Source organism: Vombatus ursinus, unplaced genomic scaffold, assembly GCF_900497805.2.
Source record: "Vombatus ursinus unplaced genomic scaffold, bare-nosed wombat genome assembly UNPS02014910.1, whole genome shotgun sequence".
Lineage (NCBI taxonomy): Eukaryota > Metazoa > Chordata > Mammalia > Diprotodontia > Vombatidae > Vombatus > Vombatus ursinus.
This window is the reverse complement of record NW_020954688.1, coordinates 124,428-196,516: the sequence shown is the minus strand read 5'-3', so window position 1 is coordinate 196,516 and position 72,089 is coordinate 124,428. Positions and strand designations below refer to the sequence as shown.

The 72,089-nt window shown below is 36.4% G+C and overlaps 3 protein-coding genes across 3 annotated transcripts; all 3 read right to left on the bottom strand.

Moving 5' to 3' along the window:
• Positions 1-5,431: 5,431 nt before the first annotated feature.
• LOC114029166 (olfactory receptor 2T27) lies at positions 5,432-6,382 on the bottom strand. The gene has a single exon (XM_027843525.1). It carries the CDS (start codon positions 6,380-6,382, stop codon positions 5,432-5,434), a length of 951 nt encoding a protein of 316 aa, XP_027699326.1.
• A 27,730-nt stretch (positions 6,383-34,112) lies between these two features.
• Positions 34,113-35,069, bottom strand: LOC114029167 (olfactory receptor 2T1). The gene has a single exon (XM_027843526.1). It carries the CDS (start codon positions 35,067-35,069, stop codon positions 34,113-34,115), a length of 957 nt encoding a protein of 318 aa, XP_027699327.1.
• Positions 35,070-57,366: 22,297 nt separating this feature from the next.
• Positions 57,367-58,326, bottom strand: LOC114029164 (olfactory receptor 2T6-like). The gene has a single exon (XM_027843524.1). The coding sequence runs from the start codon at positions 58,324-58,326 to the stop codon at positions 57,367-57,369; it is 960 nt and encodes a 319-aa protein (XP_027699325.1).
• Positions 58,327-72,089: the final 13,763 nt, after the last annotated feature.

Sequence of the window (72,089 nt, the reverse complement as noted above, 5' to 3'; positions counted from 1 at the left end):
ACACTCTCCACACTGGAAACAGACCTCTTAACAAAGACTTTAACAAAGAGTTTATAACTCAAGTAATTGGCTGGGATCGTGAGCAAGCAGCACAAAAAGAGTCAGACTATATTATCTTACTTTGGTGACAAAGAAGATCAAAACATACAACCAGAAGAAGGCAAAGAAGTCAAAACTCCCACATCCTAAGCCTCCAAGAAAAATATGAATTGGTCCCAGGCCATGGAAGAGCTCAAAAAGGATTTTGAGAATCAAGTAAAAGAAGTAGAGGAAAAACTGAGAGTGATGCCAAAGGAGACTCAAAAAAATACTGAAGAAAATAACACCTTAAAAAATAGCCTAACCCAAACGGCAAAAGAGGTCCAAAAAGCTAGTGAAGAGAAGAACGTTGTAAAAAACAAAATTGGCCAAATGGAAAAGGAAGTCCAAAAGCTTACTGAAGAAAATACTTCCTTAAAAATTGGAATGGAGCAATTTGAAGCTAGTGACTTTATGAGAAATCAAGGCACTGTAAAACAAATCCAAAAGAATGAAAATATAGAAGAGAATGCGAAATATCTCATTGGAAAAACAACTGACCTAGAAAATAGATCCAGGAGAGTGAATATAAAAATTATTAAACTATCTGAAAGCCATGATCAAAAAAAAGAGCCTAGACATCATCTTTCAAGAAATTATCAAGGAAAATTTCCCTGATATTTTAGAACCAGAGGGCAAAATAGAAATGGAAAGAATCCACTGATTTCCTCCTGAAAAAGATCCACAAAGGAAAACTCCTAGGAATATTGTAACCAAATTTCAGAATTCCCAGGTCAAAGAGAAAATATTGCAAGCAGCCAGAAAGAAACAATTCAAGTATTGTGGAAACACAATCAGGATAACACAAGATTTAGCAGCATCTACATTAAGGGACCAGAGGGCATGGAATATAATATTCTGGAGGGCAAAGGAGATAGGACTACAACCAAGAATCACCTACCCAGCAAAACTGAGTATAATCCTTCAGGGGAAAAAATGGTCATTCAGTGAAATAAGGGACTTTCAAGTATTCTTGATGAAAAGACTAGAGTTGAATAGAAAATTTGACTTTCAAATACAAGACTCAAATGAAACATGGAAGAGGTAAACAGGAAAGGGAAATCATAAGAGACTTACTAAGGTTGAACTGTTTACATTCTTGCATGGAAAGAAGATATTTGTAACTCATGAGTCCTTTGTCAGTATTAGGGTAGTGGGAGGCAAAAATTATATATATATATATATAGATAGATAGATAGATAGATAGATAGATAGATAGATAGATAGATAGATAGATAGATAGATATATGGCATAGAGTGAGTTGAAGATGAAGGGGTGATACCTGGAAAATAAAATTAAGGGGTGAGAGAGGATTATACTGGGAGAAGGAGAAAGGGAGAGGTAGAATGGGGTAAATTATCTCACATGAAACAGACAAGAAAAGGCTTTTACAGTGGAGGGGAAATGGGGGAAGGTGACAAGGAATGAGTGAATCTTATTCTCATAGGATTTGGCTTAAGGAGGGAATAACATATACAATTGGGGTATGGAAATCTATCTTACCCTACAGGAAAATAAGGGGGAAGGGGACAAGAGAGCAGGGTGTTGATAGAGGGGAGGGCAGATTAGGGGAGGGGATAATCAGAAGCAAACACTTCTGAGGAGGGATAGGGTCAAAAGAGAGAATAGAATAAATGGGGGGTAGGATAGGATGAAGGGAAATATACTTAGTTTTTCACAACAGGACTACTATGGAAGTGTTTTGCATGACTACATGTCTATAACCTGTATAGAGTTGCTTGCCTTTTCAATGAGGGTGGGTGGGGAGGGAAGAAGGGAGAAAATTTGTAACCCAAAGTTTTAAAGATACATGTTAAATAAATAAATAAATAAATAAGTTTTTTAAAATGCTGTTGCAGATAAACTTAATGATGAGGACTATTCTTTAAAAATTAATATATGTGGGAGTTGCAGAGGAAGAACTGGCAAATATCATTGAGGGGCAAGAGTTCAAGAAGGTGGAGCTAAGATCCTAACTAGTAAAATCTTGCCTAAAGCTGGAATCAATATTCTCTTTCCTCCTTAGGATCCACTATTGATGGCAGAGAAGAATCCCACTGTTTGTGGAATTCCATGTCCTTGCAAGTAAAGAAAGATCTAGGTTACCATGTCAAAGCAAAGGAGTCTCTAGCTCCATTCATTACATACTGCCTTTTCTTGGCCGGGATTTCATTGATACTCATGAAGTCAGATTTTGATGGGGAAAATTGAAAAAAGCAACAAAGATATAAAAAAACTAAGGCTGAACCTTCTTAAATTGTAAAACATTTCTCCTTTAGACAAATATTGCCTCTTCATCTCCCTTCCATGATAGGTACTCTGTAACACAACTCGCTCCCTATCTCCAATCTTAATAATGTAGCTTACTTAGTGTAGAAGTCAACAATGCCTTTAACTCTAAGTATTCCATGCCATCAGTTGAGGAATGGCTGAACAAGTTGTGGTATGTGAATATAATGGAAAACTATTGTGCTATAAGAAATGATGAGCAGGTAGATTTCAGAAAAACCTGGAAAGACTTACATGAACTGATGCTGGGTGAAATGAGCAGAACCAGGAGAACATTGTACACAGAAACAGCAACATTGTGTGATGATCAACTATGACAGACTTAGCTTTTCTCAGCAATACAATGATCCAAGACAATTCCAAAAGATTCATGATAGAAAATGCTATTCACATCCAGAGAAAGAATTATGGCATCTGAATGCAGATCGAAGCATACTATTTTCACTTTTGGGAGGTTTTCTTTCTTGAGGTTTTTTCATGCTTTTCATTTTTGTTCTGCTTCTTCATTTACAACATGACTAATGTGGAAATGCATTTAACAAGATTGCACATGTATAACCTATATCAGAATGCTTGCCATCTTGGGGAGGGGAAGGGAGAAAATTTGGAAGTCAAAATCCTGTAAAAAAGAATATTGTGATTGGAAAACATAAAATACTATTTCCAAAAACCTAAACATTCCTGGGTTTTGAGTACTAGAGCAAGAAGGGGTATAGAGATAAAGGAGAGCCTAGAAAGACTTAGCATAGCATCCTCAGCTTCATCTACTACCACTCCTTGACTTAAGAGACACTATGACTTCTAACAAGTCACTATACTCTTTGAATCCATAGATATCAGTCCTTGACCACTGGCAATCACTTAATTTCCAAAAAGGATAAGGTGTGGATTATCTCTAGTGTCTAGTGTCTGTGGATTACCCTCCCAATAAGAATTGGATCTACTTTTCTCCATTCTTGAGACATGGGAGAGAATCAAGAAAAGGTCTCGTGAGCTCCTAACCCACAAAGAAACTTTGGGAAAGGTAGGACATGGTGTTGTTCAGAAAGTATGTCCATAGCTGTCATATTGTTATGTTATCTTGCCTAAATGCATTTTTGGAGCAAGTATTATTCTAGGATACAGAATGGGTGAGAAAAGTGGAATTAGAACTTTCACACAATCTATAACCCTATTTTTTACATATGTCCTAGTATAGTTCCTTTAAGGCTGGCTACCTTAAAAAACTACATGTTTCCATAGCATTACACTGCAATAATGAAAGTGGAAAAAATCTGGTTCTCCTTTCCTTTTCCCCATCCGTGAGCGAAGAGAGGGAGAAGGGATTTAATAATACTTAATGGTTTACAGCACCTTCACAAACACAAAATAATTTCAATTAAGTTCTCTCCTTTACCAACAGAATATACCTTCAAGGTAGAAAGACAAACAATGAGATTTATCTCCATTTTACAAATAGGAAAACAGAATTAAAGGAGGAAATTGACCAATGTCATAAAATCAAATGAAAGCTTGGCCCAAGTGGCTGTAAGCAACTACTATGAGACCTCTTGGTTCAACTATCACTGTTGATGAGTTTCTGGAGACAAGTACAAAACTGTCACTTATCCTTTTCTCCTTCATAATCATTGCCAAAGTTCTTCTAACCTTGCATACATCCATGTTTTCCTCCAACATTGTGTTTCCTGTCTTCCCTTCCTCTGTCTCCATTCTGTACATTACAGTATATTTTAAACTATATGAATATGCCATGAGGAAAAAATTATGAGAGTTATCACATTTTTTTCTAATAGCTGGTTTAGTCTGATTTCTATGGGTTTCATTGCCTTTCTCCTTTGTGCAGTCGTTTTTAGTCATATCCGACTTTTTATGACCCCTTTTGGGGTATCTTGGCAAAGATACTGAACTGGTTAGCCATTTCCTTCTCCAACTCATTTTATAGATGAGAAACTGAGGCAAATAGGGTTAAGTGACTTGCCCAGGGTCAGAAAGCTATTAAATGTGTGAGGGAGATTTGAACTCAGGAAGAAGAGTCTTCCAGATGCCAGGTCCAGCACTCTAACTACTATACCAGTAGTTGGACCTACTTTTCTCCATTCTAGAAACAAGTGAGAGAATCAAGAAAAGGTCTCCTGAGCCCCCAGCCCACAAGGAAACTTTGGGAAAAGTTGGACATGGTGTTGTTCAGAAAGTATGTCATAGCTGTCATATTGTTATCATGTTATCTTGCCTACTAAATGCATTTTTGGAGCAAGTATTATTCTAGGATACAGGATGGGTGAGAAAAGTGGAATTAGAACTTTCACACAATCTGTAACCCTATTTTTTACATATATTCTAATATAATTCTTTTAAGTCTGGCTACCTTAAAGAACTATATGTTTCCATAGCATTACACTGCAATAATAAAAGTGGAAAAAATCTGCTCCTCCTACCCAGAATCAATTTATAAAGAGTTGATTGCAGTTTTTAAAGCATAAGATATCATAATTCTTTGAGATCTAGGTCATTTTTTAACAAGCTAAAGAGCATGAATTAGAAAATCAGTGAACTTACATGATGTGACTGAGGCCAATAAGAGAACTAAAAATGAAATTTAAACTTATTTTTTGCAATTCCAAGCATTAATTAGATTAATCATTATATTATTAATATAATAATTATATAATTAATAATTAATAATTAAAGGTGGTTGGGGCTGCAGGTCAAGAAATATGATAGAAAAATATATGCCTTAGAGACTAAGGCCACCATCAGAAACTTTTGGACTTGTCTCAGAGGCCTACACAGCCCATCTCTTTTCTGGACAAAGTGGAGTGGAGGGGTTTTAGGAGGACATAGTTGGGAAGAGTCATAATGATGAGATACCTTTATTTGCCCAACTTTTTAACTTCTTCTCTTTCCCAATGACTTTACCCTACTCAAAGATTCAGGAATCTACAAATTCCAAAGAAGCCCTACTAATAGTGTAACATGTTCAGAATTTTCCCAGCTTTTCAGTTAAAGGTTGCTTGACCATGAGTACCTGACCTTAAGGTACTTAGAAACATCTCCAATGAATCCTCAGAAGGCCCTTATCCTCCTTGAGGAACATCGACCCAATGCCTTCTTTAGAGCCCCAGTAACATCCTTGTTTCTGAGGCTATAGATGAGTGGGTTAAACATGGGTGTGAGAATAGTATAGAAGGCTGACACAGCCTTATCTTGCTCAGGGGTGTGGTAAGAGTGAGGAAGCACATAGGTGTACATGGCAGCTCCATAAAAGAGACTGACAATGACCATGTGTGAAGAACAGGTGGCCACTGCTTTTCTCCTCCCCTCAGTTTCACTCATCCGATACACAGTTATGAGGATGCGAGTATAAGAGGCAGAAATGACAGAAAAGGGGATTAGAAGCATCATGATACAGCAGACATACATAGCTGTCTCATAGGCTGAGGTGTCTATGCAGGACAGCTTCAGTAAGGCAGGGACTTCACAGAAGAAGTGGCTAATCTCTCTTGAAGCACAAAAAGGAAACTGCATGGTGACTGGGGTCAACAGGAAGCCATCCACTGAGCCACCTAGCCATGCTGCAGCCACAATCAGTAGGCACACCTTGCGGTTCATTAAGATAGGGTAACGAAGAGGATTGCAGATGGCCACATAGCGGTCATAGGACATGAGGCCCAAGAGGAAGAATTCAGCACCTGCCAGGGTCAAGTAGAGGAAGTGCTGGGCAGTACAACCAGCAAAAGAGATGGTCTTCTGGCCCACTAATTGATCTGCTAGCATTTTGGGCACAATAGTAGTAATGTAGAGGATATCCATGATGGATAGTTGGCTAAGCAAGAAGTACATAGGAGTGTGGAGCTGGGGATCTATGTGGATAAGAATGATCATAATAGTATTGCTGGCTATTGAGATCACAAAGACCAGGAAGATGAGAGAGAACAAAAGCCATGGAAAGTGTGTGTTGCTGAACAACCCAAGAAGTACAAAGTCTGCATACATAGAATAGTTTCCCCATTCCATTATTTGAGAATGGCAGTAGACCTGGGGATTGGAGAAAAGAAGACAGAACTCTTAGTCACCTGGACCATTTAGCTCAATTTCTTAAAATATGTTCTAAGGTCATGAAGTTTATTCCAATGCAAATTCATTAACTAATTAGTTAATAGCTTTTCTAACAAATACCAATATTTAATTTTCCCATTACTTGAGAAGCACATTTTATTATTGATTTCCATTTAGATAGTAGTCATTCTGATTCTTCTAATCTGTGAAACTACAAAGCCATGGATTTTGCTTTCTTTTTCTAGAAATAAAACTCAAGTTGTACTGATTGTTATTGCAGTATGCTATTCTTAATAAATCATACTACCTGCATTAATAACTACCCTCTCCTCTTTTAAAAAGCATCTAAATTAAGGTAAATGGTTTGAAAGGGGGAAATATAGTTCTTTCTGACTGAAAAAAACAACAATATTTTCAGCCAGAAAACCTAGTTTTGAGTCCCCAATCTACTAATTATAACCTGTTTGACCATGAGGGAGGAAGAGGAAGGGGAGAAGAAATAAGAAATGAGTAAATAAAAGGCAAGGTAAAGGAAAGATAAAGATGGAGGAGGGGGAGTGGGAAAGATTATGGTTATGTAAGGCATAATATTCTTAAAATTTTCATAAAGATATAAAACACACATTTTGATTTTGTTCAACAACTTTTGGCAACTTTTGCCTAACTCAATTTATGTATGTGTAGTATATGTATATTTAAGAGTATATGTATGTATATATAAATGTTCATTTTCCTAGGCCATTAAGGACAAAGGTACTTATGATATAATCTTTGTCTTTAAGGGCTGAATAAATCCATAAGCATTTGTTTAAAATCTTCTATATGCCAAGTACTATGTTAGGTTCTAGGAATAGAAAGACACAAAGGAATAATCTATGCTTCAATGAATGTATGTTGTATAAGAGAATGTAATTTACAGTCTAGCAGTTCCTTGATCAAAAATTATGACATAGGTGTGGTGCAAAATTAAAGGAGGGGTAATTTGGTCTCCCTGAAATACAACTACTTCTCACTATGTATACATAGGTAAGTGTGAAAGAGGCTTCAGGGAATAAGTGGAAAAAAGAAGCAAAGGGTAACCGATCTGAAGGTCAGTGACAAGAAAATGTGGATCTGATTATACAATCACACTCTTCCTTCAAATAAAAGTTATCTTCCCTTCAAATTTTCTTATAACACTTTTAAAGCACCTCATTTTCTCTTATCACTTTCTCTCTGTTATCCTACTTAGTTGTGTATGTTATACCTTCTACAATTAGATTATAAATTCCTTTACATTTCATGCTCTATCTGTGCTCTATCTTTGTACATTTTCCACATAAAAACCACTTGAAAAATGTTTGTTGATTTAAACTGAATTGATTGTTTTTGTAGATGTGTCTTCAACACTGAATTATTCTTCCTATTTCTATACTTACAAAATGATTTTGCCATGTGGATCAGGTAATAGTTCAATTAATTCTGGAAGTCGATGCTTATATAACTTGTATCTTTTCCATGCTAACATTTTCTCTTTTTATTCTTGAGGCTGAGTCTATATTCCCAGATGGTGTAAGTCTTTGGACTGATGTGATTGGCCAATTCAGTTGAGTAATTATTAAATATAGGGAAATATGTCAGCCAAATCTGTTGTGTAGCAGCACTGTGTAGATACAGTCTAATTAAAATTCCTCCAACATTTGCCTTACCCTCACATTCTGTAACTGCACTTGGTTTCATATCAGTCATTTTCAGCAGCTATTTGTCTACCTTAATGTTCTTGTTAAGCTTCCTTCTTTTTTCCCACTCTGATAATCACCAGGAAAATTAAAAGCAAAGATTTAGCAATAATGTTGAAGAAGGAAAGGTCCTCCTCACCCTCAAACCAAGAAAAGTATAGATTCTCCTCAGAATCAGGATCATTATCTTTCAGAAATTATGAATGATTTTGAATACCTAGAGGACAACAGCTATCACTGGTCCGCAAAAGTTGTCAGAGCCCAAAAGGGACCAAAGATCCATGTAGGCATCCCTTTAACAATAGGAGTGTCCCCAAACTTGACCCTTCATGAAATGTGCTAACAATATCCTGGAGAGCTGCCTTGCATTCCTTATAGTCAGGAAGAAAAAAAAATCAATTACATGGTAATTCCTTAGCTTGCATTAGTTTCCTCCTGATTCTATGTCTTTACTCTGTCCTTTCAATTTAAAGGATGTGTGAAATTCATGTAACTGTGAATCTAAAATTATGTCTAAAAAAAAAAAAGTCAACATGCCCATAAATTCAATCTGATCAAACAGTCTTTTCAGTATATTTGGTAGAATTGGGCAATCATTACAAAGTTATTGTAAAAAATTATTAGTCATATCTTTATGAACACTTTGACAGTTGTTTAAGTGGATCCATAAAAAGGACTGTTAGGGATGGAGTTGGATAACCTTCTAACAAGTTTCCTTTTCTCTAATTTCTTCCCTCTCCAAGCTATTCTACACACCATTGCTTATTTTAATCCACAAGTCTGAAAGTATCACTCTATCACTCTGTAGTTCAAGAACATTCAGTGTCTCCCCATTGCATATTAAAGAAAATGCAGACTCCCTAACCTAAAATTCAAGGCACTCTATAATCTGGCGTCAACCTAATTTTCCATTCATATGCTATTCCTTCATATACCCACTAACCAAGTCAAGGTAAATTACATTCATTTTCCAAACTGATCCCACAGACAGCCATTGTGCCTCTGCTTCTGCCACGTTCTATGCTTGAAATGCACCTCACCACCACTATCTATAACTGTTGAAATACTAATGTACCCTTCAAAGCCTAGCCCAAATGATTTCTTTCCCATGAAGCAGTCCCTTGTCTCCACAAGTGGAAGTTAAATCTCCCTCCTTAAATCTCTGATGGCACTTAAATCACTCTTCTTTTATTATAAGCTATGTTTTAGTTATTCTCTACAAGTTTTGTACACTTTGCTAGATTAAAAATTTATTGAGGGTAGGAACCATGGCTTCTTTCATTTTTGTATCAATAGAACATAGAGCAGTTCTCTAACCAAAATAGATAAGAAACATATTTCTTGAGTTGAGTTGAATTAAACAGAGGTGATTTTCATGATTTTGCAAACCCTTACATCACATAATTCCACAGAGTTGAATTTACTTATTATTTTACACAAAAGGGAATTTTATAGTCTCATAGAATCAGAAGAAGTTTGAAAAGGCAACTCACCATCCCATATCCAAGAAGACAAATCATCTCAAACAAATGACATTCTGTTTTGCAGTTAGCCGATACTATAGAATAATTCATACTCCACTAGTCTCTAATCCTCACTATGAAGATGTACATCCTTGTTACAAAAAGCAAATAGAGAGCAACTAATAAGTCATGTTTTAAACAGGGCACATCAAGGTTTGAGCTTTGAACTTTTACTGTAAAGGTTTAGGAGATGTCAGAGGCATACAGAGTACACCTGTCACTTACTTGAACAGCAAAAAGTTGAGTTTGTACATTTCAGCAACTGACTCACAAGAAGAAAAGGGAATAAGTTAGCCACTAACTCTTGCTTTCATGAGCAAGGAGGATTGGGGCACGACCCTAGACCATAAAAGTCTGACCTCCATACATAGCATTTGGGGCATATTGTAGAAGTTATTGACCTCTGACATATAGGATAGAATTATTTTGATTTTTCTTTTTTAATAGCTTGCTGGTGGGTCTGCCCGCCTCGAGTCTCTCCCTATCCAATCCATCCTCTATTCAGCCACTAAAATGATTTTCTTAAAGTGCAGGTCCAATCATCCCATACCTCCTACTCAGTGGACTCCAGTGGCTTCCTATTGCCTCCAGGACCAAATACAAACTGTTCTGTTTGGCATTCAAAGCCCTTCATAAATTTGAACCCTCCTACCTTTCCAGTGTTCTTATACCTTACTCCCCAACATGTGCTCTTTGATCTAGTGACCCTGGCCTCCTGGCTATTCCACAAACAAAACACTCCATCTTCTTTCTCCAGGCATCTTCTCAGGCTGTCTCCTATGCCTGGAATGCTCTCCCTACTCCACTCTGATTACTGACCTTCCTAGCTTCCTTTAAGTCCAAACTAAAATGATATCTTCTCAGGGAAGCCTTCCCCAACCCCTCTTTTAATTATTTCCTATTTATCTTGTATATTGTTTGCTTTGTACATATTTGTTTGCATGTTGTCTCCTCCATTAGATCATAAGTTCCTTGAGTACAAGAACTGTCTTTTGCCTTTTTTTCTATCTCCAGCATTTAACACAGTGCCATAGTGGGCATTTAATAAATGTTTATTTGTTGGTTAAATTTATTGATCATGAGAACAAAATTACTAAACAAATCAATTGGGAGGGGAGAAATGAAATTTACCAAATTAGTTATTTCATAGATTAATAAAAACAGAATCTTTTAGTTATAAGGAAATTTCATATAGTCCAATACTTTGAGTCCAGTGGGTGTAGATTTGGTATATTGTAGACAAAAATTCTCAACCTAAATTCTTCCCTGGTTGGTTTGGAAAATTGTACTATCCTTTTTCTATAATTCATCTCTTGGTGATGATCAACTCTCATAGGTTTAACTATCTTCTCTGTGCAGAAGATTCCTAGATATAGATGTTAATATAAATATAAGATTTTTAGATAGACAGAAGTAAGAGACTGGAAACAGAAAGAGAGACAGAGAGAGAGAAAGAATGACATATAGTTTGAGTGATATAAGACTGGCGTTCAGGAGAGAAAGAACTGGTAATTATATATGCATATGTGTTTTATATGTAGTATCTATATATATATGCACATTATCTATGTATATGTTTATTATATGTCTTTGTGTTTATATATGACATCCAGTTGTAGGTGTTGATATGGGACTGGAATTAAGGAGAGGCAAACGTACTGAATGCATATACAAATATTTTTAGATTTAAAATATATAAAATATTTAAATGTATAATATTACATATCCACTGGACATGATAGGCCACACCTATAATCCCTGCTACTGGGGAAATCTGAGGCTGATGGATTGCTTGAGTTCAGGAGATCATATTTGAAGTAGGGCTAAAAATGATCAAGTGTCTGCATTAAGTCCAACACTAAATTAGTGAATCCACAGAAGCAGGCTTAAAGAATAGATGAGAGAAAAATTAAAAGGTAAAAAATTTCTGGGATAAAAAAGGTAATTGAAGAAGCAAATAAAGAAATGAAAGATAAAAAGAGGTTGGGTAGAAACAGGAACGTAAGACAAATGAGGAAGCTTGGGATAGAAAAGTGGCAACAATGAGCAAATCTTTCAATGACAAACTAAGCACAATAAGCTCCAACATCTCTGTGTTAAATTGTGAGAAACAGACAATTTGTCAGGCCTGACCCAGTGTTTTTATGCTTTCAGAATAGTCAGATAGTCGTAGAATTTTAGAAATGAAATTGGCCTTATGAATCACCTCATCCAAACCCCTCATTGGAGGAAGCAAATACTCAGAAGGGTAAAGCTGATTTATTCAAAATAATTTAAAACAAATACTTAATGTTAGAGCCAGAACAAGAACCTGGCTCCGTCGGCTCCTCAGTTAAACTGATTACTTGCTGCTATGCAGATGAAACAACCAGTTAGCTAAATGAATTTTTTATTTTTCCACTTCTGAGGCAGCTTGATAGTATATTGGATGGAGTGCTGGGCTTATGTACAGGAAGATGCATTCATAGCTTGCCTCAGACTAGTTACTAGCTATGTGAACCTGGGGTAGCCAGTTAACCTCTTTAAGCCTCAGTATCCTCATCTCTAAAATGGAGATAACAGCACCTACCATACAGGGTTGTTGTAAGGATGAAATGTGAAGGGCTTTGTAAACTTTAAAGTGCAATTTAAATGCTAGCTATCATTATTAGTGCCATATAAGTATAGGGTGTAAGGAAAACAATTAATAGCTTCAGTTAACTGCAAACCTGAAACTATCACAAATTTACATTACTATGTTTTAAGATTAAAAAGGATATTTTTCTTACAACAATACTGTGAAGCATTACTATTAGTCATTTTACAAATGAGAAAATTGAGTCAGAAAGGTTAGGGCCTTTTTACAGGCTTCAATTGCCATAGATAGTTATTATAAGATATAAGGACTGTACATCCAGGTAGGTCTCTGTGGGAAGGGGATGAGTGTTCTTGATTGTCCATGGGCTCAGATCCAAATCCTTTCTGCATTTTTGTCAGTGTAAGTAAAACCTTTTCTATGTTAAAAAAAAGCTTTGAGTGCCTGGCACATAGTAAGCATTACATAAATGCTAGATATTATTATTAAATTGAATCGACTGCTTCACTGAACATTCATTATCAATTCCAAAAAGGCTAAATATTAATAATTATAAATTATACTTATGTAATACTTTTTGCTACAAATGCTTTGCATACATCATCTCATTTGATTTTACTAAGAATTCTATGAGATATATGCATATAGCTATATGTATAAAATTATTCATATTTTATAGATGCATAAACTGAAACTTTGAGAGGTCAAGTCCCCTGCTGGAGATAAAAACATTTAGTAAGAAACAAAGACAGTACTTGAACTCAAAGTGGCACTAGCTGCCTTACTGATTCATAAATTCAATCAAAATTCTTAAACTGACAGTCAAGTAAATAGCTTGTTATTATGTTACTAAGGATAATTCAGATCCAGTAGAATGGTAATAATAGAATAGAGAATGTCGTGGTTTGAACATAGTTAATTAACCTTAATTCCTAGTGTTTTATTGAAAACAAAAAAGTTCATAAAGTGATACATATAAACTTAATAGGAAACTCAATTCTCCTGTATTTTAAAATTGTGAATTCTACTTGGTGGTAAGATTGATCAGCCAGACCTGTGCCAGGTAAAAATGAAGACATGAGGAAAGATTGTCTTTGTTACCTCTGGCCTCTCAGCTTCAATTGCTTGAGGCATCCCTACTTTCCTCTTTACCTCTATCAAAGTGAAACAAGATAGGATTAAAATGCAGAAGACAGTGGTTCAAATCTTCAATTTTCCACTATCTTTTTTCCCTTGATGAAATCACTTAAACCCTCTCAGCAGATGAAAAAGATGCTTTCTCATTTGTAAAATGAAGGGATCACAAGCAAAAGGCCCTGAAAAAAATTATATATATTGATGAAGTATGGGTGATGAGTCTGGATAGTCAAGAGGGCTCTCCCTATTGCCCCTGAAATTATGCCAAATAATTACCAAGTAATTATTTAGTTCTGCCCTTGCACAAAGTGTATTCAAAGAAGTCCCATGGTTTTCATCATGCAGTAAGATTAAAATGGCTTTTGGCTCACTTGCAATTTATCATCATTTATTTACACCAACTCTGTAACACACACTGTACTAGATGGTGAGAGGATACAAAAATAAAATTGAAACAGTTTTAACTCTCAAGAATCCTACATTCAAATAGGAGAAACAAATGTATAAAATGGGGGTAGTGATAGAACAAAATCAGGAAACGCTTCATATAGAACACAACACCTTTGACAGAAACTAAGGATTTTAAGAGGTAGAGTTGAGGAAGAAGTGCATTGCAGGAATGGGGGAGGTTGAGAGAGGGTTGGGTAGCACAGGCAAAAGCTCAGAGAAGGGAAATGAAGTGCTATTTGTGAAGAACAGCAAGAAGATCAGTTTGTTTAGATGGGTTTGTGCAGGATAGTAATATATGGGACTAGAATGATAGCTTGGAATCAAGTTGTAACAGTTGAAATGTCTTTGGGAAAAGTATCCAAGGATGTGCTGGAGCCTGCTCACAAAGTCTCTTGAGAATAGATTTTAAAATTTTCAGTGTGAGCGTTTACACCTCAGAAATCAAGAAACATTATAAATCAGGGTTTGATTTATTACTGTGTTGATTTTCTAAACTTAACGAAATGATGAAGAAAATGTTCATAATGGATATTAAACTTAAAAGTATCTTGCATAACATTTTTTTCCTGGACAGTCAGTTGTTAAGCATTTACCAGCACACCTCCAATTTGTATCCAACCTAACATATCTAGATGCACTAGTCTTGCACATTAGAAGTGTATTGTGTAAACTCCTACTCAGAAAACAGGAGTGGGAGATTTTGACTTCCCCTAGCAACAGGAGCAGGAGCAGGAATTAAGGAATGAATTTCTTCCCTAACCAACTTCAAGATTTATGATGATATAAGAAGGTTATATCAGAAGTGAGCTTTTTATTTCCACAAATGCTCCAAAACCATGTACTTATTTGTAAATGTATGTGGTGAGGTATGTGGCAGAGCTCACACTGATGTAGCTCTCAGAGGCTAGTAGCTGGTGAGATGAAAGAGAGAGCAATGCATTGTAAGGTAGAAAACCTGGGTCAAGATACTTTGACCTTGAGAAAGTCACTGAACTTCAATTAAGTTCTGTAAAGTTCTTACATTCAGTTAGGAAACTGAACTTGGCTTCAGTTTGCTCACCTATAAAATAAAGGCACTTCATCATCTCTGAGCTTCCTTTTACTACTAAACCCTATGGTCACATGACTAGGACTGGAACACAGACTTCCTGATTCCCAATCCAGTAGTTTTTACACCATACTAAAAGGGTGGAAGTGAAATAATTCTACCCTGAAATAAATATGTGGGGAGCTTCCCTAAGCAGCTTTCTGGTACGTGAGCCTCTTACTCCAGAGTTTTGAGAATTGGACATAGGACTCCCATATGCATGAAGATACGTAGATCAGGAATGAGAAAACTAAATAGTAGAAGAATGTATCCTTTTACAAAGTAATAAAAGGTCAAGGACACCTTGCTATATTCTACCTTGACTTCTTCCCTTCACTGTCAACATCATTTCACTCCACACCCTCCCCCCAAAAAAACAAAAGCAACCCTGAATTCACCATATACTTATTCTTTATCTTCCGTGAAACAAAACCTAATAGTATTTCTTTTTTTTTTAAAGAGAATCCTATGTCTGGATTGAGTGGGGCCATTATAGTCACTTACCTCAAGGTATGCTCCAAAAAAGGCAGACTTGTTGAAAAGAGATGATCAGGATAAGGCTCTCAATCAGAGATATTAAACAAAACTGATAATTGGAATTGCTGAGTGTTGGGACTAGAATTCTTATCTATCGATTTTTCCTAGTTTAAACCCACTAGAAGCAGTAAAAGGGAATGAATTTAATTGCTAGTTTATACTTGTATCATAATCACTGTTAAGGAAGAAGATCTTGGTAAGGGAGCAAGGGAGAGAATCCTCCAAGCAGAGTCAGTGAGTGAGATGGCAGCAACCTCAGCTTGTGGAGAGAGAGCATATTCCTACTGCCTGGAGGCCAGTTGGAATTGCTTGTTCTCCCCTTGCCAATTGGACTCCTCCTTTGAAAATAGGACAAACCATGGATTCCCTAAGGGTAGAGAAGGAAGGGATTAGGTTGTTATACATGTTAGACTGCTGGGAATGTATGGGCAAAGAGACTTAAATAAAAGAGGGAATTTGCATCATGGCAAAAAACCAGCATTTCCTTTTAGAGGGAAAAGTGACTTCATGATGTCAGCCTCAAGGGCTTTTTGTCTCTAGCTTACAATTAGCAAAGAGTAAATATAGCAGGTTTGTTTATTTTAAGTGTATCAACATAGAACAAAAATAATTTTTAATAATTTAATAGTCTAGTATCTATCCCAAAAAATCTGGTCCTTGGAAATTCTTCCTGTAACTCAGGTTTGTAACTTTAAAGTGATCTCTACCTCATCCCTTCTTATCTCCTCCCCCCACCATCCAATCACTTACTAAATTATGTCTTCTACTTCCACAATATCTTTAGCAACTAATTGTCCTTTCCTTGATCCTATTGTTAATAACTGTTCTTGTCTCTAAGAATTGAGTGGGCAGCTAGGTAGCACAGTGAATGGGCTATAGTCAAGAAGACCTGAGTTCAAATCTGGCCCCAGACACTTACTAGCTGTGTGACCCTGGACAAGTTGCTTAACCCTGTTTGCTTCAGTTTCCTCATCTGTAAAATGGACTGGAGAAGAAAATAGCAATCTACTCTATCTTTGCCAAGAAAACCCCAAATGGTGTCACAGAGTCAGACACAACTGCAATGACTGAACAACAGTTCTTCTAATAACCTGGATCTAAGCACTTATGATCCTTATTTCTCACTAATTCTCTTCATTCAGTCTATAATCATATCCTGTATTCCTCTTCCTCTGTACAAAAACACAACTTGTCCCTTGTGCCTCAGACACATTTCTCTTTACTTCTCTACATGCTGAAACTCTCTTTTCTTCCACCTCCCTCACAAAACCTTTCAAGATCTCCTCCAGGACTGAAAGCAGTCTCTTCTTCAAATTGTTTTAGATCATTTTATCTGGTTCTCTTCTCTACCCTTATCACAGTTACATGATCCTAGATTTAGAGGTAGAGGAGATTATAGGAATACCCTCCACCTCATTTTACAGAGGAAGAATCCTAGGCGGAGACTGAGTGACTTCTCCAGGGTTCTTCCTGACTTTAAGTCCAATACTCTATCCACTGTTCCACACTGACATCTGCCTTGTATTAACTTATGTGAGTATATTATATCATCCTTCTGATCCCATTAAATTGTTAACTCTTTGAGGGTAAAGACCAGGGATGGGGAATCTGCAGCCTCAAGACCACATATGGCCCCCCCAACAAATCCCTTTCAGTCAAAGGGCCACACTTGAGGACCTAGAGGGTCATGTGTGGCCTCAAGGCTACAGGTTCCCTAACCCTGGTAAAGACTGTCATTTTTCATCTTCATATCCCCAGTGTCTAGCATACCTCTGCACATGGTTAACAGATATTTGTTGAAGTGTTCTGGTCAAGACGACTGCTCTAAGGAGAGGCAAACCTTCCATTTCCCACATACCACATCCAGCAAAACTGTGAAGTTCACATCAGATCAATTGATGATCAATAAACCCAATGGGAAATTATAGTAAATGACTTCTTCCACCCCAGAACCACACAGAAGTTATCTAGAAGCTCATGGGCAAAAGAAAAAAAGGTACCACCAACAATGTGCTAATATAGGGTAGTCTACAAGGTCCTATGTCTAGAGTCATTAAGAGTGAAAGGGTCCCCAGAGAAACCTTTAAAGTGGTTAGAAAGTACCTCCCCCACTATGGGTGAAAGGGAGGACACTGGAAATTCAAGATTGTAGCAGCAAGCATGACCAATATGATGTCATAGTGGAATAACCCAGGCCCATGTTAAATGTTCTAGGGGAAAAAAAATTGGAACGAGAAAGAGTAGCTTAGGAAAGAAAGTGGTAAATCTTACCCAAAAGACAAGACCAAATAAAAGTCAGTACCCTCAAAAGACAACAAGAAATATTATAGTGGAAAAGATTTTTAAAATAGAAAAAAAATGCAAGTTATTTGATAACAAAAACAACTGACTAGGAAAACAGGTTAAGGAGAGAGAATTTAAAAATCATTAAAGTCCCTGAAAAATCATTGTTTAAAAAACCTGGACACTTTATTTCAAGAAATAATAAATGAAAACTGCTCACATCAATTAGAAGCAGAAGGTAAAGTGAAAAAAGAATATACTGATCACCTCCTGAAAGAAACCCCAAAAGGAGAAGTCTTAGGAGTATTATAACCAAAATCCAGAGAGCCAAAGTCAAAGAAAAAAGTACTCTAGGAGTCCAGAAAGGAGATGAAGTACTAAACAACTACAGTTGGGATTCCATGAGACCTGTTAGCTTCTATTAAAAATAAAGAAATCTTCTAATATACTTTGTCAAATTTGAAAAATAAGTTTACAATCCATAATAACTTTCCCACAAAGATGAGTACAATCTTGGGGAGGGGGCAGAAATTGGTCTTTAAATTGGATTTTCCATCATTCCTAATGAAAACACTAGAGCTGAGTGGAAACACTGAAATCAAAAGCTAGGAGTCCAGAGATATTTAGAAAGGTAAATTTAACTGAACACTTGGAAAAAAATGTATGATGATGTAATGCTAATAAATGTTTCTTCAGAACTTTGATGTTTTCAAAGAGTATTCAAAAAGTTTAATAAGAAAAACAGAGGTCCTCTGGGTATACTGGTTCTGGTCTGAGCTTTTAAAGAACTAAAGAGAAAGGAGGATGAAATCAATATATTATTATAGAAAGGAGGAAGAGGAACGTGGAACTTGCTACTTCTCATAACTGGGGTATATGAGAAGAATATACTAACATGAAAGAAGGGGTGAGACAGTGGGCATCAGTCATTGAATCAATAAGAATTTATTAAGTACCTACTTTGTGAGGGGTAGCTATATGGCTCAATGAATACAGTGTTGAACTTGGAGTCAGGATGACCTGAGTTCAAATCTAGCCTCAGACACTTACTAGCTATGTGATCATGAGCAAGTCATTTAACCTCTGTCTGCCCAGGAGGCAGGTAGGTGGCTCATTGAATAGAGCACTGGACCTGGAGTCAAGAAAACCTGAATTTAAACCCACTTACTAGTTATGTGACCCTGGGCAAGTCATTTAACTTCCGTTTGCCTTAATCCACTGGAGAAGGAAATGGCAAACCACTCAGAATCTTTGCCAAGAAAACTCCATGGACAGTATGGTCCACGAGGTCACAAAGAGTTGGACACAACTAACTGACTGAACAATGGCCAATGTTTCAGGTTCTGTGTTAAATGCTGGGAATACAAAGAAAGTCAAAAGACAATCCCTTCCCATAAGCAAATAGGAACAAATAAGCTATGTAACAAGACAAATAGGAAATAATTAGGAATAATTAAATATTCTTGTCTGAAACAAAAAATAGAGGGTACTGAAATTATTTAAGGCTAAGAGCTCAGAAGAAAGAGAACTGAACCCAAAATCTTAAGCAGGAGAAAATAAACCAATAACGAAGGTACTACAAACACAAGGGAAGAAGGCCTCCATGACATCTAGACAAATTCAAACATCTTTGAATAAATACTGTAAGACAAAGGAAATTAAACAAAATCTAATGAGGTAAAGATACCATGGATTCTCAATAGAGCATCATATCATAGCAGAATGTTCCCAAATGGCTCAAGAGAAAAAATAAAATCATGAAAGCAGAACATATGGCCTTCACAACAGAATAGAAAACTTGAATCCACAGTGCCAAGCCTCACCAAAGAAAGAAAAGAGGGAACAACTGCTTTGTCCAAAGCAAAGGACAATTTAGAAGAAGAAAAATGTAAAACAACATTAAAGCAAACATAATAAATAACTAAACAAAGCAAACATAAATTGCAAGCAAAACATATTGATCTCAAAGACAGGATGGATAGAGACAACTTCATGACCACGGGTCTCCCCCCCCAAAAAAAAACATGACAAATAAAAACATCTGAGCATCATAATGACTGGTCCATGCCAATAAAATAAAAATTATGATACTGCCTAAGTTAATTTTCATTTTTAATTTTATATCAGTCAAGCTATCAAAGTAATAGTTTACAGAACTCAATAAAATATAACAATATTAAGAAATAAAAGAATAACAAAGCAAAATATGTGGAATATCAAGGGGGGATAGCATTTCTAAACCACAAATTGTACTATGAAGGCACAGTCATTAAAACCATATGATATTGGCTAAAAAACAGTTCACTGGAAGGTATTAGATGAGAGAAAATCAGACACAATGTGAAACCCAATAATCTGGTACTGAAGTAATTGAAAAACATAAATTACTTTGGGAAGAACTCTCTATTTGACTGTTTTAAATGCTGGGAATACTTGAAATCAGTCTAGCCAAAATTAGACTTAGATCAATATATTATGCCATATTGCACAGTAAATTCAAAGTAGATATTTGACCTTAATATTAAAGATTGTACCACTAAAATTTAGAAGGGAAGCAAATCACATGCCTTTTACAGCTATGAGTATTCTCAACTATAAAATGGATAGAGACAATTGCAAAATATAAAATCATTAGTTTTGATTCTATGAAACTGAAAACTTCTGTACAAACACAATTAATGAATCTAAGATAAGAAGAAAAGCAGTACAAATGAGGAAAAGTATTTGCCTTAGATTTCTCTGATAAGGATTATCCTAGAGATAGAGATAGATTGTGTTACAGTTTGTTCTTCATTCTCAAAGAGGACCATGACATCAGGAAGATGATGCCATGACTTGTAATTTAATTGAATTTAAGTGAGGAAGGGTTGTGCAAAGTCACCGGCCTCACTTTCTCGTCCAGAGCCATCTGGGTCCAGTGGCCAGATATAGATCAGGACAACTGGAGATGGCCCAGAATGCAGCAGGATATCTTGGCCTTTTTAAGCCAAGTCTTTTAAGTCTTTGAAGGAAGGAAGGAAGGAGGGAAGGAAGGAAGGAGGGAAGGAAGGAAGGAAGGAAGGAAAGAAGGAAGGAAGAAAGAGAGAGAGAGAGAGAAAGAAAGAAAGAAAGAAAGAAAGAAAGAAAGAAAGAAAGAAAGAAAGAAAGAAAGAAAGAAAGAAAGGAAGGAAGGAAGGAAGGAAGGAAGGAAGGAAGGAAGGAAGGAAGAAAGAAAGAAAGGAAGGAAGAAAGAAAGAAGAAAGAATCAAACTGGGAAGGGAAGACCATCAGGCTTACTGGTTGAAAGAAAAACAATTACTATTTACATTCATTCTGAGCCATCAGGGCCCAAAAATAACCTTTAACTGTTGCTTGGGCAGTGATCTCTTGTTGACCAATCAATGAGAGTCAGAGTGAATTGGGTTTAAGGTGTAGTCTTTAAAAAGAAATCTTAGCCAGTAAATCCCAAGATAACTAGGTAGGTTTCAGCCATCAAAATTTACCTGGGGACAGGACAGGACAGAAGAGTAGAGGAGAAGAGATAGATACATCACTAATAGATCTATAGAGATAGAAATGGATAGATAATTAAAACCATTGCTCAACAGATAAGTGATCAAAGGATGTGAACAAACAGCTCTCAAAAGAACTGGAAACTATTAACAATTATATGAATGTTCCATATTACCAACAATAAGATAAATGCAAATCAAAACAACCCTGAGGTTTCATCTTATAGACCCCTCTCTGAACCATTTGGAACCTCAATACCCAAGAAAGGCCTAAAACCTAGATTGACCAATCAGGAGAAACATTTCGGACCACTCTGGGCTTAATTTACCATAATGCTTTGTGTGCCCTAGACATACTTTTTTTTTTGTTCTCTGAGTAAACCCAGAATGCCCCTTCCTGTGTCAACAACTGAAGCTGACCAAGAGCATTCTTCTGTTTATGACCATTAAGGCTCCTTGACCCAGACACTATCTTAAATAGTGGGACTTATCTTATCATTTTATGTTCATACACTATATTATGTCACGTTAATGGTGAAAGAAACACAGATATCTTGGATCTATAATTTAAATAGACACTTTGACATTCTCCTAGCTTATTGTATTTACAATCTATTCACTTAAGAAATTCCTTTCTCCTATCACGGTTAAACATTTGGAGGACATAATTTTGGCTGACATAGGTATCCTGAGCCAGGAAGGGAGGAAGGGATGAGAGGGAATTGCTCTGAACATATAAAAATCCTCTTCATCCATCTTTGGGTTCATTGCCTTATGATGAGCTACCATGCATATCTCTATATGCATGTTTCACAAGCTTTGAGAGAAATAAACTCTCATATTCAGAGTAATTTTGCTTGTCTTTCTAAGAACAAACTTAATAATGGTTGACAATCTCAAACCCAGAAAATTGTAAAAAATGACAAAAATGGAAATAATCAATGTTGGAGGGGTTGTGGGAAAATAGGTACCCTATTCCGTTATTGGTGGAGTTGTGAATCAGTACAACCATTTCCAAAAGCAATTTGGAATTTTGCAAATAAAGTATCTAAAATTTTCATATCATTTGACCTACAGATTTCACCCCAAGTCTTATACTACAAGGAGACCATCAATAAGAAGAAAGCCTCTGTAAACAGAGGCTTAAAATACTTAAAATGACACTTTTGTGATAGCAAAGAATTAGAAACAGTGTATGTCCATCATTTGGGGAATGGCTAAACAAACTATGATACATTAATAAAATAGAATATTATTGTGCTGTAAGAAATTATGAATATGATGAATGTAGACAAGCGTGGGAAAATCCACATGATCTGATTAAGAGTGAAGTAAGCAGAATCCCACCCCCACCCCAAAATAAAAATAAAAACCATACACAGTGACTCAAACAATGTAAACAAAGAACAACCACCAAAAAAAAAAAGTGAATGTTACAAAATTACAAAGCATTGGTATGGCTACAAAGAACAGACGTGAGAAGATACTCCAAGACCACTCCTTTGCAGAGGTAAGAGATCCACAGGTGTAGTATATTCCATGTTGTTAGACTTTTCCTATGCATGACTGATTTTGCTGTGCTTTCTCTTATTTCTCTTTTTCTTTGCTTCTTTATAAAAATAGGTTCCTTAGAGAGAAAGAGACCATACAAGAAATTCTAGTATGTAAAAAACAAATTTTCTCAATAAATTATTTATTTTTTTTTTAGGTGATTGGGGTTAAGTGACTTGCCCAGAGTCACATAGCTGGTAAGTATTATGTGTCTGAGGCCTGATTTGAGCTCAGCTTCTCCTGACTCCATGGCCAGTGCTCTATCCACTGCACCATCTAGCTGCCCCAATAAATTATTTTTTAAGAAATATAAAAATAAGTAAAATTCTGAGTAGTTTGATTTGAGTTGATGGAGAGGGAAGTGAGCAGAACCAAAAGAAACAAGTTATACAAAGACATTTACATTGTAAAGATGTTTGTCTTTACAAAAGTTTTGAAGAGTTGAAAAACTCTTATCAATGCAATGACCAACCTTATCTCCAAAGGACTGATAGGGAAGCACATTACCTCTCTGCTGACCTAGAGAGTGGTCCTAAACACCAGATGCAGAAAGAGACATACATTTTTAGACCTGGCCAAGTGTGGAATCAAAAAGGATATCCCTTTATTTCTTTATCTCAATTTTTAACTATGGGGGTGGGAGAGGAGGGTAGCAGGAGTAACAAAAAAAGTAGGGACTTTGCAACACATAAAATTCACAGAACAGAAGGAAGTTCAGAAGGAAGCACAGACAGGACAGTTTTGAAAATAATGTATGGAATTTATTACATTTTTTTAAAGCAAGTGGTATGAAATGGAGATTTAAGATTTCATATAAAACTTCTTTTGGTTTTCTGCTGTTTGGAAATGTGTCATGTATTCCCCCTGCTATGTAGGAGAGACCAAGTTTTTCCCTTAAAAGGCAATTAAAACATCTTCAACACTTAAATGATTCAGGGGAGGAAGATTCTACCATTGATAGAGTTTCCTGGTGACCAGATGAGGTTCTCACCCTTAATGGAATCCCTGTTGCTGAGCAAGTCAGTACACCTGACAGAACACAATTCCATGAGAAATCAAAGAGAATTGGATACAATTAAACCAATGCTATGTGTCTGCACAATATTTTCCTCCATTAAATAAATTTACTTTTGTAAAATGTTATATGGTCAATGAGCGCCTCATTTTGTTTTTCAATCTAGAACCTGCACAACTACTCCAGATTGAATTAGGTGTATTCCAGAACACCTGTTCCTTATTTTGTTCAAGATCTAGTTCAAGACTTACACTTTCAAAGAACACTTCCTTGATTAACCCTGCCCTTTTCTCTTTTCCTTCTTCACTTTTAAATTCAGTGTGGATGGAATAATTTTATACTTCTGAACACTGTATTTTGCTAATATCTTTTTCAAATCATTCCATATATATGTTTGTATAATTATATACTCACAAAATGGTAAAATGATATTGGAAATAACTTCCTCCATTTCAAGTGAGGAAACTGAGGCCCAGAGAGGGGAGGAAGCAAAACCAGGAATAAAACCAAGATCCCCTAATGTTGTTCACTTTGTTTCAACATAGCATATTCCCCCAATTAGACTATAAGGCAGGAACTATGTCTTTAAATTTTCTGTGTTAATAGTTAACTAATCTCTAATTGTTGAATAAATAATTTTGCTAGTGAATGAAGAGCGTATCAGATAAAAAAAACCATTTGAATGTATTTGACTCCCTTGAAATGCCTTATCATTCTCATTCTGCTCGACTACCTACCTTTAAATCTCTAAAATATTATGTTGTTTTTCCTTCTTTCCTTTAAGGTTCAATTCAGATACAACCCACTGCATGGAGTCTCTCCTACCTTTCATTTTTTTTTTAATGCCAAAGATGAAAATGATAGCTGGCTCTACAAATTTCTTTTGACTTCTTTCCCTTAGTATCATAGGATTTGGAACTGAAAATAGACCTTCAGTATGAAGTCCAGTGATACATGGACAATTCAATAGGAACTTGGATGGGAAAAAAAATTATATCTATGTTTCACTAATCTATAAGTCAAATTTGCCATTTGACTGAGAAGGGATCCATAAGCTGAAGCCCTAATCTAGTCCAAATATCTCATTTTACAAAGGAAAAAACTGTGGATCAGAAAAATAAAGTGCCTGGTACATAATTTCTCAATAGATTCTTACTGATTGTTTAATAAGCGCTTATTCATGGCTTAAGTAACTTGCCCAAGGGCAGTTAAAGTAAGTATCAGAGCAATGATTCACTCCTAGAAAATCTGAATCCAACCTCAGAATTCATTCCATTAAAGCCCACTGCCTTGTCTTTGAATTTAGGACATTCTCCCTTATATAATAATTACCCACATAGGTGTATACTATAAATTCCTTGAGAGCAGGGCCTATGTCTACTGTTGTTATGTCCCTATGCCCTATTCTGTGGCCTGTATAGTACTCATAGAAGTATAAATAGAAAGTTGAGTACTTGGGGCAAATATGAATTGAGGAAGAAACCCCCAAGACCATTTTCATCTACAAAAATTCTAAAATCCCCTTATATAACCATAATCTATTGGCTTTTTATTCTCTCTGCCTTTTTTTTTTTTACCAAACCCTAATATTCACCTACACCATGACTACATACACCAATCTCTTGACCCCTCAATTCTCCCCCAGGCCATATTCCCTGTACAAGCCACTTTCTCCTCTTTTTCCCATCTTGACTCTTTGGTGAACCAATTCAAATTTATACTGCCCTCCTCTACTGAATCCTTAACACGCTATCATTCTTCTGATTTCTCCCTGTCAAACTTCAGCCTTGGATCACTTACACCATTCAATGCCTTAATTCCTACACATGTGCTGCTGAATGAAGGTAGAGAAAATCATGGTGTACTGACTCGGTGAACTACAAATTTACGCTACACAACCTCACCTACACCCTCAATTCTACTATACCTCCCTTATCGACTCACTATCCCATTCTCCATAGAGCTTCTACCTTTTCATTGCTCCTCAAATCTTCCATGTTTTCTGAGCTAAGAACCTTGCCTCATATTTTACAGAAAAAGAAAATGAGACCATTCACCATGAGCTCCCTCTTCTTCCCTCCTCCTCATCTCATGTCACTCAGATGTCTTCTGCCACTATCTCTTCCTTGAACCCTAACACACAGGATAAGATGACCTTACTCCTTACCAAAGCTAACCCCTCTGCACAAGCAATTCTTTTCCAACCTGTCTCATCTAACAGATTGTCCCTTCTCTCATAACCACTCTATCACTTATTTTCAATCTCTCCCTGTGTACTGACTTAGTCCTTACGGCCCAAACATGTCTTCCCCACCCTCAAAAAACTTTCATTTGATCCTTCCATCTCCACTACATTGTATATCTCCTATGTCTTTGTGGCTAAACTTGAAAAGGCCATCTTTAGTAGGTGCATTCACGTTCTCTCTTCTTACTCTCTTCTGAATATTCTCTCATAATCCAGCTTTTGACCTTATCATTCCACTGAAACTGCTGTCCTAAGAGGTACAGCCAAAGTGGCAGAGTAAAGGCAGGAACTTGCCTGAGCTCTCACCCAAACCCCTCCAAATACCTTTAAAAAATGACTCTAAACAAATTCTAGAGCAGCAGAACCCAGAAAAAGACAGAGTGAAATAAATTCTCAGATGAAGACAACTTGGAGGGTTGACAGGAAAGGTCTGTTGCACCAGGGTGAGAGAGGAACACAGTCCAGCACATATCCAACCCCAGCAAACTGGAGCAGACCTCAGAGTGACTGAATCACTCACAGCAGTTTCAGTTTCCAGACCTCTCAGCCCATAGACACCAAAGACAATTCAGAAGGTCAGCAGGAAAGGTCTGCTGCACCTGGGTGAGAGTGGAGAACAATCCAGCACAGACGGCCCCAGCACAGTCCACGTCCAGCCAACCAGGACCAGGCCTTGGGAGTAGCTGTTACCAAAGCTCTCAGCCCACAGACAGTAAGGGGGTCAAACAACTGATCAGAAGGAGATTACAGAGGTTTTTTTGTTAGCACTGAGGCAGGACTCTGTTGCTTTGCCTATACTTGGATCCAGGTCCTAGGTGGCAGTCCCAGGGTGAGGAGGAAAACTAGTTAGCAGAGCTTGCCGCCACAGTGGAGGGGGGACCCTCCTCGCAGTTCCAAGGCAGAAAAGAGTGCTTGTGGTCACTCACAAGCCAGGAGAGGAGTAAACACCTCTCCTTAGATCATACCACCTTGGAAGAATGAAAACTTAGAGGTCCCTAGAAGTATCTCTGAAAACAGATGCACAAAACCCCTGAAGCTTGAGACAGTACACCCTCCACAATGAAAGCAGAGCCCTACATTAACAGAGTTAAAAAGCCAAGTAATTGGCTAGGGAAAATAAACAAACAGTTGGAAAAAATTCATACTATAGAATCTTACTTTGGTGACAAGGAAGATCAAAACACACACTCAAAAAGAAAAAAGTAAAGCCAAAGCTCTTACATTCAAAGCCTCCCCCAAAAAATATGAATTGGTCTCAGGCTATGGAAGAGCTCCAAAAGGATTCTGAAAATCAAGGAAGAGAGGTAGAGGGAAAATTGGGAAGAGAAATGAGAGTGATGCAAGAAAATCACGAAAAACAAGTCAACAGCTTGGTAAAGAAAATATAAAAAACACTGAAGAAAATAACACCTTCAAAATAGACTAGGCCAAATGGTAAAAGATGTACAAAAATCCAATGAGGAGAAGAATGCCTTAAAAAGCAGAACTGACCAAATGGAAAAGGAGGTCCAAAAGTTCACTGAAGAAAATAATTCCTTATAACATTCTGTAGTACTCTAATAGAACGGTAGATGGGACTTTAGTATATGCTGGGTCAAAGAAACAGATGCCTGAGTTTTATTGTCCGAAGTTGAGCTTTATTAGTTATGATTATGGTATATGAATCCATGAAAAAACTGTACCACCAAAGTTTTTTCTTACTTCTTATCATGGATAAGATTGTGAAAAAAAAACCTTACAAAGAGTAGCACCTCAAAAAATTAATAACTTGAAACCACAGTAGAAAATATATCAGTGGGTCATGTAATGGCATTGTCTCCTTATAAATCCCAATACAAGATATGAAACAGCATTACTAAATAGGACCAGCAGAGTTTGGATATTACAAAGAAAAATGGTGTTTAATCTATCTTTAATTGACATATAAGTATTTCTTTAAAGTTTTTAGAATGGCCTTAAATTACTGGAAAAAAAAACAAGTCATGTATGTTATGATTTTTAACTTTTTAAGTTAATTCAGCCAAGCTAACCCTTCATCTTTTGGCATTGTTAGTTGTTTACATGACCCTCTCCAATTCTATTAGTACTATAAGGACTCCTTCTGTGATAACACACTTCATCCCTTTCCTGTTCCCACATTGATCATGACTTTTAACATTCCTGAGACATCATTTCCAAAGAATTTAAACTGGGAAAAGACTTTTGTATAAAACTCTTTAAAATGAGCCCTGAAATCCCCTTGGGTAAATAATGTACTCTTTCTTTCCACCCACACATCCCCTATTGCCTGTTCTTCAGTTTACTTACTTTCTTGCTCATTTTTATACTAATCCTTCCAGAAACTGAAAATTCTAATATCACTTATGAGTTTGTGTAGTTTTTTTTAAAGTCTTTACTCCTACATATATGAATTTTGAAATTATGACCCATCAGTCATATCTAAACAGTTGTCTCCATGAAGGTTGAAATACTTTGAACTTCTTGTGAGGTTTGCTATTCTTGAATCTGTATAAGTGGCTGTAAATTGTGTGTATGTATGCTATATTTATGTTATCTAGCTGACTTTTGTTTGGACTGTTAAAATTCAAAAATTAAAAAAGCTTATGCAGAAAAAGAAAGTAATTCCTTGAAAATTAAAATGGAGCAAATGGAAACTAACGACTTTATGAGAAATCAAGAAACAAAACAAAACCAAAAGAATGAAAAAATAGAGGACAATTGTGAAATATCTCATTGGAAAAACACCTAATCTGAAAAATAGATCCAGCAGAGATCATTTTAAAATTATTGGACTATCTGAAAGCCATGATCAAAAAAAGAGCCTAGACATCATTTTTCAAGAAATTATCAAAGAAAACTGTCCTGATGTTCTAGACCTAGGAGGTAAAATAGAAATTGAAAGAATCCTCTAATCATCTGCTAAAAGGTATCCCAAAATGAAAACCCCCAGGAATATTATAGCCAAGTTCCAGAGTTTCTAGGTCAAGGAGAAAATATTGCAAGCAGCCAGAAAGAAACAATTCAAGTATCACAGAGCCATAGTCAAGATAATGCAAAATTTAGCAGCTTCTACATTAAAGGCACGGAGGGCTTGGAATATAATATTCCAGAGAGAAAAGGAACTAGGATTACAACCAAGACTCAACCAGCAAAACTGAGTATAATCCTTCATGGGAAAAATGGGCATTCAATGAGATAGAGGACTTTCAAGCATTCTTGATGAAAAGACCAGAGGTGCATAGAAAATTTGTCTTTCAAATACAAGACTCAAGAGAAGCATGAAAAGGTACACAAGAAAGGGAAATCATAAGAAACTTAATGAAATTAAACTGTTTACATTCCTACATAAGAAGATGATATTTGTAACTCATAAGACCTTTCTCACTGTTAGAGTAGTTAGAAAGAGCATATATAGACAGGGGGCACAAGTATGAGTTGAATATGAAGGAATGATATCTAAAAAATAAAATTAAGGGGTGAGAGAGGAATGTACTGGGAGAAAGAGAAAGAGAGAGGTAGAATGGGGTAAATTATCTCACATAAAAGAGGTAAGAAAAAGTGTTTGCAGTGGAGGAGAAGAACCTTACTCTCATCAGAATTAGCTCAAAGAGGGAATAACATACAGACTCAGTGGGGTATAGAAATCTGTCTCACTCTACAGGAAAATAGGAGAGGAAGAGGATAAAAGAAAGGTGGGGGGGACACTGATAAAAGGTTGGATAGATTAGGACAAGGGGTAGTCAGAAACAAAACACTTTTGAGGAGGGATGGGATGAAAGGAGAGAGAGGATAAAATAAAGAGGGGGGAATAGGATGGAGGGAAATACAGTTAGTAGTAGTAACTATGAAAAACAATTTTTGATGCAAGTTTCTCTGATAAAGGCCTCATTTCTCAAACATATAGAGAATTGAGTCAAATTTATAAAACTAAGAGCCATTCCCCAATTGATAAATGATCAAAAGATATGATCAGTTTTCAGATGAAGTAATCAAAGCTATCTATAGCCATTTGAAAAAATACTCTAACTCACTACTGATTGGAGAAATGCAAATTAAAACAATTCTGAGGTATTACCTCATACCTATTAGATTAGCTAATAGAACAGATAAGGTAAATGACAAATGTTGGAAGGAATGTGGGAAAAATAAGACTTTAATGCACTGTTGCTTGAGTTGTGAACTAATTCAATCATTCTACTGAGCAATTTGGAACTATGCCTAAAGAGCTATAAAACCATGCATACCTTTTAACTTAGAAATACCATTACTATGTCTGCATTCCAAAGGAGATAAAAAACAAAAAGGAAAAGGACCTACATGTACAAAAAATATTTATAGCAGCTCTTTCCTGGGGGTAAAAAATTAGAAGTTAAGGGGATGCATATTAGTTGGGGAATGGCTGAATAAGTTGTATGTGATTATGATGGAATACTATTGTATTATAAGACTTGATGAGCATGATGCTCTCAGAAAAACTTGGAAAGACTTGCGTGAGCTGAGGCAATGAAAATATACTGTGTACAAAGTAACAATATTGGAAGATAATCAGCTGTAAATGACTTAGCTGTTCTCGGCACTACAATGATCCAAGACAGCTCTGAAGAACTTAATGATGAAAAATGCTATCCATCCCCAGAAAAAAATTGTTGGTGTCTGAATACAGATTGAAGCATAAAAAAGACTGAAAGAAACTACTCTTTTCAAAGTTACCAATGATCTTTAAGTTGCCAAATTCAAAGTCCTTTTCTCAATCCTCATTCTCTTAAACTTCTGCAGCCTTTAGCACTGTTAATCATCTTCTCCACCTTGATATTTCTTCTTTCTAGGTTTTTGATACACTACTCTCTCCTAGCTTTTCCTCGTACTTATCTAATCACTCCTCTGTCTCCTTTGCTGGATCCTCATCCAGATCACAGCTGTCCCTCAGGGTTTTTGCCTGGGCCCTCTTTTTTCTCACTCTATTCTTCTTCACTTGGTGGTCTTATTAACTATTTAATTACCATTTCTAGGCTGATGATTCTCAAATATATCTATACTGCCTTAACCTTTCAGTTGTAACATCAAATCACCTGCAAAGAGAAATTGTTTTTGCTTTTGCTGACTATTCTAATTCTTTCAATTTCTTTTTCTTCTCTAATTACTATAGCTAACATTTCTAGTACAATATTGAATAAAAATGGTGATAATGGGCATCTTTGCTTCACCCTTGATCTTATTGGGTAGGCTTCTTACTTATCCTCATTACAAATAATGCTTGCTGTTGGTTTTAGATAGATTCTACTTGGTTGGTTGGTTGGTTGGTTATTGTGCTTTGTTCTCAAAGATGATCTCTAGCATCACTATGCTAGAGTCAAGTTTACAGTGTGTCCGACTGTGGCTGATCAGACCAATATGAGCTCGGAATGTTCTACCACAGGTTAGGCACAAGTAGTCCATGTGAACATCTGGGTGGTTTCTCTAAATTTGCACATCCTGCATTTCTTTTGAGCTGTTTCAATTCTGCTTTGCTCATATTGGGCAGCACCTTCTCTGATGTGGGCATGCCATGCTGAGTGGTCCTGTGCCACGGTCTCTCATGTTACACAATCAATTCCAAAGTTCTTAAGAGAGACCTTGAGAGTGTTGTATTGCTTCTTCTGACAACCATGTGAACACTTGTCCTATGTGAGTTCTCCATAAAATAGTCTTTTTGGCAAGCATATGTTTTGCATTCGAACAACATGGCCAGGTTATCAAAGTTGCGCTCTCTGAAGCAGAGTTTGAATGCTAGACAGTTAAGCTCTAGAAAGGACCTCAGTGTCTGGTATCTTATCCTGCCAGGTGATCTTCAGAATCTTCCTAAGACAATTCAAATGGAAGCAATTCAGTTTCCTGGCATGGTGCTGGTATACTGTCCCTGGACACGGGCACACAACAATGAGATCAGCACAACAGCTCTGTAGACCTTCAGCTTGGTAGTCAGTCTAATACCTCATCTCTCCTATATTTTCCTTCGGAGTCTCCCAAACACTGAACTAGCTCTGGCAGTGGGTGCGTCAACCTCATTCTCAATATGTACATTCCTGGAAAGTACACTACCAAGGTAAGTGAACTTATCCACAGCATTCAAAACTTCTCCTTTTGCTGTAACCAATGGTTCCACGTATGGATGATGTGGTGGTGGCTAATGGAGCACCTGTATTTTCTTGGTGTTACCTGCTCACTATTTAAAGGAAAGTTCCATTTATTCTTATTCTGTCTAGTGTTTTAATAGGAATGGGTGATGTATTTTGTCAAAAGCTTTTTTTCTGTATCTATTGAGATAATCATATAATTTCTCCTTTTTTGTTGTTATTAATATGGTCAATTATGTTGATAGTTTTTCTAATATTGAACCAGTCATAGATTCCTAGTATAAATCTCACCTGTTCATATTGTGGCTGACTCTTTCTACATAGGAATTGCTTCTCCAAATGATGGCAGTAAGGACTGGGCTAGAAATAGGACTAGTAGTCTAAGGACCTCTGAGACTCCCAGGGATCCTGTGCCTACTTGCCTATTGTTGGAGATGATCAGCAGTTGTTGCTAATGGCAATAAGGAAGGCAGGCTTCATCTCTACAATGTATTTGCCCTTCAATGATAGCAGTAGGGGCTGGGATGGAAGCAGATCTAGTAGCTTGGCGTACACTGCTATTCCCCTTGCTCTGGAGAGAATAAGGCTGACAGTGTGGATGTTTGACTTGCCTGATACATGCTCCCTCTGTCTCTCCTTTAACTAGGATGACTTGCCTGCTCTGTGGGTGACAGTTGAAGTGACAAATATAGAACTCCAACTGAGATCTTTTGACTCCAAATCCAGCACTCTTTCCTCATGCCATTGTTTTCCAGAAGGAAATAGATTTAATAAAGATTAAAATTGGTGTATTACCATATATTGCAATAGACCAAGAGGAAAATCATATAATAGGGATAAGGAAAACTATTTAGTAGACTTTGCTTTGGTTTTTTGTGGGGACCTGTGGTTGGATGAGCTTTATCACAATTAATAAATTTCCTATTTGTGTGTTGATTTCCCACTAGCTCCTCAATTCTCCCCCTGAAAGAGGTAAATCCCTTATTTGAAAGCTGAGTTAGTCCCTATGCATGTCTTCTCTCCTACTATTTCATGTTATTCCAGTCTTTAAATTATGGCAGTGAAATTAGGATTTAGGAGGGAAAAAAGACCACTAGATTTAGAATGAAATCAGTCTGCTTCTTGCTACTAGCTACTTACTAGCCTTAGGCAAGTCACTTAACCTTCAGGGTCCTCATCTACAAAAAAGTAGTAATACATGTACTATCTACCTTGTGGTGTGGTTAGAAGGAAAGGAATGGTAGCGCTCTATATAAATGTGGGTTTATATATAGTCCATTACATCTAATTATTATGGCCATTATGGACTACAAGCATGCAACAAGAATTCGTTCCCATCACTGAGTTCAGTGTGAGTTAGTCAAGGGCAATCTTGGTAACACTGAAGAAGGCTAAATTTGTCCTTAGTTGTGTCCTACATATCTTTTTGCACACTTATCTCCCATCTTCCAAATCCCTTCTCCCTACATATCACATTTCTTCTTCCTTCCCATTGGCTTCCAAGACCTTCCTGGGCTCTGCTTTTATTTAGAAAGAATCTATAAAAGTAATTAACATGAGCACATTAGCAATTCATAAGGACTCCATATCCTTCACGTGATATTAAATTTTTAACAAATCTAATGCTTACCTGGAAGGAAAGAGGCTTCAATAATAGAATTTCAGATACTGTGATGAGTGGCTATGGGAAACAGTCTTCACATAGGACATAGAAAGTAACCTACTCTGATCATTTCTAAGGATGACCTTAAATATCACTTTGGAAGGCAAATAAATCGATGAGACAATATGATCAGGAAAGAAGGAAGGAAAGAAAGGAGGGAGAGAGAAAGGCAGGGAAGGGAAAAAACACATGATGTTCATTATATTTATAAAAAGTTATCTTTCTGGCTCAGTCCCTGAGTCACAACCACAAGGACAACATAAACACTAGGTTAAAAACTAAATATGAAGGCCTTCTCTGTTAGAATGTACCTGCCACCCTTTGTGAAGTCTTACATCTCCCTACTGCCCTTTTCATGGCTCCAGCCACATCCTTATTTCTCAGGCTGTAGATGAGGGGATTAAGCATGGGAGTAAGGATAGTATAGAACACAGAGAGAATTTTGTCCTGGGCTGGGGTGTGGTATGAATGAGGCAACATATATGTATACATGGCTGCACCATAGAATAGAGTCACTACTGTCATATGTGAAGAACAGGTGGCAAAGGCTTTCTTCCTTCCTTCCACTGAGCTCATATGATGTACAGTAGTGAGAATCCTAGCGTAGGAGGCAATAACCACAGAAAAGGGAATCAGTAGCATCAGTACACAGCACACATACATCACAGTCTCATAGAGAGCCGTATCAGCACAGGCTAATTTCAGCACAGCTGGTGCTTCACAGAAGAAATGGTTGATCTTTCGAGAATCGCAGAAGGGAAAGCTCATTGTGATGGGGGTGAGTAGAAAGCCATCCAAAGAACCACCAAACCAAGAGCCAGCTATGATCATAAGACAGACCCTTCGATTCATTAGGATTGGGTAGCGCAGAGGGTTACAAATGGCTACATAACGGTCATAGGCCATGAGGCCTAACAGGAAGAATTCAGCCCCGACTAAAGTAAGGTAGAGGAAGTGCTGAGCTGTACATCCCACAAAGGAGATGGTCCTCTGTCCCAATATGTAGTCCACAAGCATCTTGGGCACAATGGTTGAGATATACATCATGTCAATGAAGGAAAGATGACTGAGCAGGAAGTACATAGGTGTATGGAGGTGGAGGTCTGTGTAGATTAAGAAGATCATGATCCCATTGGCCATCAGGGCCGTGAAGAAAATAGAACAGACAATAACAAAAAGGAGGCCTGAGGTTTCTCTGTTGCTGAAGAGCCCCACAAGGATGAAGTCAGTGGAAGAGGTTGTATTGTACCCATCCATTGATTCTATCAAAGTGGTGAAATAGACCTGTAGTCATGCAAAGAAATAGTGATGTAAGTGCTAATGGCCATCCATTAACATAAGAAATATTAAAATCATGCACAAAGACTAAAGACATCAGAACTATAAGTCAGGCAGTGGGATTCAATGAAATAGAATTTATTCTGCTTTAATTTTTTTGGTATCTTTAGAGTATCTTTGGCAACTGAAACATTCCAAAACATTTTGTCAAATAGCTATATCTCTAGGCATGATATGATTACCAACAGCAAAACATTTGGATTGTCTGTTGTTTGAAATGTCTGAAGATATACCTTGAGGCTGATTACTGAGGCAATAAGTGAAATCTCCTGACTTAAAGTTAAAAGATGTAGGTTCAAATCCTGGCCTTGTCACTTTCTGGCTGTGTGACTCTGACAAGTTATGTTGTTATTATTATTGTTAATAATAATGATGATGATGATGATGATGATGATGATAGAGACAGTGTAACATAGAGGATAGAAAGCTGGCCACTAAGTCAACAAGATCTGGACTGAAGTCCTTTATCTCTCACACTGGCTGTGTGACCATGAGCAAATGATTCTCAGTACTCCAAGCTAAAACCATACACTGAAGAGTTGTCACTATATTGACAGAATGAATTTTTTTTACTGGGTATTCTCTACACTAATTCACAGGCATGGACCAAAATATTAATAACAGCAGCTATAAACCACAATGATATCTAATATTTATATGACACTTTAAGTTTTCAAAGTATTTTACATATATTGTTTCATTTGACCTCAGCATAAAGCATGAGATATAGGTATTGTCCCCATTTTACTAAGGCTAAGATAATTTAAGTGACTTGCTCAGAGTTAGTTGCACAAACAGGGTCTAAGGCAGGATTTGAACTCATCTTCCTAAATCCAAATCCAGTGCTTTAACTCTGGGCCTTAATTTTCCCATCTGGAAAATACGAGTATAATAATACTTACTTAACCTATCCATTGTTGTATGGAAAATTATTTTAAACCTAATATTTTATATGAATGTAAGGTTTTGTTTTTGTTGTTGTTGTTGTTGTTGTTGTTTTTTTGGCTAGGCAATGGGGTTAAGTGATTTGCCCGGGGTCACACAGCTAGTAAGTGTCAAGTGTCTAAGGCCAGATTTTAACTCGGGTCCTCCTGACTCTAGGGCCAGTGCTCTATCCACTGCGCCACCTAGCTGCCCCCAAATGTAAATTGTTATTATCCATATAACTTTAAGCTAGGCAACCAATGAAACAAAATAAAATAGAAAATATGAGATCTCCATCCAATAACCAATGAGTAAATATATCACTAGGAAAACAAAAATGTATTAGTCTTTATTTTTTCACTATACTCACTATGCAAAACAAGGAAAAGAAAGAAGTCATACCTAAGGGGAAGATGTCCGATAAATTCTCCTTAGAGAGACAAATAAAGGAACTGGTTTAATTATGTGCCCAAAGGTAATGAAAAATATCATTTTATAGGACATTTAATGAAAAGAATTTTAGCTTTTGCACCAATATCCTCTGTAGGTGGAATAGAGAAATTCTGTAAACTCATTAAAATTCTCCAAAGCAAATTAACATATTAATTCATGAACTCAGTAACTTCAGTTCAAAGGTAATAATAAGTGATGATGTTGAGATACATAAGAAAATATCAACCAAAAATATGGAATAAATTATCAAAGACTGCAGGCTATACAGAGGCTTCATAACCATATATCATGCACACTTCCTTTTAGAAAAGAATTTGAAATGCTAGACATGACAGGCACAGAATAAATTTTTAATGAAATTGGCTATATTTTAACAGACATAAATTACTTATTTCTGATATCAATTGTATATGTACAATCACACCACCAACTTCTCAGATAAAATATCAAAATTAGCATGAATATAAAAGGAAAAAAAGGAATATATATTGGAGTGCAATTAACACTTCATCCTGAGATATTTTAATGGGTTATCGATGTTGAAAAACGTACAGAAGAAAGGACCTAGACCTAGACTGCAGAAATTTGATAGAGAAGTTAAATCAGTATAAATCAATTATCATAATAAGGGAACCAAACAAAGCATAGAATGCTATACTTGGAGTCTGGAAGGCCTGGGTTCAAATAGCACTTACTACTGTGTGACCTTGAACAAATCTTAAATTATTTTCTTAAAGTCCTCTCACAGTCTTCATTTTTCACCATTTAAATAAAGAGGTTGGAACGAGATGTCCTCTGAGATCCTTTCCAGTTCTAAATCTATGATCTAATCATGCCTAAAGAACCTAAAACCATTTTTAGTCAACAAGAACTTGACACATCACTGGGCAAAGAGATTTGATAGCCAAGTGCTACACTAGCTTACAAAAAATATTTATTTATCAAATTTTACAGGGAAAGATGATTAGAGATTATGAACAGTATTACCCATAAAAAACAGAGAAGTGAAAGCAAATCCAATTTAAAGAAAATTTGGTAAGATATCCAACTAAGCAAAAACACTCAAGACATATAAGGAGGAAAATGGAAGGTCAACAAACAAAAGAAAAACACAGAAATGATCTGTATAGATTTTTCTAACAAACTCTTTTTGCCACCAAGAACAATACTCCCAGATTCTACTTATAAGAGAAAGTAATAGCACTGAAGAAACTAAAGATGGGGAAACAGGTTGAGAGGACATTAAGGGATCAATTCACAAGGTATCTGAAGGAAGGAAAGATAGCAAATATGTGGGGAAAAAAGATCTTACCTTATGAGTAATTCAAAAAAGGTGACTTAGACTTTGCTCCCAGCTTTATTCCTGTTTCTCTGGACTTTTCCACCTCCTCACCAACAACCTTTTCACTCTGGAAATACCTTGAAGTTTTCTCCTACAATTGATAAGTGCCTGGAATAGACCATCATTAAATGAAGTGTCTAGAACATCCACGTTCACTTCAATCCTGGCTCCTAAATCCACTCCTGACTTTCCAGACTTTTCTACCTTCTCCCCAGAAGCCTTGTCCTTCCTCCTCCCCCTCTTCTGCTTTCCAGCTCTTTTGTATGTGTTCTCTTTCTCCATTAAAATATAAGCCCCTGGAGGGTAGGGACTGTCTTTTTTGCTTGTAATTGTATTTCTAATGCTTAGAGCAGTGTAGTATATAGTATAGTATATAGTACCAAATATTTAATAAACATTTCATCCATCTTTTTGAGGTAGCTGGTAGTGCAGTGAAGAGAGTACTGAACCTAGAGTCAGGAAAACCTGACTTTAAATCTGGCCTCAGATATTTACTAGCTCTGTAACCCTGGGCAAATTACTTAACCTCCTCCCCCATTGCCTCAATTTCCTCAATTATAAAATGAGGATAATAATAGAACTTACTCTTCAGGGAGGGTTATTTTGAGGATCAAATGAGATATAAAAGTGTAATGTAAAAGTGTAAGATAAAATTACAAATGTGAAAGTGCTTAGTACAGTGCCTGGAACATAGGAGGTGCTATATAAATGCTTATTCCCTTCCTTTTCTATCTAGAAAATATGAATAATTACTGACCTACATGCCTATATTACCATCTGTATTAAATTTTCCTGAGAAGAATCTTTGTATTATTGAAGTTATCCTTGAGAGGACATTAATAGGGAACAGGTAGGTTTTTGCTAGAATTGTTCCATAGCATTTATCATCAAACAACTGACTGAAAGATGTAAAGAATATAAGACTTTTCTTTATCTAGTTGATTTTTAAAAACTGTTAATTCAATAAATCAGAATATGTTAAAGCCTCTCCTCTGAAAAGGTGCCTCTGATGCATATGTGAAAGCTGTACAAAATTCTTTGCAAGATAATAACAGCAAAGAAAACCTTATCCCAAATCCTCTGATTATTTATATCAGGTAAGGTGCAAAATAGGGAGAAATATGCTTGACAAAAGTAATCTTCTTTATCATAGAGGACATGCAGTAAAAAGTCCACATTGAGAAAAGATTCCCTAGGTCATGAGGTCCTTCAGTTGTCTTTCTTTACAGATAACATTATACCAGTTGTTTCAAACTCAGAATTTTGCAGAGCTTTCTAGAAGATAACTATAATCATGTAGGTACTTGGCCTAATCATCCACATAAGAAAAAAAAATTGGATACAAAATAGCTATGGTTCAGTCTATTAAATGCAGTTAGATGAACAAATCATATAACTTGTCCATATAAGTGCATTATATGCATGCATAGGTATGTGCATATATATACATGTGTGTATATGACACATATATGTGTGTATGATGGAAAAATGCAAAATGAACAATAAGTTGGTAAATTTTCAAAATTTTCAAAAAGAAATAAAATAGGTTGGATGACTTTCAGGAAAGTGAAAACCTTTTTTAATGATTTTAATAACTTCTCCCAGGAACAAAGTTCCATCTTAATATCAATATCCTACTTGAATTGCATGGTGATGAGTCATAGAACACTGTCAAATTAAAAACAAGTATCAGAATAACTGAGTTCAATTTCCTGTACATGCTGATTGCATCTCCATAGGCAATTCTCTAAGACTATAAATTATAGGAAAAGATGATTGGAGATTAATATTCATCACTATTATTCATTGGCAGAGGTGATTTCTAAACTGGGAATTCCATACACCAGCAAAATAATATGTCTGGATGAAAAAAGGCTATTAAAAAGACTCTTTTTTTTTCATTCAATTACCATCATAAAAATGTAAAAGAAAAAGAAAAAATGTAAAAGGAAAAAAACATTACAACACTGAATGAAACCAGAAGTTTCCTCAATGCAGTGACCAATTGTGACTTCATAGGACTGATGGTGAAAAACTTATACAAATTTATGTGTCTTACTTGACTGTACTTTTTTTTATTATGAGAAAAGATTCCATTGAGGATGGAGTAGAAACATCCTTGGGGGTGAGGATCATGTAAAACAAATGAACAACAATAAAATATTTTTAAAATCATCTTGAGGCAACTCTGACATAGTGAAAAGAATACTAGATTTAAAATCAGAAGACCTGGGTTGAAAGCTTAGCCCTGCCTTTTGTTACAACTTGAACATATCAAGTCCTCATCTACAAAATGGTGATAATACTTCCTGCACTACTTATCTCATTAGGTCTCTTGTAAGGATTGAATGTTTTGTAAACTTCAAATATGTAAACATATATATGTAGGTAGGTAGGTATTACTACCAAAATAATTATTAAAAAGCATTAATTGAGCTTTTATGTTTAAGCTGTCTCCTCTTAACCATGCTTATAAGAAATCTAAATGTTTGGACCAAAAGATTTTAATCAAAACATTTTATTTCTCTAAATTTTAAGTTGTGTTCCTCAGAGAAAAGAAAAATCTTCATTAGTACAAACTTTGCACAACTAAATCAAAAATATAATAGTAAATTTCAGAAATAGCAAAAAAAAAATCCAAATAGTTTTACCTCAACAGAAGGTAACAAAGTTCTACTGGAATGTGTCATCTTGGTGTAGAGATGATTCTGTGCTCTCAAAGCTTTTACTGAACTGGAAAATCCAATACTAGATCAAAGGGGAAAATGTTAAAAGGATACAGCATTCAATTTAAACAATTATAACACATGCTATTTAAACAAATTTTCAATATTAAAAGTTAGGAAGTGGATATAGGAAATAACAATATTGAACATAACTTTTCATGCAGGCTTAAACAGTACAAATCAATTTCCATATTGAAGAGATTGAAAGGACAAAAAAACTTCTTATTCAGCAAACAGCTGACTTAATTGCCAAGGAGAAAAAATTGGCAGCCAAGTGTAATAACAGTTTAGAGTTTAAGCTCCATTAAACCAGATGGAGAAGGGTGGTATGAGTGTGTATATGTGTACACATATACATAAATATATATACATATATACATATGGCATATACATATATATATACACATATATACATATGGCATATACACACACATGCACACACACACACACACACATATATATATATGTCATGAGCAATATAGTGGAGGATAAAAGGGCATGGCACACTATGGTCCATGGGGTCACAAAGAATCTGACATGACTGAAAAACTGAACAACAAAAACAACAATTTTCTTATAAAACAACAAAGATAAAGATAGAAAAAAGACAGTTTTCATAGAAAGCCTACCTCATAAAAGGAATAAGAACTAACTATAAAGGAAATACCAAGGGAAAAAAAAACCTCCTAGTCCTAATAGATTTATAGAAGAATCATATCAAACCTCTAAAGAACAATTACAAGCAATACTATACAAATTGTCCTCAATATTTGAGAAAGTAATCTCCCAGATTTTTTTTATGAGACAAATATTCTAACACCGAAACCAAGGAAGGATGAAGTAGAGAATTGTGGAATATCAATTCAAAAATTTTAAATAAGATCTTGCCAGACTATGGCGATTCATTGAAAAAATCATTAATTATAATCAGGTTGGATTCATACTAAGATGCAAAGATGCTTAAATATTAGGGAAATAGTCAACATCATTATCTCAATGGATGTAAGAAAATGCCTTTGACGAAATAAAATACTAATTTATGCTTAAAACCCCATTAAATATAGACATGGAGTGATATCTCTAAATAAGTAATTAAAAATATCCATCTAAAACCAATGTATACATTATTTGCAATGGATATTTACTATAAGCTTTCCCAGTAAATACAAGACTCAAGCAAGACCCTCCCAACTATTATATGACATGCAGTATACTTATTATCTAATTCACCAGCTGAAGAAACTGAGACTTAGAGAGATTGTGTCATTTGCCTATAGTCACATAGCTTTTTCCTCAATCTAGTTTTGTCATCACTATATACTATGTTCCTTCTCTAACACATTTATTACACTATGTTTTATCCTTATAGCTAGAGACTCAACAACAGTACTGTCCAGTCATAGAACAAAGGATACTGCTACTTTTTCAGTTAAACGTAGCAATAGGGACGAATGTTTACATTCTTTAAAAAAAAGAAAAGACTTCAGTTTATGAGTATATGTTAGCCTTTCTCTGTCAGAGGTAGAAAGGGCCTTAATCACTTCTCCGATATCATGGTCACACATGCATGATCTGTGATAACAATAATTCTGAGTCTCAGAATAATTGCAACACAGTAACATCTTCCTTCAGCTCACTGACAGAAATGGTTCCATAATAGTTCCTTTAACCAACAAGTATACATAGTTCTGGTTCATTATTATAGAAAAATAGATTTTCATATCTGTTTAAAATATGCTAATTGTCTTCAGCTTGCATAGACTTGCTCTGAAATTTTTTTTTGTATCATATAGACATCTCTACCACAAAAAAAATCACAGAATTCTATATGACCCGGAAGTAAATCTAGAGATCATATATGCCAATCTATTCATAGATAAGGAGAGGCCAAGAAAGGTGAAATGACATTCGAAATCATAAAGCAATTAAGTCACATAACTAGTATCATTTTTTATTTTTTATTCCAATTCCAGTGCATGTTTGTTTTGTTTTGTTTTTTTGTACCACATCATTGCATCACACAGCCTTAATTTCATCTCCTGTAATGACCTAAGGTCATTAGAACACTCATTATTTAACCCTTATTGTATCTCTATACCTCTTCTCCTTCATCGTTTGATATGCAAACCTAAAACCTGATAATTCTGGGTGGTATACCATAAAATACTAAATATATGATTTAAAGTATAATTTACACTTGAAATGTTACCGCTACACAAATACTTAATGGTCCTTAATCCTTAGGCCCTGTTATATCTTTTAATTTGCATGACTTACTTGCATGTGTCAATCCTTGCAAAAAAAAATCATTCTGAATTGAAAAGGCAACATTGTGCTGAAGAAGAAAGGATTATGGACAACTTTACGAAGCATAAATTCATTGCTGAACTCAATGTTGAGAGTTCATAAGTAAGGATCACTGTGTTGTAAAAGGAAAGAAGCAAGAGAGAAAAACAAAAAAATTGAGTACTAGTTCCAAATCTGCCACTTACCATCTCTGTGACCTGCGGCAATTCATGGAAGTTCTTTGAATGACAGTTTCCTCAATCTGAAAAATAAGGAGATTCATTAAGGTCTCTTCTGGCTGTAACATTTTATAGTTTTAAGAAAAAGGAAGCTGAAAGAGAGCTGAGATTTTTCTATAGTTCAAAAGGAAGACATTAAAAGAAAGACAAACCTTTAAGGAATCAATAGCTCTAACCCTTTAAACTGACAAAGAAAAGAGATAGTGAATCCACATTTTTATCCATGCTAAAAACGTAAGGGAGACAGTCTAGGTTTTACTCTAAGATCTCTTAGATCTGAGACTAAGGTGTCTTTTTGAGTTTTCAGTACTTACGCTACAGGATAGTTTTAGAACCTAACTGTATTGAATAACAGGTCCCTCTCTAAATGCTGTTGGAGGTGATATGAGCATGTATGTTGCTCAAGATTACAAGAGCCTAAGTATTACATATTCAAGTAATAAAACTCTAGAAAAGAAAGTATAATCAAGGATAGGAAAAACTATGGTGGGAATAATCTGCCCAAAACATCTAGTACTAGAAAATACAAGAGACTTAGATATATGACCTTGGGGAAATCCACTAATGTCTCTATTCTTCCAATGTGGCCAATAATACCTATTTCCTACCTTCCTCAAGGTCATGTCTAGAAACCAGAAGAGAAAATACCTGTTGACACATAAGAAGGGAGAACTACAGGCAATCAGACAATGATGATTTCTTCCATACCCATCTAGTAAAATGGGCTCTTTGAAGAGCCAGGGCTAGGGAAGACAAATGGCTTAAATAATTTAGTTTGAGAGTAACTGGCAAGTTGTAAATGGTAATAAGTTTTCTGGTGGAAGAAATCCATTTCTTTCCTAAGAGTCCCCAAAGGATTAGACAGTGTCATCATTATTTAAGTGGAACTTGATTTATAGGGTCCAGACAATGCTGAGGTAATGAACTTTATAGAAAGAAACACAAGGGATTTTTAAAAAGTTGTTTGCTATTTCCCTATGTTCCAAGCTGGTGGTAAAATTATTTTTTGGTTTTTTTTTAATAAATCATTACTGATGCTTCTTACCTCTGAGAGTGATGGTAGAAGGAAAAAATGATACATCTATTTTTTAGCATTTTAATGGAAGGAGGAAACATCTTAGACTTGATGTAATCCATTTATGCCACTCTGGTTTATGAAAGCATGTACATCAATCTAATGGAAATGTCACTTTGGCTCCTTTCATTGCCATGATAGTTGGAATAATTGTGAAAGTGAATCTTGTTGTAGTAGGAAAGAGAACCACGATGGAATTAAGGGGGTGGGGGGGAATGGTGTTAGTTTTGACTCTGCATTTATCAGCTCTTTCACCTTAAGAATAACATTGTATCTGTTTGGATTTCAATTTTCTTGTCTGGATTCTATTAAGAGTCTTTAACTTTGAGGCCATCAATACTTTTTTCAAACAAAAAATTGATAACTATTTCAAAACAACCAGTTTCCTTTTTAGTCTTATACATTTTATTTTATGCATTTAAAAATATCATTCTTAGAAGGGGTTCATATACTTCACCAGACCACCAAAGGAGTCCAAGAAACAAAAAAAAAGTAAGACTCCCTGGACTCATATTTTCGAGGTCCCTTTCATTTCTAACACTCTAAGATGAATAAATATGTGAATAATTAAATTATACAGGCCAAGAGTATTCTGAGTACCTAAATTTACTTTTTAATGGTGTGGGCAGCCCTGGAACCATAGGGGCAGTAATAATATTGGAAAAGCACTAGACAAGAATTCAAAAGACCTGATTTCTAGTTATAACTCTATCAAGTTAACTATCTATGAATCACTTCCTCTGTCCTCCATTTCCTCATTTGTAAAATAAAGGAGCTGGACTAGATAATCTTTAGGATTGCTTCTAGATCTAATGCTCTATGATTTTATGATTCTAACCCAACAGAATAGCCAAGCCATGCAAGAAGTCACCAAGCAACAACTACAAGGATACTAATTTTCACTAGGATTTCCAATAATCTAGTTTCCAAATGAACTATTTGCTTTTTAGTGATGAGGCTGCCTGGCATATTGGAAAGAGCATTGGATTCTAAGTTACTGACAACCTCTCTAAGTCTCAGTTTTCTCACCTGCAGCATCAGGATAACAGCACTTAAACTGTCTGCTTCATAGGTTTGTGAGGAAATTCACTTCAATTAAACAAATAAGTGTCATATGCCTATCATGCACAAGAGCTTCATTAATTCTTATTCAAATGTGTCATCATGCTGTGGAAACAGCCCTAAGTTCTTGGGGGGAAAAAAAGCAGTACAAGCTGGAAAAAGTTCTGACAAACTCAAATCAGGCCATGCCAGCTATACAAGCACAAGCCTTACCTAAGTAAGGAGAAGCTTATCATCAGAGAACTGACTTTTGGTCACAACAATTAAGGAAAGCTAGCTGAAGACACAGAGAGGTTTTGATCTGCATCAGACAAAAGAAATCCCCACAATTATGAATCTGTGAGATTTTTATTATTACAATATATGCAAGGCACTGGGGATACAAAGACGAAAAATAATGAAGTCCCTGTCCCCAAGGAGCTCACACTCTAACAGAGGATCAGACATGTTAGAATAGAATTAAGTTCATAAATTATAAAGACTTACTTTCCTATATCAGTACTAAATCCAGACCCCTAGCCTGTGGCCTCTCTATTCCTGAGACTTCACAGGGAGGCATCCACTGCCCTGGATCTAGGTGTGTGGACTATGGCCCTTTTATTCCAGATACTTCTCACAGAGTCCCGCAGTCACTCCTTCCCTTCTGTCCTGGATTGATTCCTGACACTTTGGACTTCATCATTCCCTAGCAGACTTTTCACCTTGATATATGCTTCCTCTACTTCAGTCTCCTCACTCTGTAAGATCTGTCTACCCCTGTGACCCTTCCCCTAATTGGTGAGTTCCTTGCACAACTTCAATTTTAAGGAAGTGCCTGAACCAACCATACTCACTCCACTCCTCTCACAGCTCCACTCTTGCCTCATCACATTTCTCCAAATATTGCATAGGTACCTTCTACCCCACCCCACCCAGCCTTTTCAACTCTCTTCTATATATTGTCTTCCTCTTTAGAATGTAAGTTCCTTGAGGGAAAGGACTATCTTTCTTGTTGCCTGTATTTGTATTCTTAGATCTTAACACTGTGTCTAGCACAAAGTAAGTGCTTATGAATGCCTGTTGTGGGCTCTCTCTTTGTCCCATGGACTTCTTCAGAGGTCTCTCTCCAGTAAGATTCATCCTAAATTATCAGTTACTGCCTCCTGTCTAGACTCCTTCAAGCCATCCCTTTGCCTTTGCCTGCTTCTGCATGCTATGAGTAGCTATGATCATCCTGGGTCTTATGGAATTCAACATCTCCACCTATTATAAAGTTGGCCTGAAGATGTTAATCACTTGCCTTTGTCAATACATCTCTCTCCAGCCACTGATTCTCTGTGCTCATTCCTCAAAGGTTATCCATATCCCATCCATATTCTCTTTATCCTAGTTATTATAAAACCCTAGCTGCAAGTTTGCTGATGGGTTCTACTAACTGACCCACTGAAAGGCTTACAGAGATCATGCCTGTAGCTACAACCAGGGATACCCATTCTCCAATGGCTACTGAGTGACTCATATTCCTTATGAGAATAAGAAAGGACTAGTGCAAGTCACTGACCAAGTCTTCAAGACCCACTTCTGTTGGGTCTCCAGATTAAATCCCTACTGACAAGGGGATTTTGGCAATGGGCCTGAAAACAAGGCATCTCATGGTGCCTATATTCTCCTCAGGCAACTGGGATAAATGACAGAATAGACCATGAAAAGCAAACTTATGGAAGGGATTTCTAGATTATCTTCCCTGTGCGCACTGCCCCCAAAGGAATCATTTCCCTTAGACTATCTACAGAACAAATATTTATCAGAGGAGGGAGACCAGGGATTGCAACTGACTTTCAAAGTGACAGCTATTTCTCTTAAGTCCAAGTTGGAGGTGGTTTCTTTTGTTAGTCTGCCCCACAGTTGTAGGAGGTCAGAGATGTATGGACACTAAGGTCACAGCCTGCTGGAACCCCTATATAAGCTCCTGTTTTACTCTCTTGGAGAAACAACTTTCTCAGGACATAGTATCCCTTCCATTTTCCCATGTCTACACAGGAGAAGGCCTTCCCCAGCAAGAGGGATATTCAGAATCAGATGGGAAGATTTGATATAGACATCCAATAGATGATAAAGAGGACCCTACACATCAGGTTCAGGAAACATAGCATAGGTTGCAGAAGAGATTTAGTGGTGTGTGTATATACATGACAAAGAATAGGTGGAGAAGAAAGTAGGAGGAACCAAACACACCCTTTATTCTTGAAGGCAACCTAGAGACCCTTTTACTGACTAGTCCTGCTGATAATAGCTATAGTCCTGAAATCATAGCTCTCTGGTTCCCCCATCACCATGACATCTATCTAGTTGGTCATGATAACTCTTCTGCTATTGCTGTCAGCTCTACCATCCCAAGGTCAACAATGCCTCAACAACAAACTACAGAAATACTCTGAGCCTATCATTAAGGCAGCTAATGTGACAGTCTGCTGATTGTGCCACTCAGCCATGCCAAATGGCAACTCTTTAGTATCTCTGACAAGAATGTGGTATTAAAGGACATAACTGAAGGCATTCTTGCTCCATAAATACATTAGATATGTATCTACACTCCACACAGTGTCTCCCATATATGTAGTTGTATCCAATGTACCATTATAGTCTCTAACCAGAATTCACACATGTGGGATATCAAAGTCCTTGGTCTTCTTTAGGGAATACAAACTTAGATATATGAGAGACCTCTTTCTCAATTAACTCTCCTGGTTTAATTTAGAAGCAAGAGTGGGGAGGCTCAGAACTGTATTCTGAAGTCATCAGCCTTGCTAGAACCATCCTTCACTATACATTTTTGCAATATGGAACAAATAGATGCAAAGGTTCCTTGAGTCAGCTCATCCACATCTGACTAGTCAGCAATGACAATGGGAAAGCATCTCAGGACCAATGGTTAAAATGCTCAAAAATAGAAAAAGAAAGTCAAGGCGGTAGATTGTGAGGACTGCTAGCCAGCAGAAGTTACTCTATATTTGATCATTGATTGATCTACCTACGTAGTAGAAAGTTCCTACATAAACAACAACTGACTTGGTCAACTATATTTAGAAAAAGAATTACAATCTCTTCTGCTCAACTAATTCAACTAATAAAAATTAAACTAATTCAACTAATCCATGTACACAAGGTTATCAGACTTCTCTAATCACTAGGCTCTTGTGGTTAATTGTACATACTGATTATGTGAGATATTTTTTCCTACCCTTTCTCTTAAGGGCAGCTAGGTAACACAGTAGATAGAGCACCAGGCCTGGAGTCAGAAAGACTTATATTCCTAAGTTCAAATCTAGCCTCAGACACTTCCTACTTGTGTGACTGTGGGCAAGTCATTTAACCCTGTTTGCCTCAGTAAAATGAACTGGAGAAGGGAATGGCAAACTACTCCAGTGTTTTTGCCAACAAATGAAGAGTAGAACATGACTGAAATAACTGAACAACCTTTCCTCCCTTTCTCTTCTCTCAAACCCCAATATGTTTTCTTTCCCCTCCCTTTCCATTCTTCTTCTTTTTTTAAAGATAATTAAGGCATAACAGAAAGACTGTCAGACCTTTGACTTATTGACCAGACAAATCTTTTGTCCAACTAGACTCCCTCTGAACCCTGAAAATGACAAAATTCAGAGGAAGCATGTATCTTATCCTTATGTTAAAATGTAAAGTTTATCCTTGTTTAGTCTCTTATAATTGCTCAATCATATTTACCTTTTTATGTTTCTCTTGACTTCTATGTATTTTTTATTTTGTTTTAATATTTTTGTTGCCTCTTGAAACATGTTTGACCTTCAAAGTTTCTAATCAGTTCTGCTCTTTTGATTAGAAATGCTTGGAATCCTCTTTTATTAAACTTCCATCATTTTCCCTCTAAAATTATACTCACTTTGGGAGTGAAACCAAGATGGCAGATAAAAGGCAGAACCTTGCCTGAGCTCTCCCAAATTCCTGTCCAAACAACTTTAAATAATGCCTCAAAATAAATTCTGGAGAGGCAGAAATCACAAGAGGATGGAGTGAAACAATTTTCCAGCTCAAGACAACTTAGAAGGTCAGCAGGAAAGGTCTGTTGCACCAGAGTAAAAGTGGAGCACAGTCCAGTGCAGACAGTGTCCCAGCAAGTAGCAATTGGCCACTCCCCAGAAAGCCAGCAGCAGGCCTTGGAGACAACTGAATTGGCAGCCATAGGTTTCAGAGCTCTCAGCCCACAGAACTTGGAGGGCTTGGACAAAAATTTAGATTACAAAGATTCTTTTGCTGGCAGTGGGTAAAGGACTGTGTTGCATTGCACATACTTGGATGCGGGTTGCAGTTCTGGTTCATAGGCCCAGGTCAACAAGAGGCATTAGCGTACCAGAGCTTGCAGCCACAGGGGAGCAGGGTCGCTGGTCATGATTTCAGGGCAAAAGGGGGTGCTTGTGGTTACTCACAGGCAACAGCACAGGCCAGGAGAATAATAAACACACCTCTCCTTAGACTAGCACTTCTTAAACTGTGAGTCATGACCCCATATGGGGTTGCAAAAAATTTGGCAACAGCAAAAGGTTTCTGAACATGCAACAACCAAAAACTAATTAACAATCAAATACCTAATGAATCCAAAGTGTTTCTGGCAGCTCTTGCCCATGTTGCATCTTGCAACTTCACTGCAGCCTTGGTTCTGAATACAAAGCATGCACACTTTGCACTGTGCATGCCCTCAGTCCATGCAATGCCAATGAACATCGCCAAAATGCAAAAAGGGGTCTCAAGTGGAAAATGTTTAAGAAGCCCTGCCTTAGATCATACCACCTTGAAAGAATAGAAAACTTACAGACCCTCAGAACTAACTTGAAAGCAGCAACATGTAAAAAAAAAATGAAGTTTGGACAGTGCCCTCTCCAGCCAGGGGACAGGGAACAGAGTCTCAATTTAACATAGAGTTAAAAGTCAAGAAATAGGCTAGAAAAATGAGCAAACAACAAAAAAAGAATGTGACTATGGAAAGTTACTATACAGAAGGGAAAAATCAAAGCACAAACTCAGAAAAAAAAACAACAAAGTCAAAACCACCACATCCAAAGCCTCAAAGAAAAATGTGAATTGGTCTCAGGCCCCAAAAGAATTCCTGGAAGAACTCAAAAAGCATTTTAATAATCTAATAAGAGAGGAAGAGGAAAAATTGGGAAAGAGAATAAGAGTTTTACAAGAAAATCATGGAAAAAGAGTTAACAGCTTGGGAAAGGAAGTTAAAAAAACAAACAAACCAAAAACCCTTTTAAAACAGAAGAGGCCAAATGGTAAAAGAGCACAAAAATCCACTGATAAGAACTCTTTTTAATTTTTTTTTTATTTTTAACATGTGTTTTTAAAACTTTGGGTTACAAATTTTCTCCCTTCCACCCTCCCAACCCACCCTCATTGAAAAGGCAAGCATCTCGATACAGGTTATAGATGTGTAGTCATGCAAAACACTGCCATAGTTGTCATGTTGTGAAAAACTAAATATATTTCCCTTCATCCTATCCTAACCCCCATTTATTCTATTCTCTGTTTTGACCCTGTCCCTCCTCAGAAGTGTTTGCTTCTGATTATCCCCTCCCCCAATCTGCCCTCCGCTCTATCAACCCCCTGCTCTCTTGTCCCCTTCCCCCTTATTTTCCTGTAGGGCAAGATAGATTTCCATACCCTATTGTGTATGTTATTCCCTCCTTAAGCCAAATCCTATGAGAATAAGATTCACTCATTCCCTCTCACCTTCCCCCATTTCCCCTCCACTGTAAAAGCCTTTTCTTGTCTGTTTCATGTGAGACAATTTACCCCATTCTACTTCTCCCTTTCTCCTTCTTCCAGTATAATCCTCTCTCACCCCTTAATTTTATTTTCCAGATATCACCCCTTCATCTTCAACTCACCCTGTGCTATCTATCTATCTATCTATCTATCTATCTATCTATCTATCTATCTATCTATCTATACATATAATTTTTTCATTGACACCACCCTAATACTGACAAAGGACTCATGAATTACAAATATCATCTTTCCATGCACGAATGTAAACAATTCAACCTTAATAAGCCTCTTATGATTTCTCTTTCCTGTTTACCTCTTCCATGCTTCACTTGAGTCTTGTATTTGAAAGTCAAATTTTATATTCAACTCTGGTCTTTTCCTCAGGAATGCTTGAAAGTCCCCTTTTTCATTGAATGACCATTTTTTACCCTGAAGGATTGTACTCAGTTTTGCTGGGTGATGAGAACTCATTAGAAGCAGAATTGGTCAAATGGAAAAAGATATGCAACAATTCACTGAAAAGAACTCTTTAAAAGAAGAACTGGCAAAATGGAAAAGGAGGTACAAAAGTTTATCAAAGAAAATAATTACTTAAAAATTAGAATTGGGCTAATGACTTCAGGAGACATCAAGACACAAACAAAATCAAAAGAATTAAAAATAGATGAAAATGTGAAATATCTCATTGGAAAAATAACTGACATGGAAAATAGATTCAAGAAAAGATAATTTTAAAATTATTGGATTGTCCTGATATTCTAGAACCAGAAGGTAAAAAAAGAAATTGAAAGAATCCCCAATCACCTCCTGAAAGAGATCCCAAAATGAAAACTCTCAGGAATGTTATAGCTAAATTCAAGAGCTCCCATATCAAGGAGAAAATATTGCAAGCAGCCATAAAGAAATAATTCAAATATCATGGAAGCACAGTCAGGATCATTTAGCAGCTTCTACATTAAAGGATTGGAGAGCTTGGAATATGATATTCCAGAGAGCAAAGGAGCTATAATTACAACCAAGAAACAAGTACCCGGCAAAACTGAGTATAATCCTTCAGAGGGGGGAATGGATATTCAATGAACTAGAGAACTTGCAGCATTCCTGATGAAAAGACCAGAACTGAATAGAAAATTTGACTTTCAAATACAAAAATCAAGAGAAGCATAAAAAAGGTAATCAGGAAAGAAAAAAACAAAAGGGATTCAAAAATGTTAGTTGTTTATGTTCCCCTCATGGGAAGATGATGCTCCTAAGACCTTTATCATTATTAGTGGAGTTAGAAGGAGTATACATAGAAAGAGAGCATAAGTGTGAGTTGAATAGGATGGGATGATATTAAAAAAATAAAATTAAGGTAAGAAAGGGGGATACATTGGGAAGAGGGGAAAGGGAGAGGTCAAATGGGGGTAAATTACCTCACATAAAAGAGAGGTAAAAGAACTTTTACAATGAAAGGGAAGATGGGGGATGTAGAGGTAAGAGTATGAACTTTAATTTCATTGGAATTGGCTCAAAGAGGGAATAATATACATACTTTGTTGGGTATAGAAATCTATCTTATCCTACAGGAAAGTAGGAGGGGAAAGGAATAAGATAAAGGGGGGAGGCCAATAGAAGGGAGGGTGGATTGGGGAAGATGGTAGTCAGAAGAAAAACATTTTTGAGGATAGTCAGAGTAAAAGAAGAAAGAGTAGGATAAATGGGGGAAAATAATTTGGAGAGAAATACACAGTAATCATAAATGTGAAAAATGTTTCTCTGATAAAGGTCTTGTTTCTCAAATATATAGAGAATTTAGTCAAATTTGTATAAATAAAAGCCATTCCCCAATTGATAAATAATCAAAGGATATGAATATGCAGTTTTCAGATGAAGTAATCAAAGCTATCTATAGTCATATAAAATATTCCAAATCACCATTGATTAGAGAAATGAAAATTAAGACAACTCTGAAGTACCACCTCATAACTATCAGATGGCAGAAAAGGAAAATGACAAATGTTGGAAGGGACATGGGAAAACTGAGACACCAATGCACTGTTTATGGAGTTGTGAACTGATTCAACCATTCTGGGGTGCAATTTAGAACTATACCCAAAGGGCATGCAAACCATGCATCTCCTTGACCAAGCAATACCACTACTAAGTCAGGTCAGTATCTTAAAGAGTTCAAAGAGAAAGGAAAAGGACTTATAGGTATAAAAATATTTATAGCAACTCTTTTTGTGGTAGCCAAGAATTAGAAATTGAGGAGATGAAGGGCAGATACTGTGCAGAGGGGCATGACTCTCAGGCATGTTACCACACAACAGGAAGAACATTCCAAAACCTCAGGAAATAGGCACAATTGGCCAGATACTTTAGGAAATAAGCATCTTCTCCATTTCATTTCCTTGACCCAGTTATGGTTCTGTTGTCTACATATGTATAAAAGTTATCAGTTTACTTTTACAGGCATCATCTCTTTTACTTCTCCCTTGCTAGGCATACAATGTAAGTATTATAACTCACTTTTATATGGCAATTCAAGGTTTTACAAACCATTTTCCTCAGAACAACCCTATATGGCATATAGTTCAAATATTATAGTGATGTGTGAGTTACTTAAGGCAAAGTAAAATAATTAAAAATATTGCCATAAAATAATTTTTTTCTACAGCCTAAAAAAAACTTTTAATATGCAACATATCCCTCTTTTGTTGTAATCACTTGTTTTACTCAATGTGGCACTGAGTTGACAAGATTTTAGCACATTCTTTAATTTTTATCACAAAAACTTCATATTAGATATCAACATACCTTTAATAAAGTTAATTTTTCTAACAGCCTTGATGATAGCCCATAAATTTTCAACTGGGCTCATATACTGTCAGTACACAGGTTTTAATCATGTTAAGTTGCATGTCTTGATAATTTTTTTAACCTTTCATGACTTGTGGCATGAATGAAAGGATGTGTTACAATATCCCATCTCCATTTGGGAATTCTGATAAATCTGGATCAATTTCTCACATCGTTTGCTCAATGAGGACATAACTTCCAGGACTTCTGGAAATAAAAAATTCCCCAAATATTTTTTGGGGTGGATGTTTTATAGTCTGATGAAGATGCCCAACTTTACAAGCCCCATGGACTTCTGATAATAGTTTTGGTATACCCTTGAATGAAAAGTGAATTTCATCAGTAACAGTTATATTTTTCCAACTGCCAATATTCCAGCTTTTGTTCATGGCAAGAATTTTTCTTCATTGGAACGGCTAGAAGCTATTTCTTTGGGTTTTTTACTGGTCTCTTTGTTGTTCTTCCAACTTCAAGAACACTACATCATACTATAGAGAAATCAATAATAATCAAAACAGCTTCCAGGTTCTTCTGAAGGTCTTTGCTTATTTTCTGAGGATTAATTATGCAACAACTCATCATCAAATCATCAACAACAATTTTTGTTGTTCTTTTTGACTTCACTTTCCTTTGTACTTCAGTGTGACTGATCCTAACCATTATGGTCTTGAATGATCCTTGAAATACTTATGTTCCCCACACCAGCAATTGATTCAATATTTCTAATAGTCATTGAAATATAATCTTTAAGAAATATAACTTTTTCACATTTCCTTAAAATAACATTCATTCTTTAAAACCACAGAATTAAAAGAATAGCAAAAGAGAACAATGAAATACATGCTTATGGCACAAAATTCAGCATTCACCTAACAGAGAATTAACCAAAGGTGGGAAACCAGCTCAATCTAATTTCATATAGTCAAGGTCAGACATTATGAGTAGCTTAGTGTTAGCAAAAGAAGGTATAGGTGACCATTAGAATCATAAAATGAAGCCATATCAAAATTATTGCTTAAACCAAGTAATTTTCACACCACTGGATTATTCTTATTTTACAGAAGAGAACATTGAGGTTCAAAGAGCTGAAATAAATTTCCATAGTTTATGCAACTAGAAAATGGAAGAGCTGAAGCTTGAAACTAAATCTACTAAAGCCAAATTTAATGTTCTTTCTAATGCAGCATGTTGTCTCTCTCATCAAGTAACCTTTTTTTAAATGAAAAAATATTTATTGAATTCCTATTTCTACTAAATTCCAAGTGCTATGCTCAATACTGGGGGTGGATGACAACTACAGAAAGATAGTTTATGGTCAAGTTCACACTTGTGGGAGAGGGGAGAGACAACATATTAGAGAGTTCAGTTGCTGGGTAAATGAAAAGACTTTTAAAAGTTCAAAGTCCTAAAAGTTGTAAGAATGTACCAGAAGGGCAGATTGCGTGGCCCAGACAGGCATCTTTAGATTGTCAGAAGGTCAGATGATATTGGGATACTGTAGGGCATACAAGCAGGGCAAATGGCAAAGCCAATAATCCTCAGAAAGCACAGACAGCAAGGTTTGTTTTCCAGTCCATTTTACCTGAAGGAAAAGTTGGTGACTTGGTTACCCCAAGTCATGTGAGCAGTCAGGCAGTCTGGATTGGTTTCTAGGTGGTCTTGAGCAAGAGTTGAGCAAGTCAGAATTCAGTTGGATCTGACAGAGATGAGGATATCTGCCTTTCTCTGATTGTTAGTATATGTGAACAATTTCTACTATTGTTTATAGCATGTTTATAGTATAATATACAGCATTTTTTGTTTATATTATTAGGAAAGTAGCACATAGAAAAATTGAGAAAGGATATGTAGAAAAAAATTACCAAAGATAGCCATGGAAGACAGCTTCAACACAACGGGGGGAAGGTAAAGAGAAAATGATTTAGAAATTATATTGCAGGGTTAAAAAGAATGATACTTGAAACTAAATTCACCACCTGCAAGTATTGATTGAGTCTTCTCACTTTGTTCTAGTTATTTCTCTGGCTAATCTTTGAGCTTCAGCATTGCTTTCAACTTTTGAACGAGCAGGTACGTGCTTCCTCTCAATATTCATGTCCCGAGTCATATTATCCAGTTTAGTGAATTGGTCTTTGTGGACAACATCTTTACTTTTACTTGTTTTCCAGTCATTTTCTTTCCAGTTGCCAATTCATTCATTTATACCTTTGGTGATAAGTTGGTTATCTGTGCACACAATAAGTCTATCCTTATTTTGGGCCTTTGCTTGCTCAATCCCTTTGGTAGCTTCTTTTGATGCTCTTTGGTTTTTCTGTCATCCAAAATGTGTACCACTTATGTTTAGCTCATGGTCTGGTCCCCAGTAGACACCAATACCTCCTTGCACCCCTTCTCTTCCATTATTTTTGCAGGTGTACCCTTGACACACACAGTGTTAGGCTCTGATCCCTGATGTGGTTGCCTGTACTGACCTTCAGAACCTCTAGTCTGCCAACCATAGTCATAGCTCCTTGGACTGTGTTTCCAACTCCTCTCCAGTATTTCCAATGGCTTGGTGAACAAATAAAGTAAGTCAGACCTTCAGAGATTGTGAACTCTTCATCAAGTAACTTTTATTAAGTTCCTTCCCTACTTATTTCTATGTACAGAAATGTGGTACTTTACTATTTTGTAAATAGGTCAGACATCATAAAAAACACATAAGTGAAAAAAAACTAGTGTATTCTCACACAAAACTGGAAATTTCTATCAAGACTGAAGTCTTTATAGTCAGGAGGAGTCAATCTGATTCATTTATAATTATTAAAATTATTATCACATGTCTGGACTATAGTCCAGATGCCAAATACAGAAAATTATAGAAAATTTGACTGAAAGAACCAAATTTAAGAAAGAAGGGAGGGAGGGAAGAATAGAGGAAGGGAGAAAATGAGAGATAAAGGAGGAGAGGGAGAAAAAAGGGAAGAAGGAGGGAGAGAGGGAGTGGAGTGTTTATTTTTTTTTCCCTAAGGGGAAACCTGTCAGGTGTGTAATTCAATAGCCAACCTTTATGGAAATCTAAAGTTTTATACATACTAGAATGATGTGTTTTGACACCATCTTTGCCTGTGCACCTTTCCATAGTTGAAACAACTTAATGTATTTTTAAAATCAGTATTAACTGAGTCCCTCTACCTGATTCTTGACTCATATGGAAGGGGACATGGGAAGAGGAAAGGAACAAGTATTTGTGAAGTGCCTACTGTGTGCCAGGCACTAAGCTAAACTCCTTTTACAGGTATTATCTCACTTGTTCCTTACAACCCTATGAAGTAGGTACTATTATGATTCCCATTTTACAGGGGAAGAAACTGAAGGAAATAGAGATGAAGTGACTTCCCTAGAGTCATACAACTAGTATGAGGTTAGATTTGAACTCAAGTCTCTCTGACTCTGGGCCTAGCACTCACTCCATTGTGACACATTTGGATTTGGATCTAGGTTGTTAGAATTCATCTCCAGTTACTCTGGGTATCCTTTTACACCTCCCCAGTACCCTCTTCATGGCTCCAGTCACATCCTTGTTCCTCAGGCTATAAATGAGGGGGTTAATCATGGGTGTGAGGATGGTATAGAAGGCAGAGAAAATTTTGTCCTTGACTGGGGTGTGGTAGGATTGGGGCAGCATATAGGTATATAAGGCTGCCCCATAAAATAAGGTAACCACCAATATGTGTGAAGAGCAGGTGGTTAAGGCTTTCTTTCTCCCCTCTGCAGAGTTCATACGATGCGCAGTAATGAGGATCTTGGTGTAGGAGGCGATAACTACAGAGAAGGGGATTAGCAGCATCATGATACAGCAAACATACATCACCGTCTCATAGATGGCTTTGTCACCACATGCTAGCCTCAGCATAGTGGGTGCCTCACAGAAAAAGTGATTGATCCTGTGGGAGGCACAGAATGGTAGGCTCATTGTGATGGGGGTGAGAAGAAAACTATCCAAAGACCCCCCACACCAAGAGCTGACCAATATAATGATACAAATCTGTCTACTCATGAGAACAGGGTATCGTAAAGGGTAGCAGATAGCTACATAACGGTCATAGGCCATAAGACCCAGCAGGAAAAACTCAGCTCCCACAAAAGTTTGGTAGAGAAAATATTGAGCAGTACAAGCCACAAAAGAAATAGTTCCCTGACCTGAAAAGTAGTCCACCAGCATCTTGGGGACTATGGTGGTGATGTATATGATATCAATAAAAGATAGATGACTGAGCAGGAAGTACATGGGTGTGTGGAGGCGAGTGTCTGTGCTGATCAAGAAAATCATGGCACCATTAGCCATCAAGGCAATAAAGAAGATTATGAAGATAATGATAAAAATGACACCTGAGGCCACATTGTGGCTAAAAAATCCCATGAGGAAGAAGTCAGTAGAGTTGGTTCTGTTGTCCCCATCCATTGCGGTTGAGAAAGGTCTTGGGTCATTCAAAGAAGAATCAACATTGGAAAGAGAAATCATCCATAGGCAAGAGTTCTTACCCACCTAAACCAGACTTCAAAAGAAAAAAAAGTTAGTATAGTATTTCAAAAATAAAAATAATATAAATTTTGTATACATACATGTATATAATAATTTGTATAATATTTTATGTCACATATACACATGTGTATATAACAATGTATAGTTATACATATATACTACATATATGTATAAGTGTGTACATATATATGTATATATAAATTTCATTTCCCTCTTCTACGTCATTTTCTTCTGGTCCTATTGAAATTATTTTTTTGTGTGTGAGGCAATTGGGGTTAAGTGACTTGCCCAGGGTCACATAGCTAGTAAGTTGCAAGTGTATGAGGCTGGATTTGAACTCAGGTCCTCCTGACTCCAGGGCCAGAGCTCTATCTACTGTGCCACCTAGTTGCCCCTACTCCTAATGAAATTCTAAAGCTATCTACCCAGAACAAATGGAAGTAGATATTTAGTAAGTAGGTGTTTTATTTTATCACCCAACTTATTCACTTACATTGACAAAATCAAATACATGCCAAGTGTTCATTTCATTTGGGTTATATTTTACATATATATATGTATATATATATATATATATATACACACACACACATTTATATATACATATACATACATGTTTCTCAAATCATTAATTAAAACCATTCATAATCAGTCAAATTATTTGTTTAATTTACTTGGTCTGAGAATTCAGACAAATCAGTAGAATGAGTAGCCTTATTTGGAAACAGCTGAAGTCCATCTATCTAAACTAAAATATAACTGAAGATAATGTTATCTGGACCATATTCATGGCAGACAAAAACTCTCATACCTGAATGGAACCATGGTGGGATCATGAACCTCAGTTGTTAATAAAGATGACATTATTATATATTATATGTTAAAATTATATATTATAATTATTATCATGATCTAGGACTTGCAGCTTAAAATAAACAGCTGAAATATGCTTCTGGTAAACAGTGTCATTCACTTTCTAATTAATTTTATAAGGAAGAGGATATATAATGTGAAAAAAATATGATGGGTAAATGGTTATAATTATGTATTCAATGTCATTTAGGGTGACATTTTTGAAGTTAGAAAACTAATTCTAAGACTGATATTATGCCAAGTTATCTTGGAAACTGTTACTGAGTGAAGTATTTGAAGATTTATTGGGATTTCATTTCCTTTTATAATGGTGGAGGCAAAGACCAATATTCTCAGTCCAATGACGCATGAAAAGTATTGTTGTGCCCTAAAGAACTTAAATGGAAGAATCATATGTTTCTATTATGAAAAGAGGAAGGTTTTCTGTTTCCTTTCTCCTAATTTCTCATATTACCTGTCCTCAGAGGCAAAGCTCTTGTATATTATTCCTTATGTAGTCTATGCATTAAGTATTGTGGATACTTAGTCAATTATTATGTGTGTACATTAATGATGTTTGAATCTAAAATCTCATAAATAGGGGTAGACTACTAGAAATCTCATTCTGACATTTATAAGATGTTTCTAGTTTTCTAGATGGAAACAGGGAATGGACAGAATGGCAGGAGATTAAAAAGTTGTAACTATGCCCTTGCCCCACCTAGTAATAGCAAACTTGGTGAGATCAGTCAGAGAAGCAAAGTGTCTGACCCATAGTCTCATCTAATTCACTGATTTGCAGAACCAGGATCAGAACCTGAGTATCTGGGAATCTATCCCAGTACTTTCTTCCCTCTATCTCACATTCATATCACTTGGGGATGCATCCCATAGCTAAACAGACAAAAGAATGAATGAAATCCTCACTCAAATATAGTAATCCTTGAATCCTACAGTCATAGCCCCTAATAGACTGGCATTGTTAACAATTTGCTCTCTCAGTCAGATATGGACCAACCTTCCCACTCACAACATCCCCAGTCAATGTTATAGTTAGCTTGTTTCAACTAGTGTCATTGTACAGGGGTATATTTAAATTACCTATAATCTATATTTAAATTTAGTAAAAAGAGGTAAAACGAAGTAAGTTTTCAAACTTCTATAGACACCTACCACCCAGAAACCCCTTACCTACTTACAGATTAGAATTATGTACTCCTACTTTTTCTTATAGATACAGGCATAGTGAAAGACCTAGGGGGACACTAACCCAAACCCAATCCTCTCAATTTCTTTAGTCACATCAAGTATACTATCATGATTCCAGGCACCTGGTTCACAACTATAATATGATCCTCAACTCTTTATACTCAGTTGGGGTGTATGGGTTTTCAGGAGGACTAGCACCTCTGGTGTAAGGGCTTGCTAAGCCCTTCACAGGGCTGCTCATCCATTTTTGGTGCTACTTGATCCACCCAGCTCTCACCTGTGGCTCTAAGAAGCTATAGCATGTGCAGCAGCCACACCTGAGTAAACCATTTTGGCAGATGAGCTAAACCAGGTTGAGGGTAACTGATAGGCCTCAGACTTGTCACTGAGTTGGGGGGCTATCTACCCCGAACAAGTGAAGATTCTCCCTGGTGGAATAGGCAGATGAGGACAATTTGTCCCAACAGCCATTAAGGTGGACTGAAGCAGGCTCTGTGGAGCACTTGGAGCTTGGTCAGACATTAAAGACACCAAGGTTATCTCCTGCATCCTGGGCCATCCTGAGTCATCTTGATTTTTGTCCTCATACTGAACTTCAGTGACTCAGGAAGAGAGAGTCAGGTAGACTAACTTGTACAACTGTCCCTCGCTTAAACCCAGTTGAATAAGTCAAGACATAACTCGTGATGTCATTAGTCTTCTTCCGAAAAACAAACAATAACAACTCTCAATTACCTCGTATACATCACCAATCGCAAAACTTTGTCATTTCTTTCCCTCATATCTTTACCTTTCTCTCTATTTCTGTGATCACAATTCTAGCTCAGGCCCATATTACCTCTCGCCTGAACTATTACAATAGCCTTCTAATTGGTCTCTCTGCCTCAAGCCTCTCCCCTTCACTAACTCCAAATAGTTGCCAAAGCGATTGTCCTTCAGTGCCGTCTGACAATGTTACTACCCTGTTCAAAAAAACTCCAGAGGCTCCTTCTTACCTCCAGGATTAAATAAAAACTCGTTTGACACTAAAATTCCTTTATGATCCATCTCCAACTCATCTTTCCCTTATTACTTATTCCCTTATTACTCCCTCTCTTTCACTCACTCTTTGATCTAGACAAGCAGTTCTCACAGTTTTTTGTATCAGGACCCTTTTATGCTCTCAAAAATCATGGTTTAGGTTTTAGGTTGTTGAGGCTATTTGCGGTGGACTCCCTCTTTTCCCTCCCTCCTCATCTCCTACCACTCATGTGCCTTCTGCCACTCTCTCCTTCTTCACCCCTGTCTTACAGAATGAGGTGGCCTTACTTTTTACTAAGGCTAACCCGTATTCCTCTCCAAGTAATCTCATTCCATCCCATCTCTTCCAACAGATTGATCTCTCTCCCTCATCCCTCCTTTTTCACTTATTTTCAATTTGTCCCTCTCTACTAATTCATTTTCTACTACCTACAAACATGACCATTTCTCCCCTTTCTGAAAAAATCCTCACTTGACCCTTTCACCTCCACTATTGCATTATATGTCTTCTGCCCTTTACACCTGAACTCCTCTGAAAGGCCATCTACAATAGGTACCTCACTTTTTCTCCTTATACTCTCTTCTTAACTCTTTACAGTCTGGCTTCCAATGCTATCATTCCACCAAAACTAATAATCTCCTAATTATCAAATCCAGTGGCTTTTCCTCAATACTAGTTTTCTTGACCCCTCAGCAGTTTTTGACACTGTTGATAACACTCTCCTCCTTGATATTCTGTTCTCTAGGTTTAAGGCACCATTCTCTCCTGGTTTTCTTCCTATCTATCTGACCACTCTTTCTCTGTCTCCTTTGCTGGGTTCTCCTCCAGATCACACCCTCTAACCATAGGTGGCTCTCGGGGTTCTGTTCTTATCCTCTTCTCTTATCCTTCTACCCTACTTCATTTGGTGATCTCATCGGCTCTCATGTTATCAACATTTTGCTAGTGATTCTCAGATCTACCTTTCCTGCCACAATCTCTCCTGACCTCTAATCTCACATTTTCAACTGCCTTTCAGTCATGTCAAACTGGATGTCCAGTACATATCTTAAACTCAATATGTCCGTAACAGAATTCATTATCTTTCCCCCTAAACCCTCACCCTCTCCTACTTTCCCTATTACCGTAGAGGACAACATCATTCTCCCAGTCCCTCAGGCTTTTAACCTAGGAGTCATCTTCAACTCCTCATATCTCTTATCCTCTATATCCAAGCTATTGCCAAGGCCTGTTGATTTCACATTTACAACATCTCTCAAATATGCCGCCTTTCTCTCTTCCGACACTCCCACTGCTCTAGTGTAGACCCTCACCACCTCACACCTGGATTATTGCAATAGCCTGCTAGCTGAATCTGCCTGTCCCAAGTCTCTCCCCACTCCAATTCATTCTCCATTCAGTCACTAAAGTAATTTTACTAAAACACAGGTCTGATCATGTTACACACATCCCCCATTCAATAAATCCTAGTGGTTTCCTACTAACTCCAGGAACAAATACACAATGCTCTGTTACGCCTTCAAAGCCCTTCAAAATCTAGCCCCCTCCTATCTGTCCAGTCTTCTTACTCCCTGACACATATTCTTTGATCCAGTGACATTGACCTTCTGACTGTTCCATGAATAAGACACTCCAGCTCTCAGCTCTGGGTATTTTTTCTGGCTGTCCCTCATGCCTGGAACATTCTCTCTCCTCTGGACAACTGACTTGTCTGGATTTCTTTAAGTCCCAACTCAAATCCCACCTTTTACAGGAAGCCTTCCCTAACCCCTTTTAATTCCAGTGATTTCACCCTTTTAATTATTTACTATTTATCCTATACATAGCTTGCTTTGTATATATCTGTCTCCCCCACTAGACTGTAAGCTCTTTGAGGGCAGGGACTATCTTTTGCCTCTTTTTGTATCCCCAGATACAAAATATAGTGTCTGACACAAAGTAGGTACTTATAAATGTTTATTGAATTGAATTGAAGGTGGATTATATCTATCAATGTATAATATCATACAAATTAAGGTATTATTATGAAAATAGTTTTGGCCTTGAGGATCCTTTGAAAAGGGCTTGGGAACCTCTAGGGGTCCACTTAACACACTCTGAGAGCCACCGGCCCAGGTAAATTGTTCCTGCCATTCCCTATACCCAGCATTACATCTTCAACCTCTATGCCTAGAATATACTTGTTCCTCACCTCTGAATCATTGAATTTTTAGTTTTTCTTACAGTGCAAATTCATTTACTAGCTCTTACATGAAACCTTATACAGCTGCTAGTTCCTCTCCCCATTTTCTTGCATTTATTTTGTATGTACTTATTTGGTATATACTTATATGTATACATATTATCTCCTCCTATAGAGCTCTTCGAGGACAGGAATGGTTTTCTTTTTTCTTTCTATCTACAGTGCTTAGCACAGTACTTGGTGCATAACAAGCACTTAATAAATTTTTGTTGATCAATTGTTTGATATTGCAAGAATGGACAGCAACTAAGTCTTATTTAAGTTTTGTGCTTCCCACTGCCTAGCACATAGTAGATGTTTAATGAATATTTAAATTGAATATTATTTACTGGGCACACAAAAGGTACTCAAATACTGATTGAATTAGACAAACCTGAAATAAACTGCACAAAACTGAATTGAATTGCCCTCTTCATTGAGTGGGACAGAACCATTAATGTTAATATAAGAACAAATGAATGAACTCAGCCTAGTAGAATCAAGTTGCTCAGATAGATTCACATTGCTAATCAGTGACTGAATCCATGTTACCTACTCTTACCTTTAGAAGTTTCACTTTATAATAAAAAGAGAATAGTATGAAGCAAATATATCCACACTGCTTTTCTGTGACTTCCAGTTTGACAAATTATACTTTGGAAACAAAGTGATAGAGTTACTAGTAGTAGAGAAGTTGTGACAACATTCAAGCTTTCCCAGTCAATTCACTTCATCTTTTAAACAAATTTTATTTTTCCCTTTGAGTTGAGATATTTGCTCCTTATTTCAAACTGCTCTTGGATTTCTCTCTTTGTATGCCTAAAAAATTAAATACATCGGAGTCCAGAAATACTGAAAAGCCTGCTCTAGAGCATGCCTGAGTAAAAAGAGTCAGTGATTAACCCATATTTTTCACTTTACCTCTTGGAGAATTCCTTGTCCAGTTCTTCATATGCAGTGAGGCAATTTTTTCCTTACTCATGGAAAAGAGCGGAAAGAAGAAATTTTTAAATGTATGATTTTTCACTATGTGAATGGTGACTAGGATCCTAGCACATCAGAGATAGAAAGGACCTTAGAGATCAAATAGTACTATTCTTCTTTTATGGAGAAGGAAGCTGAGGGCCCAGAAAGAAGTTAGTGGCTTGCCCAACATTTTGCACTTGTGACAGAACTGGAATTAGAACCCAATTTCCCTGGTTCCTACTCTAATTTTCTTTTCCCTATACTTTTGTTACCTCTTTCCACTTCATCACACAAAGACCAGAGGAATTCATACTCACAAATGAAATCCCTTCATAGGTTTACATAAATGAGAGATTTGGGCTCCCCTCCTCCATCCTTACCTCTCCTCAATATAAGAATAATTTTTATGTTTTTTTTCTTCTTTAACATTCTTTTTTTAAAAAATTCTTTCCTTCCCTCTAGCCTCTTCTCCATCCACTGAGAAAGCAAGCAGTATGATATACATGTGCAGGCATGAAAAATATGTTTAATAAGAGGATACTGAAAGTTTCTCTACTCTATGACTGAAGAGTGGCTTTTGCACATACAAAGTGGAACAAGACTGTGTTCTCTAACTTTGTTTTTTTGTTTTGTTTTGGTTTGTTTGTTTATTGTTGTTGTTGTTGTTTTTGTCAAGGCAACTGGGGATAAGTGACTTGCCCAGGGTCACACAGCTAGTAAGTATCATGTGTCTGAGGTCAGACTTGAACTCAGGTCCTCTTGACTCCGGGGCCAGTGCTCTAACCACCGCACAATCTAGCTGCCCCATATTCTGTAACTTCGAAAAATTCATCAATTGGACTATAAAAAAGCAACTAATTTTGTGGTGGGGAGAAGTAGGTATTGTGTAGATGAATTGTTTTCCTTTTAAGCAAGTTAGTTGTAGTTGTGTTAGTTTTCTATATAACTATGAATTAAATAGAAAATAGTTATCTGTGGAACTTCAGACTAAATTCAAGGTGGTTATATGGATCATCAATCTTTCATTCCTTAGACTGAGTTATTTCAGATAAAGGAATCTCAGGATATACTTCCTTTGGGCTTTGATGTGAAGTATGACTGGTATGAATTCTCAATGACTAAGTGGGAAAATATGAATGATTCAGAGAGGGTTCTGGGTAATTTCACTCTAGGAGGGAAAACTATTCTAGCTAAATTTCACATGATACCAGAACCTAGAACAGGAACCTGAATAGCAACTAGTATTTATAAAGACAAAGACCTGACAGGACCAATATGGCTTTCTCCAATAACCAGGGAAGAATCTATTTTGACATTGTTTACACATTTCTTTCTGATAAGTGATGGAATGAGCCTTAGTTCATTCTGATGATAAAAAGCTTTCATTCTCCTTCTAGTTATTGGTGTTAAGTAGGTACAAACTCTGCCCTACAAGACACATCTGTCAATAATCAGGTGAAATATTGCATACATCAAAGGACAAAGCTCTATTTTGCCTGGAGTGTTGAAGGGAACTAAGCAATGTTTGTAACTGATAGGCCTCTGAAATACTGGGAGAAAGGAGGAAGAGAAAATGAAGAGGTTAGTTTTGTACAAACTAAAGTAGTAGGTTTTACACAAAACTCCATAAGGGAAGGGGCCATGTCTTATCTAAACTTTTCTTTTCCTCCACTGGCACTGCCTATCCAATACTAGGTAATCATTTAATATATATTTGTATGTGAATGAATTGGACATCAGAGAAAGAACAATGAGTGGCATGCAAAGATGGATAATGAGAAAAAGGAAGAGAAGGGAAAAAAAGGAAGGACCTGAGCTCAAATTCTGGTTTGCTGTGAGCAAATCTTTTATTCATGCTGGGCCTAGGTTTTCTCATCTGTAAAATGAAAGGGTAGAACTAGATGACCTCTAGGGTCTCTTCAAGTGCTATAGTCATCTATAACCCCATGACACTTCCTTTTTTTCCTTTCTCTTCCTTTTTCTCATTATTCAAGATATAGAGAGAGTTGACAGAAATATAGCCAATCCAAATAGCTTAAATATTAAACCGCAAGTAATTCCTGAAATGATATATTCTCAAAGTATATGAAGAAATCATTTTAAATAAAACAGCAGATTGTGAATGAACATATAATAATGTTTCAGATCATTAATAATAAAAGATTCAAATTATAGTAACAGTAAGGAGAATTGTATGGATAGCCTTTGTCAGTTTTCTGTGTGTCTGTGTCTGTGTGTCTGTGTCTGTGTTGAGTACACTGTGATGTAAAAAAACAAAAGTCATCAATAAAACATTTTTAAAAGAATTACATGATGGAAGATGTGGAAGAAGTATACTAACTATCTTTCAGTCAGGATGAACTTCACCCCCACACAACCCTGTAGACCTGATTAGTCAAATCTCTTGACTAATGAAAAATAAAGATCTAGTAGATGAAAAAATAGTGGTTTAAATAGAGAATTTAGTGCATTTTGCATTCAGTTCTGTTCTATGTGGAGTTACAGAATGTACATCTGACTAAGACTCAAAAGACCTACATTTTGTCCCAGCTGTGCTTGTCACCAGTTGTCGCTGCTTCTCTAAAACACAGTCCCTGAGTCCATAAAATGGGGGTAATAACACTTGCTCTTTAAAGATCCATTGTGAGGATCAAATAAAATAAGGTGTGAGGGTAGCTTTAGAAAAATAACATACTGTATCCATGAAAAGTGTTATTAAAACATATTTAAACAGTTTCACCATTCTGCCATTACAGCTTAATAATAACTAACCTTTACAGAATACTAGAATTGATAACACACCTGTGAGAGTGGGGAAGTAAATGTCACCCAGCTATCAGTACCCTCACAAGGGCTCTTGTCTTCCATTTTACCATAGTTCAATCTCCAACTCATGCAATGTATAATCATGCTAAGCCTGCTAAAATGATAATAGATAAGTCAATCTATCCAACATTAAAAACAGGTAAATAATTCAAAATAGCTGACTGAAAATAACATTCAGAATAACTTACTGAAAAGTGGCTAATCTAATATTGGTTCAGTATTTTTTATATTGACCATCCCACCTACTTCAGTACTCCAACAATTTGTGATTTCACTGGTATGGGTACTTCCTTCATTGATACTGATTGAACTTCCTCTAGCTAGGCAGTCTTTTTTTTTAATTTCTGTAATCAAAATCATTCATCACCTGGTGGTCAACCTTCTGATTAGCCAACTGCACTAGGCTATTCCCCCAAATGAAGGAAATATAATTCACTACTACTGGTCTCAAACTCAAAACATTTTTTTTACCTGAAAGGATCTTGTAGAATTTGCACTTCCTTGCCATCTGCCTTGAATCCAGGGTCATCCTTATACCATGCTAGGACATCAGAATAGAGCTTTAATGGAAGCTAAATTGAGGGTATAATGTAGACAAGTCTTCTTCACATTACCACAAAATGTAAGCTGTATTAATTAAGAGTAGTTCTCTTTTCCTCTCTATATCTACAGAAGTAGAAGTTCTTGTCCAAATGATTCTATCTGAAAGTATGTTAGAGTGAAAAGGGCACTGGAATTTTAGTTAATCTAAGTTGGAATCTCAACTTTGACATTTACTAGATATGTGACCATGTACAAGATACTCGCTATCCCTAAGCCTCAGGTTCCTCATATACAAAATGGATATAGCAATATCTACCCAACCTGAATCTCAGGATTACTGTGAAGAAAGCACTTGGTAAACTGTTAAGCAGTAGAGATCCCATACTATGTAGATATATCCATTCTGAATCTTTGGACAAAGAAAAAGTGCCATTCTCAGTGCTCATTCTCCAACTTCCCCATTTTTGCATTTAATAAACTGAGGCCAAAAGATGAGAGAACTTGCTCAAGGTCACATAGTAATAGCGACTTCAGGTTTAACACTCTTTTCTCTGCACAACACTGTCATGTCCATGTGTCTGTGTTTATAGTAAAAGAAAAATTGGCAGCAATATCTTTTAACAGTCCAATATTAAAATATTGTTTAAGACTTAACAGTCTTAACAGACAAAGTTAATTCAATACATTAAAAGATGAAAATTCAGTCCGATTTATTTGCTGGTCAAAAAATAGTTCACTTGCTTGATGAAAAGCAGCTGTCTTATGGTAACGAAGCCAGAGTCTTCTTCCTTAAATATGACCTCTTTACACAGTCCCAATTCTCAAGCTTTCTTCCATTGCTCATACTTTCCAGACCTTTTATCATTTCTGTTTCTTTATTCTAGTTCCTCTCTTTTTATAATGAATGGGATTTTAATATTTAATGCAGAGGGTGTGGCAGTAGATAGAATGCTGGGCCTAAAGTTAGGAAGACTCATCTTCCTCAGTTCAGACAAGTGTCTGGAGGTATGATAGCTATGCTAGTTGGGCAAGTCACTTAACTCTGTTTGCCTCAGTTTCTTCATTTGTAAAGTGAGCTAGAGAAGGAAATGGCAAACCATTTCAGTATCTTTGCCAAGAAAACTGAAATAGGATCACGAAGAGTTGAACACAACTGAAAACAACTGAACAACAACAACCAAACGTATTTGTGAATGTAGCATGCACGCTGATATCCAAGGTAAAACAAGTCAATAACCACCCCACTCAAGAAAAACCTCATACCTATTTAAGACACATGATTCATTCACTACTTCAGTGAAAAGAGTAAGATGAATCATACAGAAGGAGAATCTTCTCTAAGTAAAAATTGCTGAGAGTAGAGAATATTGTTTTGGGGCAAAATTGAACTGACAAGGAGTGAATGAAAAAAAGCACTGGGCTTGGGGACAGAAGTATGTAAGATCTGTCACTTCCATATGTATAAAATGGGAGTAAAAATAACTGTTTTGCCTACCCTGAAGAGTTTTTGTGAGGAACAGACTTTGTTAATATTAAAGTTATGTATATAATACATATGCATATACACACATATTGTGTTTATATACACACACATATGTGTATATATTGGTGTTAAAACACAATCCTGTGTAAAAAGTACTTTGTAAGCATAAATCACTACAAAGTGCAATTTGTTGAGTTTTTTGGTCTACAATTATAATTTCATCAGGACAGGGAACTACTAGCACAAAAATTCCCTCCCTCCAAGTAAATTTTTAAAAGCATCTATAACTTAAAGTCTTAGAATTGCAGGGACACCGAGAGGCCAAAGGATTTGCCCATGGATGCACATGTAGTAGCAGAGGCAATATTTGAATCCAACCATCCTGACTCCAAGCCAGCCTTCTATTCAAAATAACCATAACTCCTAATTAACAAACATTATTGTCTTCGAAGTATTTATTTCTTAAATATGAGTTCTTAATTTTGTTATAGAAACTATGAGTACCACTAAATAATGAAAATGTGTAGTAATGTACATATTTTATGTAGCTACTATCTGTAAAAAAAATGAAAATTTAACTTAATTGTTCCCTCCCCTTCATAATTTCACCCGTGAAATCGAGACAGCTTTCAAAGCGAAGAGATAGAGAAGTAAAAAAGGAGGGGAAGAGATAGTTGATATTTTTAGAGAGAAAATTCCACCTATCGGCAGTCTTTGAACAAAAGACATTGCACCGTCCTAATCCAAGGGAAAATAGAAAATCTTACATTGGCTTTTATAACAAGGAGGGATGTAGGGTTGCAAATTATCCTACCTTGTGTAGCCTGTGAAGAACTTCATGCAGACTCAAATCACTCCATAATTTCCAGTTAATGAGACTAATAATTGGTTTACTTAAGAAAATAAACAGTTTAAATTTGCTTTTCTTCTTCATGATTAGAGAAAGGACAAAATAAATGGTAAAAAAAATAAATAAATAAAAGTTAGCAGAAGTGACGGCTAGTGAAAATCCTGCTTCAAAGAGATATCATAGTCTGTACCTAATCTCTAAATTATAAACTGTGTCCTGCATAGTTGAACTACAATTTCAAAATGACTAACCCTTATATGAGGATATGAGCATTTTCAAATGTGCACACATATCAAGAGAAAGAGATGGCAATATAAAGGAGGAAAAAAAAGAAAGAATCACAGAAGTTTGAGCTGGAAAGGACCTTAGAGATCAATTAGCTCAACATTCTGACTTAACAGATGAGGACTTTGAAACTCAGAACAGTTACATGGATTAGTGACAATCTTAGGATTTGAATCTTGGCCTTCTGATTCCAAATCCAGAAAGAAGGAAGGCAGAAAGCAAGGAAGGAAAGGGGGAAAGGAGAAAGAAAGAGGGACAAGGAAGGAGAGGAAGAGAGAGAACCAAATTTTTTTATGGAAGGAGGAAGGTGTTCAATACAACTGTAGAAGATAACTACACAATAAATATTAAACTAGACTTTATGCAATATCACCAAGTTTAAGGAGAAAGTTCCTAAATATAAGGGACTTTGATTTTTAATAATTTACTTTTTAATAACTAATCTTATCTCTGAATCATTGTATAATATTGTTCAATTTTCTTGAACTAACTCATTCTCCAGGTTCTTATATATAAAATATAGATAATAATACCTGCTGCCTAGCTTCCAAAAAGAAATGTTAAGAGATCAAATAGGGAAAGAATAGTAAATACCTTCAAAGAAAAATGTTGAAGATGTTCAGAGAGTGATCATTTCTCTTAGATCCATTGCCCGTTGTCACCATGGTACAGGACAACAGACGCTTTGGGGAGTATGGCACCAGGGACTGGAGAAATCAGAATTTAAATAACCTACAGCAGGACATCAATAAACAGACCTGAGATTTTTCACAGAAGAAATAGATCCTATGCCTAAAAATCCAAGGAGAATATCAATTAAGCAGGAATCTCTTTGCTTAAGAAGAACCTTATCCAAAAGATTCAAATAAAAAGTGCGGAGCATACCTTCTTGAAACCTTTGGTTTTAGTCTTTAATTTTAATTTAATTTAATTTAATTTAATTTTAATTTTAGTCTTTAATTTTTGGTTTTAGTCTTTGGTTCTAGTTCTTTAATGTTACCTTTAATTAACAGCTGGTGAGCAACTGGTTTCTCAGTGTTTCATCATCAATCTCATTAGGTGCTCTTTCCTCTAGAGAGGAAATTATCAGTCATGGGAACAACACAAAAGAAGAAAAGGTTGTATCACTTTAACATGTAGAAACAAGGGAGGATTGTGTGAGGGGGCAGGAGAGGGAGGGACATTGAAACAGCATGTTTGCTTCCCATACAGTCTGGGACCCAATGTGTTATTTGAGAAAGAGTAATCGGTTTATGGTAAAAGGACATGGGTTTGAATCTCAACTATGCTACTTTCTCCCTATGCAACGTTGGGTAAGTCCCTTAACCTGGGCATCAGTCTTCTCATCTGCAGAAGGAGAAAATTAAGAGTAGATGTGATCTCTAAGATCTATTTCAGTTCTAAATCCTATGATAACAGAACAAAG

Bases quoted from the DNA above. Each gene is read 5' to 3' on its own strand.
- LOC114029166 (XM_027843525.1), bottom strand. From the start codon at position 6,382: ATGGAATGGGGAAACTATTCTATGTATGCAGACTTTGTACTTCTTGGG.
- LOC114029167 (XM_027843526.1), bottom strand. From the start codon at position 35,069: ATGGATGGGTACAATACAACCTCTTCCACTGACTTCATCCTTGTGGGG.
- LOC114029164 (XM_027843524.1), bottom strand. From the start codon at position 58,326: ATGGATGGGGACAACAGAACCAACTCTACTGACTTCTTCCTCATGGGA.